Source organism: Thermobia domestica, chromosome 2, assembly GCF_964235325.1.
Source record: "Thermobia domestica chromosome 2, izTheDome1.hap1.1, whole genome shotgun sequence".
Lineage (NCBI taxonomy): Eukaryota > Metazoa > Arthropoda > Insecta > Zygentoma > Lepismatidae > Thermobia > Thermobia domestica.
The window spans coordinates 110,711,220-110,783,308 of record NC_137455.1 but is presented as its reverse complement, the minus strand read 5'-3'; the positions used below and the strand labels follow the sequence as shown (position 1 = coordinate 110,783,308).

The window sequence follows — 72,089 nt, the reverse complement described above, 5'->3', positions numbered from 1 at the left end:
TTAGGGGTGTACTCGTTCTCTTTTATGAGCATGTGTTTCAACCCCTACGAACACATAGCAGGATGTATTCGTTTTCAAGTTACGAACACATAGCAGAGTAGATAATAAACACAACAACCTCCATTTTAGGGGTGTATTCATTCCCTTTTATGAGCATATTTTCCAACCCCTATTAAAACATAGCACAGATTACATAGCAGATCTAATACAAGAGTATGGCTTATTTTCCAACCTTCATTTTACCATAACAGAGACTACGAAACATAGCGGACATAGCACAGGAGGTGTATTCATTTTCTTCACCCCTAATTGAACAAAGCAGAAATTACACTGAGACTACGAACACACAGCAGACCAGAGAATACATAACTCGTTCTCTTTTATGATTACTTTTCCAACCCCTATTTTACCATAGCAGAAATTACATAAGATTTTTTTTCAACCCCTATTTTAAGACAATGAATACCTATGTAACATAGCGATTCGATACGCTCTTTGAACCGATTTGGATGAAACTCGACATATGGGGGTTTTCGACCATGCTGAGTACGAATATCATACTTATTTTTACCTTGGTCCTATAGTTTATGTGGCATACGCCCTTTCTATGATAATTTTAACCGATTTGGATGAAACTCGGCATATGGGGGTTTTCGGACATGCTGATTACGAATAACATATTTATTTTTACCTGGGTCTTATAGTTTGTGGGATACGCCCTTTGTATGACACTTAAAACCCAATCACTCATAAACGAAGCAACATATTGAGGTGGTGTTTCCACATTTAGCAATTGGTGATTAACTACTAAAAGTTCCAAAAATAATTACCATCGAGGTCAAAGGTCAAAATACTTATAACCTAATAACTCGAAAAGGGATCCTCATATTGAGGTGCTGTTTCCAAATCTAGTAATTGGCCATCAACTATTGCAAGTTCCAAAATAATGACCATCGAGGTCAAAAGTTAACATACTTAAAACCTAATAACTCAAAACCAGAGCCACATATTGAGGTGGTGTTTCCACATTTAGTAATCGGCCACCAACTACTACAAGTTCCAAAATACTGATCATCGAGGTCAAAGGTCAACATACTTAAAACCTAATAACTCGAAAAGGGATCCTCATATTGAGGTGCTGTTTCCAAATCTAGTAATTGGCCATCAACTATTGCAAGTTCCAAAATAATGACCATCGAGGTCAAAGGTCAACATACTTAAAACCTAATTACTCGAAAATGGATCCACGTATTGAGGTGCTGTTTCCACATTTAGCAATTGGTCATCAGGTACTACAAGTTCCAAAATAATGACCATCGAGGTCAAAGGTCAAAATACTTAAAACCCAATAACTCGGAAACGGATCCACATATTGAGATGGTGTTTCCAAATCTAGTAATTGGTCATCAGGTACTACAAATTCCAAAATAATGACCATCGAGGTCAAAGGTCAACATACTTAAAACCTAATATCTCGAAAACGGAGCCACATATTGAGATGGTGTCTCCAGATTTAGTAATTGGGCATCAGGTACTACAAGTTCCAAAATAATGACCATCGAGGTCAAAGGTCAACATACTTAAAACCTAATATCTCGAAAATGGAACCACATACTCAGGTGGTGTTTCCAAGTCTAGTAACTGGTCATCATTTACTACAAGTTCCAAAATAGTGGCCATCGAGGTCAAAGGTCAACATACTTAAAACCAAATAACTCTTAAATGGATCCACATATTGAGGTGCTGTTTCCAAATTTAGTAACTGGTCATCAACTACTACAAGTTCCAAAATAATGATCATCGAGGTCAAAGGTCAACATACTTAAAACCTAATAACACGAAAACTGAGCCACATAATGAGGTGCTGTTTCCAAATCTAGTAACTGGTCATCAACTACTACAAGTTCCAAAATAATGATCATCGAGGTCAAAAGTCAACATACTTAAACCTAATAACACGAAAACTGAGCCACATATTGTGGTGCTGTTTCCACATTTAGTAATTGGTCATCAACTACTACATGTCCCAAAATTAGTGGCCATCGAGGTCAAAGGTCAACATACTTAAACCTAATAACACGAAAACTGAGCCACATATTGAGGTGCTGTTTCCACATTTAGTAATTGGTCATCAACTACTACATGTCCCAAAAGTAGTGGCCATCGAGGTCAAAGGTCAAAATACTTAAAACCTAATAGTTCGCAAACGGAGCTAAGTATTGAGGTGCTGTTTCCACATTTAGTAATCGGTCAGCAAAGACCACATGTCTCAAAAGTGTCAACCATCGAGGTCAAACTCGAAAACGGAGCCAAATATTGAGGTGGTGTTTCCACATTTAGTAATGGTTCATCAATCACTGGAAGTTCCAAAATAATGAGCATCGAGAGCTTGTAAACGGAGCAACGGATAAATTTTGTACAAAGCAGAAAAAGTGAAGGAGGAATAAATTTGAGTGGTCTATTGAATTTTGTACCAACGAGAAATGCCATTTTAACTAGCTGAGAATTATATGTCTTCTTGTACTAATTAAATAAACGAAGGAATATTGTACCAATGAGAAATGTCATTTTTCTAGACCATGTTCTAATATTTAAACAAACGAAGGGGTGAATTTGAGTGACCTATTCAATATTGCACCAACGAGAAATAATTGCGTATTTTAAATCATTTTGTTCTATTTAAAGAAACAAACAATCGGATAAATTTAACCGGCTCAGAAGTTCAATACTATTTTGTACTCTTGAGTGAGCTTTCCAATTTTGTAGCAAGAAAGACCATTTTTTTAAAAACTAACTCAGAATTTCATTTCATTTTTGTAATACTCAAATTTGGATGGAGTGTTTAGTTTTGTACGAACCAGAAAAATTTGATTGGATTATTTCCTTAGGTACCAACTGGAAAAAGTGAAGGGCCATTATTCAAATAAACGAAGGAATAGAGTATTTAGTTTTTGTACCAACTAGAAAATAAAGTATGAATAAAATTTAGGTGGACTATTTTCTTTTGTACCAACTGGAATGTTCTATTTTTGTATCAATCAGAAAAAACGAAGAAGAGCCATTTTAACAAGTTCATAATTTCTGTAACGAAAGAATAATTTCGATATTCTACTTTTTATACCAACAAGAAAAAATGAACTAGCTGAATATTTAAATATACGAAAGAATAAATTTAAGTGACCTATTCAATTTTGTACCAATGAGAAATGACTCAGCAAAAGGCGAAGAAGGACTATTTTGTATAATTTTACTACTCAAATAAACAATGGAGTATTTAGTTTTGCACCATTTTGGAGTATTCAAATAAACAAAGGAATTATAATTTGTGCTAACTCTAAAATCAATTAAACGAAGTAATGCATTTGAGTGAGCTATTTAATTTGAAAAACCGAAGTTGAGTATTTTATACCATTTGGTATTATTTCAACAAACAAAGTATCATTTTATATCATTTTAAACTAGTCTAATAAACGAAGGCATAAATATGAGTGAGCTATTTAATTTTGTAGCAACCAAAGGATTTTCACGAAAGAATAAAATTGTACTAATCAGAAAAAGCGAAGAAAACCCATTTTAACTAACTGAGAATTTCCATACCTGTTTGTACTATTTAAACAAACGATGAGATAAATTTGAGTGGCCTGTTTTTGTACTAACCAGATAAATCGAAGAAGGTCCAATTTAGCTAACTCAGAATTTATGTACCTTTGTACTAGCCCAATGAACGAAAGAGCAAATTTGAGTGTTCTACTTTTTATACCAGACAAAGAAGAACCATTTTGTACTACTCAAATAAACGAAAGAAAAAACGGAAAAGACCAATTTAACTAGCTCAGAATTTATATACGTTTTGTTTAGGTGTCCTACTTTTTGTACCAGCGTGAAATGCCATTTTAACCAGCTCAGTAGTATTCAAATAAGCAAAAAACCGAAGAAGGATCATTTTAACTAGCTCAGAATTTCTGTACTTTTGTGCCACACAAACAAATGAAAAAAACTAAATTTGGATGGAGTATTATTTTTGTGCCAAGCAGAAAAAGGAAAGAATTTGTACTGACCAGAAAAGGCGAAGAAGGATCATTTTATACCTTTATGTGCTATTTAAATAAACGAAGAAAGCGAAGGAGGTCCAATTTAGCTAAGTCATAATTTTATACCATTTTGTACTAATCAAATAAACAAAGGAATAAATTTTTGTGACCTATTCAGTTTTGAAAACAAGCAGGAAAAGAAAAGAATTAACATTTTGTATTAATCAAATAAACCAAGGAATAAATTTAGATGGCCTATTTAGTTTTGTACCAACCACGAAAAAAAGAAGCGAAGAAGTTCCATTTTAACTAACTCAAAGAAACGAAAGAATAAATTTTGAGTGGCTTAAGCAAAGAAGGGCAATTTGTACCTTTTGTGCTATTAAAACTGAGTGACCTATTCAATTTTGTTTGCAATTAAAAAACGGAGGTCTATTTTATGTACATTTTGTACTAGTCAAATTCTACTTTCTGTACCAACCAGAGAAAAACAAAGAAATACCATATTCTGCTACTCAAACAAACGACGGAATAAGCTCAGAATTTCTATACCTTTTTTGAGTTATTCAAATAAACGAAGGAATAAATTTGTGTGATCTTTTAGTTTTATACCAACCATGAAGGTCCATTATAACAAGTTCGGTATTTTTATACCATTTTGTATTACTCTATTTCATTTTTGTAACAATCAGAAGAAAACAGCTCAGAATTTTATACCTTTGTGGTGTTACATTTTGTATATTTTTGTGTCATCCAGAGAAAATTTAAATTGACTCTCCCTGACAATTCAGTTGCCAGAGTGTCCAATGTTTGTAATATTACAATACTACAAATTGATCCATTTAACAGTTCAAGTTCTTCTATTTTTACACTATCAAATGCATATGCTACAGTGGGCTCAGTGTTCATTTACAGAATTAAATAATTGTTTATCTTTCTCTAAAAACATTTCTACTATTTTGTTGATATAATAATCACACTCTGTAATGTATTCATAAACCAGATTAAATTTTTTCTCCAAAGTATAAGTGTTCTTAATATTACAACTTTTAAAATGCTTCTTTATATAAAGTTTATAGATTTTTTCTCTCATTTCATGTTTAATTAAGATCGTCCACACCTTTTGCAATAATTCGTAATCATGCTGCAGCAAACAGTTGTGATCTTTTTCATTTTCATTATGTTTAGAACATGCTTCACATAATAATACTGAATTTGGTGTATACTCATTAAATAATTGTATAACACATGTATTACTAATACTTTCACTAGTACACCCGCACTCATTAGCTTCCAGTTCAAAACAGGTAATATTTGAAACACTGTCATCATCACTTTCCGGGAGTATTTCATCATTATATCTATTATAGCGTCTAAAATAATACACTTCTTCTATTTCTTGTGTTGGATATATGATTCTCACTTTATCACGTAATTCATCTGGCAAATCGGGGTCAGACGGCTGGATTAACAGTATAGGTTTTTCGTTTTCACGCTGAATTTCTTTTTCTCTAGGTGAAACATAAGCAATTTCCATGCTAGTCATTTTTCTACTCTTCAGCAAAAACAAATCAAGTGTGATACATCTATTTATATACCTAGAATAAAAGCATTCTATGCATTCTCCGTGTTTAATAATATGTTTCAAAACAATACAACATCATGATGTATGTTCTATTATTTCCAAATATACTCCATAAACTTATATTCCATTATAATAAAACACATAAATGCAAATATATATATATTCGTGTTTTTGGACTTAGACGAGGAAAGAAAGTTCTAAAAAATAATTGAATCGTTGAGCAATAGGCAGTACCTTAGCAATACAAATGTTAGGTAACGCATTCGCAACGTTGCTTAAATATCTGCTTTTCTTACTTTGATATGATCTCTTCTTCTGCTGTGATTCAAATTGACCAAGCATGCTGTCACGATTGTCGTCTTTCATCAGTTTTCTTTAGTACGCTAATTGCTATGGAGTCTGCTCTACAGAATTAAGTTAAAATTCAATGTATAACGCAACTCTGGTTGGTTAAATCTTACTTTCAAATATGTAGTTAATGCCCAGAAAAATTGAGACTTCAGTGTAACACCACAAAGGTATAAAATTCTTAGCTGTTTTCTTCTGATTGTTACAAAAATGAAATAGAGTAATACAAAATGGTATAAAAATACCGAACTTGTTATAATGGACCTTCATGGTTGGTATAAAACTAAAAGGTCACACAAATTTATTCCTTCGTTTATTTGAATAACACAAAAAAGGTATAGAAATTCTGAGCTTATTCCGTCGTTTGTTTGAGTAGCAGAATATGGTATTTCTTTGTTTTTCTCTGGTTGGTACAGAAAGTAGAATTTGACTAGTACAAAATGTACATAAAATAGACCTTCTCCGTTTTTTTAATTGCAAACAAAATTGAATAGGTCACTCAGTTTTAATAGCACAAAAGGTACAAATTGACCTTCTTTGCTTAAGCCACTCAAAATTTATTCTTTCGTTTCTTTGAGTTAGTTAAAATGGAACTTCTTCGCTTCTTTTTTTCGTGGTTGGTACAAAACTAAATAGGCCATCTAAATTTATTCCTTGGTTTATTTGATTAATACAAAATGTTAATTCTTTTCTTTTTCTGCTTGTTTTCAAAACTGAATAGGTCACAAAAATTTATTCCTTTGTTTATTTGATTAGTACAAAATGGTATAAAATTCTGACTTAGCTAAATTGGACCTCCTTCGCTTTCTTCGTTTATTTAAATAGCACAAAAAGGTATAAGATGCTGAGTTATTTAAAATGGTATTTCTTGTTGATACCAAATTGAATAGGTCACTATAATTTATTCATTTGTTGATTTGTGTAGCACAAAAATACTCAGCTAGTTAAAATGGCCCTTCTTTGCTTTTCTTCTGATTGGTATAAAATTGAATAGATCACTCAAATTTATTCCTTCGTTTATTTAAATAGCACATAAAGGTATAAAATGATCCTTCTTCGCCTTTTCTGGTCAGTACAAATTCTTTCCTTTTTCTGCTTGGCACAAAAAATAATACTCCATCCAAATTTAGTTTTTTTCATTTGTTTGTGTGGCACAAAAGTACAGAAATTCTGAGCTAGTTAAAATGATCCTTCTTCGATTTTTTGTTTATTTGAATACTACTGAGCTGGTTAAAATGGCATTTCACGCTGGTACAAAAAGTAGGACACCTAAACGAAACGTATATAAATTCTGAGCTAGTTAAATTGGTCTTTTTTCCGTTTTTTCTTTCGTTTATTTGAGTAGTACAAAATGGTTCTTCTTTGTCTGGTATAAAAAGTAGAACACTCAAATTTGCTCTTTCGTTCATTGGGCTAGTACAAAGGTACATAAATTCTGAGTTAGCTAAATTGGACCTTCTTCGATTTATCTGGTTAGTACAAAAAACAGGCCACTCAAATTTATCTCATCGTTTGTTTAAATAGTACAAACAGGTATGGAAATTCTCAGTTAGTTAAAATGGGTTTTCTTCGCTTTTTCTGATTAGTACAATTTTATTCTTTCGTGAAAATCCTTTGGTTGCTACAAAATTAAATAGCTCACTCATATTTATGCCTTCGTTTATTAGACTAGTTTAAAATGATATAAAATGATACTTTGTTTGTTGAAATAATACCAAATGGTATAAAATACTCAACTTCGGTTTTTCAAATTAAATAGCTCACTCAAATGCATTACTTCGTTTAATTGATTTTAGAGTTAGCACAAATTATAATTCCTTTGTTTATTTGAATACTCCAAAATGGTGCAAAACTAAATACTCCATTGTTTATTTGAGTAGTAAAATTATATAAAATAGTCCTTCTTAATATTAATAATTAAATAAAATAGTTCGCCTTTTGCTGAGCCATTTCTCATTGGTACAAAATTGAATAGGTCACTTAAATTTATTCTTTCGTATATTTAAATATTCAGCTAGTTCATTTTTTCTCGTTGGTATAAAAAGTAGAACATCGAAATTATTCTTTCGTTACAGAAATTATGAACTTGTTAAAATGGCTCTTCTTCGTTTTTTCTGATTGATACAAAAATAGAACATTCCAGTTGGTACAAAAGAAAATAGTCCACCTAAATTTTATTCATACTTCTTTTTTTCTAGTTGGTACAAAAACTAAATACTCTATTCCTTCGTTTATTTGAATAATGGCCCTTCACTTTTTCCAGTTGGTACCTAAGGAAATAATCCAATCAAATTTTTCTGGTTCGTACAAAACTAAACACTCCATCCAAATTTGAGTATTACAAAAATGAAATGAAATTCTGAGTTAGTTTTTAAAAAAATGGTCTTTCTTGCTACAAAATTGGAAAGCTCACTCAAGAGTACAAAATAGTATTGAACTTCTGAGCCGGTTAAATTTATCCGATTGTTTGTTTCTTTAAATAGAACAAAATGATTTAAAATACGCAATTATTTCTCGTTGGTGCAATATTGAATAGGTCACTCAAATTCACCCCTTCGTTTGTTTAAATATTAGAACATGGTCTAGAAAAATGACATTTCTCATTGGTACAATATTCCTTCGTTTATTTAATTAGTACAAGAAGACATATAATTCTCAGCTAGTTAAAATGGCATTTCTCGTTGGTACAAAATTCAATAGACCACTCAAATTTATTCCTCCTTCACTTTTTCTGCTTTGTACAAAATTTATCCGTTGCTCCGTTTACAAGCTCTCGATGCTCATTATTTTGGAACTTGCAGTGATTGATGAACCATTACTAAATGTGGAAACACCACCTCAATATTTGGCTCCGTTTTCGAGTCTGACCTCGATGGTTGACACTTTTGAGACATGTGGTCTTTGCTGACCGATTACTAAATGTGGAAACAGCACCTCAATACTTAGCTCCGTTTGCGAACTATTAGGTTTTAAGTATTTTGACCTTTGACCTCGATGGCCACAATATGTGGCTCAGTTTTCGTGTTATTAGGTTTAAGTATGTTGACCTTTGACCTCGATTATCATTATTTTTTAACTTGTAGTACCTGATGACCAATTGCTAAATGTGGAAACAGCACCTCAATACGTGGATCCATTTTCGAGTAATTAGGTTTTAAGTATGTTGACCTTTGACCTCGATGGTCACTATTTTGGAACTTGTAGTAGTTGATGACCAGTTACTAGATTTGGAAACAGCACCTCAATACTTAGCTCCGTTTGCGAACTATTAGGTTTTAAGTATGTTGACCTTTGACCTCGATGGTCACTATTTTGGAACTTGTAGTAGTTGATGACCAATTACTAAATGTGGAAACAGCACCTCAATATGTGGCTCAGTTTTCGTGTTATTAGGTTTAAGTATGTTGACCTTTGACCTCGATGGCCATTAATTTTGGGACATGTAGTAGTTGATGACCAATTACTAAATGTGGAAACAGCAACACAATATGTGGCTCAGTTTTCGTGTTATTAGGTTTAAGTATGTTGACCTTTGACCTCGATGATCATTATTTTGGAACTTGTAGTAGTTGATGACCAGTTACTAGATTTGGAAACAGCACCTCATTATGTGGCTCAGTTTTCGTGTTATTAGGTTTTAAGTATGTTGACCTTTGACCTCGATGATCATTATTTTGGAACTTGTAGTATTTGATGACCAGTTACTAGATTTGGAAACAGCACCTCAATATGTGGATCCATTTAAGAGTTATTTGGTTTTAAGTATGTTGACCTTTGACCTCGATGATCATTATTTTGGAACTTGTAGTACCTGATGACCAATTGCTAAATGTGGAAACAGCACCTCAATACGTGGATCCATTTTCGAGTAATTAGGTTTTAAGTATGTTGACCTTTGACCTTGATGGTCACTATTTTGGAACTTGTAGTAGTTGATGACCAGTTACTAGATTTGGAAACAGCACCTCAATACTTAGCTCCGTTTGCGAACTATTAGGTTTTAAGTATTTTGACCTTTGACCTCGATGGTCACTATTTTGGAACTTGTAGTAGTTGATGACCAGTTACTAGATTTGGAAACAGCACCTCAATACTTAGCTCCGTTTGCGAACTATTAGGTTTTAAGTATGTTGACCTTTGACCTCGATGGTCACTATTTTGGGACATGTAGTAGTTGATGACCAATTACTAGATTTGGAAACAGCACCTCAATACTTAGCTCCGTTTTCGAACTATTAGGTTTTAAGTATGTTGACCTTTGACCTCGATGGTCACTATTTTGGGACATGTAGTAGTTGATGACCAGTTACTAGATTTGGAAACAGCACCTCAATATGTGGCTCAGTTTTCGTCGTATTAGGTTTTAAGTATGTTGACCTTTGACCTCGATGATCAGTATTTTGGAACTTGTAGTAGTTGGTGGCCGATTACTAAATGTGGAAACACCACCTCAATATGTGGCTCTGGTTTTGAGTTATTAGGTTTTAAGTATGTTAACTTTTGACCTCGATGGTCATTATTTTGGAACTTGCAATAGTTGATGGCCAATTACTAGATTTGGAAACAGCACCTCAATATGAGGATCCCTTTTCGAGTTATTAGGTTATAAGTATTTTGACCTTTGACCTCGATGGTAATTATTTTTGGAACTTTTAGTAGTTAATCACCAATTGCTAAATGTGGAAACACCACCTCAATATGTTGCTTCGTTTATGAGTGATTGGGTTTTAAGTGTCATACAAAGGGCGTATCCCACAAACTGTAAGACCCAGGTAAAAATAAATATGTTATTCGTAATCAGCATGTCCGAAAACCCCCATATGCCGAGTTTCATCCAAATCGGTTAAAATTATCATAGAAAGGGCGTATGCCACATAAACTATAGGACCAAGGTAAAAATAAGTATGATATTCGTACTCAGCATGGTCGAAAACCCCCATATGTCGAGTTTCATCCAAATCGGTTCAAAGAGCGTATCGAATCGCTATGTTACATAGGTATTCATTGTCTTAAAATAGGGGTTGAAAAAAATCTTATGTAATTTCTGCTATGGTAAAATAGGGGTTGGAAAAGTAATCATAAAAGAGAACGAGTTATGTATTCTCTGGTCTGCTGTGTGTTCGTAGTCTCAGTGTAATTTCTGCTTTGTTCAATTAGGGGTGAAGAAAATGAATACACCTCCTGTGCTATGTCCGCTATGTTTCGTAGTCTCTGTTATGGTAAAATGAAGATTGGAAAATAAGCCATACTCTTGTATTAGATCTGCTATGTAATCTGTGCTATGTTTTAATAGGGGTTGGAAAATATGCTCATAAAAGGGAATGAATACACCCCTAAAATGGAGGTTGTTGTGTTTATTATCTACTCTGCTATGTGTTCGTAACTTGAAAACGAATACATCCTGCTATGTGTTCGTAGGGGTTGAAACACATGCTCATAAAAGAGAACGAGTACACCCCTAAAATGTTGTGTGTTCATAGTCTCAGTGTAATTTCTGCTATGTTAAAATAAGGGTTGAAAAATATGCTCATAAAAGGGAATGAATACACCCTTGTTATGTTAGGTAGTCTTATGTTCTGCTGTGTGTTCGTAGGGGTTGGAAAATATGCTCATAAAAGGGAACGAGTACACCCTTATTATGTTACGTATTCTTATCTGTTATCTGCTCTGCTGTGTGTTCGTAGGGGGTGGAAAAGTGATCATAAAAGGGAACGAGTACACCCCCGAAAAAGTGCTCATACAAGGGAATGAGTATACCCCCTTAAAAGTGCTCATAAAAAGGGAACAAATTCAGCCCTAACATGGAGGTCGTAAAAGATCATGGGTGGACGGGGCGTAGGTCATAGCGTATCGTGAGACAGTGGAAAATTGAGTCCTTGCTCTCAGGAGACCATGGAAAAAAAGGCCATTTTTCAGCTACCGGGGGTCAGGTGCCCACCACCTACTTCGTGGAATATGCATGGTTAAAGGAGCACTCTGCTTAGCCAAATTAAAAACACATCAAAGATATATCCCTCTACAAGCGACGCTTTCTTCATCGCCTGGTTCGCGCCCATAACTTTTTTTTTAGTGTTTTTAGATTTACTTTAATGTAAACAAATTACGCATATAAACGAATTAACATATTTTGGGGAAGAAATTTTGTGGTTCATTGGCGTTTCGTCGCGTCTCTACCGCTGGTGGGCCGCTGGTGGTATAATTTTCTAAACGGAAGTGACGCTACCGCGGATCGTCGCTGCGAGGCCGCCAATTTTTGTGAGATGTCGCCAGCTGCCCATCGGTGGTCCACAGACGCTTACGGCATGGGGTTGTTTCTCGGTGCATTCAATGGCGAATTTTAATTCTAACACAATAACGAAAGATAAAACAACTTTTAGAAGACTTCTATTGTTCCATTGATGTTATGTATTTCGCATATATGAGCAATGTTGATTTTCTGACAATGCTCTATCACATCGAATCTTTACGTGTATTTATATTAAACCATGTTAAAATCAAGCATGAGTTGTATATGCGAAATGATAAATACCGACATTGGTCACATATGTAAATTTATTTATTTTTTTATATTTAAAAAATACTGTTAAAATAATGAAAATAATGACACACAATTTTCATTTATTTAGATAGAATAAGGACATACTGAATGAATGCAAATATAGTACGCGACAAAGTAGATTTAAACAAGGGAGAAAATGCATCAAATTTCGGGAGGTGAGATTATACTGTATATCAAACGAAAGATAAAAGAAATTCTATTGAACATTTATTTATCTATTTAACTACCACCAGATACAGCTCAGATGCCATTTTATACTGGGTATCTAACAACAACAATAACAATGGGAAGGATATGGGAAGGTGTCGGCCAAGGCCTGTTTAGTAGGTACCATCACGGCATTTACTTGGTAGGACTGAGGAAAACCTCAGTCAGAATGGTCGGCAGAAGGAATCGAAACCACGACCTCCCGAACGCGAAGTCAACGCTCTACAGCTTGAACTACTTCGCTCGGTTTACTCCTTTTAGAGTTGCAAGTTGTCGAAAGTGCTAAAATCAGCATCTGAAATGCTCTAATTTCAAAACTATACGCATAATCTAGCTACGCATAATCTAGTTATATACGAAAAAGTACAAATTAAATCCATACATTCTCCCTCCCCCAGCTTAAATTTTCATGTCTTATCCTTTTAAACAAGGATGTAGTTACGAGTGTGATTTCTAAATTAGTGCTATACCCATTACATGGGTTTGAAACTAATGCTGCATAGAAATCTTGTATGCTTTAAGCTCCAGGAGTAACCGTTGCTCCTGAACTTTTGGAATTGCGTAAAGAAGATATGTGCTCAGCATTTTTATTTCGGAACCGGACACGAACGTTAAAACTGGCAATCCTGAAAAGAATTTATCCATGTGTTACTCAGCTCCATCCGGCGAAGACTGCAGTGAACAACAGAATCTTGCAAGATAGGCGCGTGACTCTCGACAAATTGCACGTCTTATTTGCAGACATTTCTCGTTCTACACTTGGTAAAATTGTGTTGCAACTTCTCTTCTACAATGACATTTTCTGCACCATGGGTTCCGCGGCAATTGAGTAACACACAAAACTCAGAGAATGGGTTCAGTATTGACATTCTTGGCACGATATCATAGAGATGGAGACGACTTTCTTGATCGGATTGTGATTGGTGATGAGACCTGGGTGTCTTACATCAGCCCACAGAGCAAATACCAATCACTTGAGTGGCGTCATCACTCATCATCCAAAAAACAGAAAATTCAAACAAAATTCTCTCAACACGAAAGGTCATGACAACCGTCTTTTAGGATCGTAAGGGTGTTCTTTTGGTTGATTTCATGCCAAAAGGCACTACAATCAATGCAAATTGTTCTTGTGAGACTCTTAAGAAAAGTACGGCGAGCCAACCAAAACAGCAGGCGAGGAATGCTTTCTGGAGGAATTGTGCTTCTTCACGACAACTTCCGCCCTCACATTGTTGCTGCAACTCAAGAATTGCTGGATCAATTCTGATGGGAAATTTTTAATCATCCACCCTATAGTTCGGACTTCGCTCAGAGCGATTTCTATCTTTTACATAAGATGAATGAGTTTCTGGGTCGTAAACGTTTTGGAAGTGCTGAAGAATTCGAGGATGCAGTGACCAACACAGGTGGCTTAATGAATTGGCTGGCGGTAGAACAGCATATAACACGGGAATTCAAAAGCTCGTGAACAGATACGACAAATGTTAAAACAAAGATTATGATTATGTTAAGAATGAAGGAAGCTTCAAGTATGTAATGGAATTGTTTTTTTTTTTCTATAAATATTGTGCTTTTCATTTTGTATAAATAGTTTTTATTTTCCTAATGACCCTCGTACTAAAACATAACGGTAATGTGTGCAGATATTGTGAATGACATAAGGCAATAACAGAAGTTGTTTGTTATGTGAATATCAAAACTGTTTCAAATTATAAAAAAGAAATCGTTTCTCGTCATAATAACCCTATCACAGCCATAAGTTCACTCTCATCTTTGTTGAAGACCTTGCTCATGTAAGTTAAAGAAAAACAATCTGATATACGAGTTACAATCAACAATCAATGTGGAGCTAAGAAATTTCTTCGAAGGATTGTTTGCGAATGAGCAGAATTTGAATGTAAGTCAACAGTTACACAGAAAACAGATAAGGAGCTAAAACAGATAAAACTATTACATAGAAATACTTGTACTTATATAACAATGAGAAATAAAGTTTATTGATTAGCATTCTCTTTGAATTACACAATTGCCACAACGACCCGGAAAACAAAAGGTATGATAGATTTTGCTTCGATCAGAAGCCCTAGCGCTGCATAGAGAACAGGCAGGGGAGTCATTTCGGGAACAGCAAGAGTCAGCAGCTCGATTCTGAGTTTAAGCTATATATAAGGGTAAAAGTGCAGGTCAACGCGGGGGAATGCGGGGGAACACTGTGCCCCCAGTTCCTAAGAAATTACAATGGGCAAGGACAGGGCGACGGCGCCGCTACTACCGTCCCCCAACTTTTCAGATCAACTTTTACCCATATATATACAATATATATATATATATATATATATATATATATATATATATATATATATATATATATATATATATATATATATATATATATATATAATCAATAGCATAGTAACACAATAATGAAAAATGTAACTACTAAATATACTATATTACTAGTATATGTTTTATTCTCAAAACAAAATCTGAAATAATGTTCTGAAATCATTGAGACGTCAACTGAAGTGCAGGGTGTCAAAAACAGCATTCGAAATCTCCCTGAAAGAAATTCTATCTGGAGAGGGCCGGTGTCACAGGGATTTTTTACCCCTGGAAACTTTTACCCCTGGAAATCTTTACCCCTTGTCGGTTTCTGATAATTTCAAAGGAAAAGTCAAAAATTACATTAAAAATTCATATCATTGAAAGTGATCTGTCAGTGTATGCACTCACTTTGGGCAAGTTGGCTTTAAATCCGAAGATTTGGTAGGGGGTAAAAATTTCCTAGGAAATTATTAACCCCTGTCAGTTATTGGTTACTTCAAAGACAAACACAAATGTTACATTATAAATTGATACCACTCCGTAGAATCTCTTAACAGACACAGTCACTTTGGGCAAGATGGTTTTAAATCCGAAGATTTGGTAGGGGGTAAAAATTTCCTAGGAAATTATTACCCCCCTGTCGGTTATTGGTTACTTCAAAGACAAACACAAATGTTACATTATAAATTGACACCACTCCGTAATATCTCTTAACAGACACAGTCACTTTGGTCTAGATGACTTAATATCCGAAGATTTGATAGGAAGGTAATATTTCCCTAGGAAATTTTTACCCCCTGTCGGGTTTGGTTACATCAAGACCAATTGCAATGTTACATTAGAAATTTATATTATTTCGTGTTATGTCTTAACAGACGCACTCACTTTGGCCAAAATTGTTTTGTATCCGAAAAATTGAGAGGGGTAATATTTTCTTAGAGAATTTATGTCCACTTGGTTTTTGGTTTTTCAAAGAAAAAATCTATTGTTACTTTATAAATTGATATTATACCCTGTTGTCTCTTAAATTGATATTATACTCTGTTGGCTGTCGGTATGATGTCTTTATATCAGGAATTTTATAGGGGTGCTTTTTTCCTAGGGAATTTATACTCTTGTATTTGTTCTGTGTTACTTCAAGGATAAGGTCAAATTTTTACATTATAAATTGATGTTATACTATTGTATGTCTTAACAGACGCACTCACTCTGGGGACGATAAAGTATGGTTTTATTTTCGGAAAGTTCATAGGGAGATAATATATAAAGAAAGCTAAAACTTGTTTTGTTTTTAAATGAGATGTTAAAATACTAATTTTGATGACTGGAGTTTAATAGAGTCCGAAAATGTACTCGTTTTTATAAGATAATTTTCACCCGTATTCTTCACTTCCTCTTCGAAATTGCAAAAATCGTTTCTTTGTGGTATCTTACGTCTCAGATCTTATGTACTGACCAAGTTTTAAGTTTCCAACTTCAGCGGTTGTACATACGACTTGAGAATCTTTTTACAAACCTTGTACGTTGTTCTGGTGGCTAGCTCGCGCTAGCTACCTACGCCATTTTGAACAGTGTTGACAACTTTATCAATGTTTATTATATCTCCTTAAATCTCGACTACTAGTAGAACAAGTCAAGAGCTGCTTTCACGAACGAAAGTATGAAATATTTTTTTTTTTTTAACAGAGCAGTGTTTTGGAGGAAAGTTTCTTTCTCCTTTTATACTAGGCCGCTAAGATGAAGAAGATTTGAATTGTTCCTCTTGAAGAGCAGCTTATACAAATTTCATTTATATAATAAGAAAACAATTAATAGAAATTAACACTTGACACTGCAACCATCTTAAGACACCTGAATGGCTCGGTGGCTCAGTGGTAGAGCGTTCACCTCCGGTGCTTGGGGTCATTGGTTCGATCCCAGCTCGTTCTGTGTGCAGTTTGTGGTGGACAAACGCCGTGCTCGTAGGTGTTCTCGGGTTCTCCCGTTTCCTTCCACTTTTTTCATTCCATCATTTCATTCATTTCTCATAATCACTGTCTAATTTAGATTAACTGTCATAACCGTGGGACGTAAAACTAAAAGATATCATTTCATTTTTTCTTAAGACAACCTCGTCAGACAGCAAATCACGTGCAAAACTGGGAAAGCAATTATTTCCTAGGAAAACATTACCAATTATCAAGTTTTGGGTTATGAAGCCAAATATTCGGACATAAAAGCAATCTTGGCCAGAGTGATTGCGTCTATTAAGAGATGCTACGGAGTGGTATCAATTTATAATGTAACATTTATCTTTGAAGTAACCAGTAACCGACAGTTGATAGTAATTTCCTAGGAAATTTTTACTCCCCTGCCAAATCTTCTGATTTAAAACCATCTTGCCCAAAGTGATTGTGTCTGTTTAGAGATATTACGGAGTGGTATCAATTTATAATGTAACATTTGTGTTTGTCTTTGAAGTAACCAATAACCGACAGGAGAGTAATAATTTCCTAGGAAATTTTTACCCCCCTGCCAAATCTTCGGATTTAAAGCCATCTTGCCGAAACTGACTGTATTTGTTAAGAGATGCTACGGAGTGGTATCAATTTATAATGTAACATTTGAGTTTGTCTTTGAAGTAACGAATAACCGACAGAGGGTAATAATGTCCTAGGAAAATTTTACCCCCTACCAAATCTTCGGATTTAAAACCATCTTGCCCAAGGTGACTGTGTCTGTTGAGAGAAACTACGGAATGGTATCAATTTATAATGTAACATTTGAGTTTGTCTTTGAAGTAACCAATAACCGACAGGGGGGTAATAGTTTCCTAGGAAATTTTTACCCCCTACCAAATGTTTGGATTTAAAGGCATCTTGCCCAAAATGAGTGCATATCTGAGAGATCACATTCAATGATATGAATTTTTAATATAACTTCTGACTTTTTCTTTGAAATTACCGGAAACCGACAAGGGGGTAAAGATTTCCAGGGGGTAAAAGTTTCCAGGGGTAAAAAATCCCTGTGACAGCGGAAATATCAATCCAGCTACAGCGTGTGAAAAAAAATAGTGACCTGATTATTAATGAGCTGAGATAATCCTGCCACTGTCCTCGCCAACGAAATAGGTTGTACTACACTAGACTCCTGCCAATCCGGCCCTCAATAGTCCATTCTCTCAATAATCCGGTCCGGGGTTAAAAGTGAAGGAGAACGCTGGATGATGCCGTTACCCCGTTTCCAAAGTAATATCTATGGCTTCCCTCCACTTCCTAAAAATTACAATGGGCAAAGATAGGCACGAGGGACGGCGTGACGTCATCCGTTCCCCTACCTTTTCAGATCCACTTTTACTCCTGATCCGGTGTCAGCATCTGGCGTCTTCTGCATAACTTTGCAACAATCTATCAACGATTGTATTTGTTTATGTTTATACTGTAGTAGTAGAAAAATGCAGTACTATTATGACTTCCATTTATTGTTGCTTGTAAAGTAGTTGCGTGATAATGCATGCCGCCGTCGAATATCTTCATCCAACTGAAAATTTGGAACATGCTTCATAGTAAGTGATAATCTACGTACAATTTCAGAGCATTAAGTTCTCTATTTTTCTATTATAATGTATGTAAGCTTATATTTAATAAAGTATAGTACTCTATGTGTTAAATTCAATTCCAGATACTCTCAATAAATCCGGCACTTTCGCTAATCGAGCACCCCTCTTTGCAACAAATGGTCGGTTTAGTCTATAGTGTCTAGTGTATAAGCCTATAATTTTCTACTCACTACGGTGCTCAATATCGCAAACAAATGAATATTCAACTTATGAAATGTATACGCATGCTGAAGCTACTAAAAGTCCTATTCACAAGAATCATTGAATCAGCGACTGATTCATGGCCAGGTGTTTTCATTTAACTCGGTATTTGCATGTAATTAACTACATCATAGGTGTTTGTTCCCCCACTCGCCATAAGGTTATATTCTACCGTTCACATACGTATGAGCAAGTCTCTCTCTGTCTCTCCCCCTCTCTCTCTCTCTCTTTCTATCGCCTTTCTCTTACTCAAAAAAATGTATTTACTTTAAAAATTGTTCTTTGTTCGAAAACTTTCTATATCTTCATACATAATATACTGTAAGTCATACTACTTGTCCCTTCTGACAGCTCGCTGCGCGCACGTGGTACTCAATGCTGTGTTGCCGTTTTTTGCGTCTGGTGTTGAAACACGAAATTATTCATTGCAAGTAAATCTCAGTTTTATAAAATTAAATGACACAAAAGAGAACTAAAAAGAACTCTCTCAATAACCAGCAGGTCCTCTGCTCAAGTTGACGTTCGACTAAAACAATGTGCATTTGTTTATATCCAAATTGGCAACGTGAGGAAAGAGTGGAATGTTTACCATTATATATAGAGAGAAATGAGATACTATAATTGGCTGAATGTGCTGTTGCCATAGAAATAGTTGATTGTTGTGACCACGTGCAAGAAGAAAGAAAAAAAAAACAGAGGAAAGCAGCTGTTGTATCAAAAGGGACAAGTTGTATCAAATGGACTGTAATCGTATTTCCACGAAACTTGGAAGAATTATATCTTAAGAGGCCCATAGATGATCCACGGTTTGTGCAAGCATCATGTTTGTGCAAACATTCGGTCATACACGGTTTAGCTGTTTGCACAAACTTCAGTCCAATTTTGAGTTTGATCGCGTAAACATGTCCACTGAAGCAGCTCGTTTAGCGATAGTAATTGCTTGTGCTTTGGAAACGGAAAGATCTGCGAAACCAAAACGGAAGAAGAGGGTGTGGATGAAAGAGTGGTTCAAGAAACGGTGTAACTTTAGTCATCAAAATTTACCTAGGTAATATTCGAACTTGAGATAAGTTCGACTGTGGACTATAAAAATTATTTACGAATGGATTCAACTACATGTGGTGAAATACTGGAAAATTGATTGTATTCCTCACTGACTATCTATCCGTCTTCTAATCTATTTTCTTCATTTTAGCCACCAATTTCTCATACGCCGCATTTTTCAGATTCCTGTTTTTATAATCTTCACTCTTTACCTTCCACAGTTCAGGTAAATTTCGATAAAGTTCAATAAATTCTCTCCAGAATTGTTGATTTCTATTCATTGACGCTATAGCGCAAGAAATAAGCGTCTGTACACTAGGCCTCTTACTTGGAAATAAAGCTCGTGTTTGCACAAACATGCCCATACACGGTCCACGTGTTTGCGCAAACATCATGTTCGTGTAAACAATTTTTGAACGAATTTGATGTGGAAAAAGTTTGCACAAATGTTTGCGCAAACAGTTCATACAGCACCATACACGGTCAAATTGTTTGCACAAACAGCCTTGTTTGCACAAACCGTGGACCGTGGACCGGAGTATCTTTCGTGCAAGTACCTGAGCTTGGGGCCCCAATAGGGGTAACCAAATTAAAAACAATACTTTCTTCTTCAAACTTTATGGATCGTGACGCATACATAATGCATGATTCGAATTTCGAAAAGTCTACTTCATCCTAAAGACCACAATGTACAGTCCGCAGCAAAAAACCTGCAACATGAGCATGTAAGTTTATTGTGAAACTAGGCCTAACAGCGCAAGGAATCAACATGACGTCTAAGTGGCAGAATCACGCCAGGAAAAACCTCAGTGTCCTCCCCAGCACACTTATTTTGGAGCAAAAGACTTCGTTGTTTCACAATAAACTTACATGCCCATGTTGTAGTTTTTTGCTGCAGACTGTACAAACCACGAACCTGAGACATAATTAGAGCTGTACAAACCATGAACCTTTAGAGTCTAGCAGGAGGTTCCTAAGCAAATTTTTATATTTTTTCTTCTGGTTTTTCAAAATGACACAAAGATAGGCACTTTTCTATGTTCATATCTAATAACTGTCAATACGTAAATCTTGACAAGAATATATCCTAGTATATTCAACCATTTTTATATACATATTGTGCATGTATCAGAAACCCACCAGGTGCAAAAAGAAGAAGATTACCCGATTTTTTAAAAAAATGTCTTTAATTTTTGCATTCCTGAGGTTTGTGTGTGGCATTATTCAAAAGTGTTTTCTTCTGAAGACAATCAAGTACAAATCATGAATCTGAGGTAATTAGGTTACGAAAAGGAGCTTCCAAAACTGTACTTTTTCTTGGTTTTGATTTCTTCGCTTATTTGACACCATATACGTGAGATTCGAAAATTGTTTATTTTCATACTTACCAACCACTTTTCAGTAATTTGAGGAATCCTGAACCCAAAAGAAGTGAAAAATTATTTTCGTGAAAATTCTGGGTAATACCTGTATTTCTCCCGAAGTTTGCGTGTGTGAGAAATGCGTGTGGTGCCATTCGAAAAAATAATTTATGAAGAGAATGACGTAACAACCATAAATGTAGGATAATTAGGGTACAGTACAAGGAAGAGCTTTCTAAGTGAAACTCTACAATTTCCTTCCCCCTCTTTTTTTTTAAAAAAGTTGATTTTAGAAAGGTTAAATGCAAAACTCATGAATTTAACAGGTAAGTACATAATAAAAATTAGTCATAAGATATTTCTTTCCAAAGGCTCCATTACAAGAACAATACTAAATTTTAACATTTATAAGCGACGGCATAAAGTTTAGTCTTCGCGAACTCCAGCTCCATTACTAATTCAGTGTGAGCTCTGTAATCAAAATGTGCAGTAATACACATGTACACCTAATCAAGGACTGTGTTAACGGAACATTCCCATCACTGTTCCCGACCTCCTCTAATATTATCATACTTATCTTTTAGTTACATCTGTTATACCAAACTACTAACAGAACCAACAAAATTCGAATTGGTTGTAGCATTGTGGACAGTTGACAATCCAGAAAAGAACACAAGTTCACTTAAAAAGCCAGTTAGAATCAGCATATGCTATGTTTAAACACTGTAACAATACGAAACACATATTATTTACTTAAATTAAATACGTACACAACTTAAATCAAATACGCACAGTGGCGTACGCAAAGGGGTCCGTAGTTTTAACCCTTTCCTTTTTAGCAAGATATTAGGCAAAAATAAACTTTTACCATATTAACATATGTATACAATCTTCTTTTATATGAACTTTGGAGCTTGAACTCCCTCTCAACGAACTCCTGCATACGCCACTGATTACGCACCACAGAAAAAACAATCTACCAACGAGTCACTGAATCAGAACCAAATACAAATTTCCAGATTTTTCACATGAAACCGACACGTAAACTAATTTAATGTTCATCATAGCTAATAGAACACACTGGAGATTGTTTCATTTGCACCGTAGATAGATGATCTCTGATAACACGGCAAAACCTATTTTCACAACTGCTTCCAAAAACTACAAATGGATACAATCTTCTTAAATGAAACTTTTTTGGCTCTAAAACATGTATACATATCTGGCTATATTTTAATCCGGAATGATTGGCCTCTTTGTAGATGTGCTAATAGTGGAAATCTGCAACTGGAATCTCACTCAATATTCGTACTTCCCGTGTCATTTACTTTCAAAGATTGTGAGAAATTTATGCTTGACACACACAGAGATGTTTGGAGCTGGATTTTAAACATTGTGAAACATCAAAATAAACTTAAAGGAATTAATGGATCAAAGGTAAGGAAAGTGAAGAGACATAGACCCCTATCTGTATGAAAATAAATGTAAAACGCATACCGACCTTTGCTTTCTCTGATTAGCAGTTACTGTATATTGTCTGAAACCTGAAATGCAAAATTCCAACCTTACACTTTCGTTAAAATTGCAAGTGACGAAATTACTTGACTCATTTATCTGCAGTTGTCATGATCCAGAAATTAGATCTAAGGTAATCATTGACTTGCACGAGTTCTCAGTTCAATGCCCACTTGAAGTCTTGATATTACTATTTGTCGATCGTTGAACTGGAAACCACACGAACATTAATCGCCGGATTTCAAAAACATTTTTTTTTCTTAAGCTTATATATGAATGCTGACTTTGTTAAGGAGACATGATAATAGGAACGAACTCAGACCCTCTAGAGCCCGTGTATTTTTATGGGTAGGGCTATAGAGACGGCTTAAACATCCACTTGGACTTCTTCCATGAGAGAAGTTAATATATTGTCCGAATCGCTCAATATCAATCACATTGTTACGTAAGCCAATGTGTTCCGGAGCTCTGCTCAGAACCGGAGCTTGGATTTGAATCCTAATACCCTTACGGTATATTTAAAAAAAAAAAAAAACTAAGAAAAAGTAAGATCAAATTTAGACTTTTTATGTCCAAAGTAAAGTAATAAATAGTTAAGTAATAAATTCACAACTATATACATGGAATTAAGCATTTCAGAGTAACACAGTTGACGATTAATCAGTATTGTGCTAATTATGGAGAGTTTGGACAGTGCTTCTTTTCAACAACTCTCTGAAATTAATTGTTATATTCTATGATATGGCGGATATTTATTTTTCAGAAAGTTACGTGAAGAAATATGATGCAATATTTCGTTTCGAATGTAAGTATTATTTAGTTCGCCTACCGCCGATGTAACACAAAGTGTTTGTGTGGCGCGAGCACTCATGTCAATGTTGGACATTAGTCAATAAATATCAGTGTTGCGGCTTACATTATATATAGCATATTGACGTGGTTTATATACTGTATAATTTTCTATTATTGGGTTGGTGCGAATGAAATGTCCATATTGACGTCTGGCGGGAACCCCTCTGCAACACAACACAGTGGTGGACTAAGGTCTCTTGTCTAACATCAAAAAATTCAGTACAACACAGCAAACAGGCTGAAACCCAGACAATCAGCAGGTTCTGCATTGTTGATCAGGGTTGTATGAAACTTCACCATCAGGAACATACAAGTACAATTCTTCACAAATTGAAATTTAGACTGCAGAGATTTTTCTGCGGTAAACTGCAGAAGACATTAAGAGTGCATTTTGGCCAGAAATGACGAATTCAAGTACCATTCTCCAATTGTGAAGAACAACCAAGAAGGTTTCCTGCATTGTATTGACGCTGCTAAAAATGAATCTGCTATGACAATCGTTAGGACAATGGTTGTGTAGTATTCAACGACCAGGACGGTTTGCTAAACCACCTCTACACCCACAGAACGTTTTGTTGCTGGTGTGGTAATTATGGTGAGAGTGATCCATCTTGTCTTTCTCAGCTGAGGTAAAAACTTCCTATGCATATCGCTGCAGTACTGAACTCCATGAAATTCATTTGAAATTTATCCGCAAGTATCCAACAATGACCAACAGACGTGGTATCATGTTGAACTACAAGGCTATTGTGCACAGGACGATGCAGATTCTTAGTGAGTTGAGTACGAAACTCTTATTCAACTCCACCGTATTTCCCGGATAACTCTCACACTGACTACTTTCTCATCCGGCATCTCGGTCACTTCCTGGGAGGGAAGACATTCCCTGAGTATTGGACGCTGCAGCGTACACTTGAAAACCTCTTGCCTTCGTAGACTCCAGACATCATTCGCTACAGAATCCAATCGTAGGCTCAGCGATAGCAAGTGTTGTTGAAGACAGCGACTATTTACATTAACCAGATACTGTAGTTTATAATTTTAGGTCTCTGGAATTGACGCACCTGGAATGAATATTTCGTTCGCATCAACCCAATATTAATGCGTCCAAATATTAAACACATTTAATAAACGCATAAAATTTAGGGGAGTAAGAAATCGTTTGGGAAGCTGATGCCTGTTGCTACTCCATAAACTTCCGTTAACCTAACAACTGTAGCAGCTATAAGGCCTAAAATTATTGTGGAAACATTTTAGAAGGATTTGTTCTGTGTAAACGTGCAAAACATAGTTTCATTTTAAATTACTGTTTTCGTACAATGAAGCTTTGTCAGAAAAAAATATTTTTAAATGCTTAAATTTTATAATTATCCCGTAATACAGTGGTAATGCAATAGTCTAGGCCTGGTTTTAATTCTCTGCTAGTTAAATGATAAGGTTTTTCATTCATTTGTACCTTCTGACGACCAATTAGATTACAATCTTTAGCTCTCATGAAACAACTACGTATTTCAAGATATACATGTAAGTTATTTTCGAACTTTAAGATAGTTTGGTTATTTCTATTCTTAAACAAGAACAAAAGAGTAAATATATACCTCAAACGATATGAAGTCATATTTTAATATCGAAATCTGATTTCGCTTTATTGTGAAAAAACTTTTCTTTGAAGTTAGTATATGTTGTATGTGGTTGCATATATCTCTTGAACTTAATATTGATTGTTAGGTGAAGAAAAAAATGGTATTGATTACTAACTTAGAAATAATTTTTTACTGGCATATACATGAATATTGTGGTTTATGCTTAATTAATCCTTAAAAGTGTCTCACTGTACCCCAAATTCCTCTATAAAATTCGATTTGCTTTTACCACAGGTCTGAAAAGTTTACTGTCCGTTGTTTTCGGTAGAATATAACTTTATAAGGAGGCATTTTCCATTCTATGTTTGCTAGACATTTTTATTTTATTTTATTTTATTTTTGCTTCTATCTCGGTGATCGCCATTATTCCAGCACTCGGTACTCTGTGTATACTGAATTCAAATTTGCCAGAATTCTTCTAGTACTACTACTATATATATACAGTACGTTTCTTGCAGAGACTGTTCATAGATTATTCACAAAATTGTATTTTGATAATCTAAAAATCCAATTTCTGTAAGTGTATTTTCATAGACAATTTTTGTAATAAATGGATTTCTTTAAAGAAAACTCTCTCTCTCTCTCTCTCTCTCTATATATATATATATATATATATATATATATATATATATATATATATATATATATATATATATATATATAGCCCATATTATATACAGTTTAAGACCTCACGATTGGAGGGTGGAAACTCTCTAGGTTTGAAAATAGCGAAAATGCCACTAAAAATATTAAATAAAATTTAGATATTTGATACGACCTTTTTTATTATTATACAGTACTAAATGGAGATTCTCAATTTGCGCTCTGTTTGTATATCTATTCCCTAGGAAACAGAAACAAAGTAAGAGAGAAGTTCAAGTATTTAAATTATCAAATTCATACCTAGACTTGGGTTATTAATTAAGACTGTGGAATTTATTTTCATAGAACAGTAAATTCATTAACACAGACGCGAGCAAAAGACAATACTTTTGAATATTGTTTAAAAATTTTATTGGTGACTTAAAATAGCATACATTTACAATTTTCTTTTGAGAAGTGTACTATTCAGATCATTGTGAAACAGTCTTATAATTATGCTAATGAGCTTGAAGTTTGTTCAACCTCAGTGGTTGGTGAAGAAGTGGAGCCAGTAGTTTGTGGAGCTACGGTGGTTGTAGAAGTTTGTGGAGCCTGTGTTGTAGTTGAAACTGGTAAATCTGTGATTGGGTTATTGTTAAGAATATCCTGAAGAAGTCCATCGATAGGGTCCTCAATCAAAGCATCAATACCAATTGGCAGAATAGCACGAGCCAGCTCTTCCAACTGAAAGACAAAAGTTTATAGCTTAGCATTTTAACTATTTACAATGTAATTGCGTTAAAAAACATGAACATTTTTCATTAAATGTTTAGAAAACCTTTTAAACAAGATGTTGACCTAATGAAGTTTGTGGTTAATGACCTACTAATAATAGAATCATACCTATGATTGTGATACACGTGTATTAGAAAGAACGAAAATATTTTCAAGTACCTTTTTTGGTATTAAGACAGTACTGAATGAATATCATAATCCACTTTTATGTCTTGTACTCCGGAACAATTAAATATCATCAGTTTTTTTTAAAAAATGGATTACATTAATCATTTTCTTACTTAAGTATTCTTTCAATTATGTTTTTAATCTTACCACAGGAGTCAGAAGTTCTGTAATTTCGTCATTTTCACTGAGCTCAAGATGAATGGTTCCTATTTCCAATGTGTGGAAGGAGGCTAATTGTGTGTTTCCTTCGCCGTCTCTTCTAATCTGTAAAGAATCAAATAGAATATTTAATAAAATATTTCGTATAAATGGGTTTTGAATATTACTTCTAAAATTTTAAGAAATCTTAATTCAAATTCAAACATACGATATTGCAGAAACATGGAGTCTAAAGTCATGTAATATTACAATAATAGAGTATATGGTCTTCCAGTTCAATGACACACATTATGCAATCAATGTGTGTCTTTCAAAATAGTCTAGACAAAAGTTCTGACATAACTAAAACCTACCATAGTCGTTACCAAAGATGAAATGCTTACTCTTTTTTCGGGCACGCGCTGATCCATAAGCATGTGCCCAGCTATTATTTATCAAAATGTTATTGTTGATGTAAGGTGTGTGCACGCTACAAAAAAGAAAGTAAACCTACTTCACGTACCAACCTGGTTGTTACCTTAATATGCACAAGTAGTAAAGTTGTCTAGTATTATAACAACGTGATATGGTGTTCCATCAGGAATGATCATATAAGCACATAGTCAACTCAAACGAACTCATTGGAACATACAGTACAACTTATCATGTTCGACGAATGACTGGATGGTAGTTCCTATCATAGCATCCTGCGTTTTGCTTTTTGGTTTAAATTTAAGACCACTTTTCCCTGTACGCTGTCATATTCAGGAGTCTCCTATTGTTGTTTCCGCCAAACATGCCGCGGCAGCTTTCGCAGAATTTTCTTTTCACATAGCAATATTGATGAATGTGCACAGTTGTTAAAATGTATGTGCATTACCATTTTAATGGCTACCGTTTTTAGGCTTTCCCTCCCTATGCCTCTATTAACAAGTTGACGTTCTTAATAATATCAAATCATTCAGACATATAGTGTAGCCTGTGAAATTTCCGATCGCTATTGGTGATCAAATATTTTAGTTCGGCACGATAGAAATTTGGTCTCTACTTTGTTTACCAAATAACAAATGGCGAACAAAGTCTCTGACATAGCTACAAGATTCAGCCCTGACATTCCGTGCCCTGATGTAGGGTAAATATTCAAGGAACAATACTCAAACGAAACATTACAAAAAAGAAATAATTCCAATGAAGACCTGACATCTGCTCTTACTATTACCGTGATAAACACAACGGAGTTAAATTTTATTATTCGAATAAAATATTTGTAAATTTTGTGTTTTGGCGAAACACAGTGAAAACGATTAAGAATATTTATTAAAGATACGTACCACCAATTGAAGAATAACTCTGTCAATTACTAAAATTAAGTCGAAATTTCTTTGTAATGTGGCCAAATCAAGATGGACGTGATAGCCAGCTGTTAAGTTGTTGATGATGACATCTGAGGTCACAGTGAGTATTCCATTTTCTTCAATCTCAGTTACTTCTCCGTTTCGGTGAATGCTTTCCAAGTGATGAACAGTTCCATTACTAAGAGAAGCATGTCCAGGAATAGGACGGCTAAAATTGTGGAAGAAACAAATTAAAACTAAACTCTCATTTTAAAAAAAGTCGTGCAACAATAAAATAAATATGTCGTAAAGCATATGACAACAAATATACATTTGTGTAAATGAGTTTCCCGATTATGTACGCAGGTCCTTACTCACGGAGGTTTTAGGGGGGTCGGGCCTCCTAAATTTTTGCTGTCCCCCTAAAATTTTCACGGTAGGCTTGCCAATGAATTATAATATGATTGCATCGCGTCCTCTAACTTCTAACGTCCCCCTTACATTTTTGGGCTGGCTACCATCCTGTATGTACGTTTGATTCGAAATCTAATCTTACATCATACTGTGTAGATTTGTATCTCGTTGGATATAAAGATACTGGCAAAGTATGTTAAAATTTGAAGTGAACAAAAACTGACAATGTTCTTTCGTTATTTCAATGACCCATAAGACTAATTGAAAGTATAGTGATACATTAGAATTTCGTAAAATGATTTATTTGGCTGAATAATATAAAATGAGTGGAGATAAATGTATAACTTGACTTCTTAGCACACTGAAGGATAGAAATAATAAAGAAAATCTTTAAGAAACAGTAAGAACATTATCCTATGAGTCGCTGAATAAATAAAGAGTTATGTTGGGGGATCATTAAATGCTTTGCATTGACTATTGCACCATAAGGTGCAGAAGTGGGCATTACAAAAATACGAACAAATATCACACAAGTATTTGATATATCAATGAGGAGAATAATGGAGACAATTACCTATTTGGAACAGGTAACTACTGAGCAAACGTTTCAAGTTTGGAAGATACAAGATACAAGGAGATGGTCAAATAAACGAGAGTGTTTCTGGAATCATTTGAGAAGTTCTGTTATTAGGACATTAGTTAGAAGTTAAACGAGTAGATGGCCTATAATATTATGGGACGAAAGTAATTCTTTTACTTAAACAAAGAGCTGTAATATATGAAAGCTTATAACTTTTCAGCAAATAAATTGCCAGTCCATACGATGATAATAATACACGGATAAATTGTTTCGTTTAGAATGTATTCATTTCAAAACGCGCTAGTAGTGAAATGAGATATTCAATACTACTTGGGACTGAAAAATACATTATTTCTTTATAGAACTGTATCTAACGAAAAGTTTCTGTTAATATTATGTTGATTCTTCCGTTATTTTTTACCAGCAAATATATTCTGAGATTTGTTAAAAAGACATTGAAATATTGATTTATTTAACAGTATACGATTTTCAAGATATCCCGTTTTTATTCTTTTAAAAACTCAGTCTTCAGCTTTGGGAATTATAAATATATCTATTTTTTTAATTTATCTTTAGAAATTAGTTGCCTTAATGTATTCTTAAAACTTACAAGATAGTCTTTCATTAATCATATTTCAGTTGTGTATATTTCATTATTTTAGTTTCATCCTGTACATGCACTTTAATTTTATTTGTAGAATGTTTAAAGTAATGCAATTGACACTTACTCAATTCCAATTTGTCCACCAGGCAGTTCTAGATTATCATAGCCATGGTTTTCAATGCTTTCATCCAGTTGAGTTATAACATTGTCTATGTAAGCCTTTGGATCATCTAATAGTTTTACATGGATCTTCTTGTCTGCAAAATCAAAAGATACTAATACTACAAGAATGTTCTCCAAAACAATACTTTCCAAAACACGGGGTATATCCAGAAAGTAAGTTTCCCTATGGCGGGAATCACAAAGAAAGTATAGTGACTTGAAACATTCATTGCTACAGCTACAACACAAATGACACTACTTTTCATCATATTAATCATTAGAATTCAGATATGTGTCATATCGTGGGATCAACTTTTATATTTCAATGCCATAAGAGTCAGTCACCTGGGAGTGAAACCAGTATCAGTTGCTTCAGCACCCACCAGGCACACAATTTCTTGGACACGAGCTGTGTTGTGAAAATTTTGTGTAACAAGGATCGGGAAATCTCTGGGAACCGATTGCTGAGTTCAGTTATTATGGCGGTTTTCCAGAATGTACCACCTTCACAAGATCCTCTGTCACGAGAGATGGCAGTCCACTTCGCAACTAAGCAGCCACTTCCCACAAATTTCCTGATTCCTATTGCACGAAATTATGACAATACGCCTGGGTTTTGAGAAGTTGTATGTCAAGTGTGTGCCGAAGCAACTGATACTGGTTCCATTCCCAGACAGCTAAGTTTCGCGACATTGGAATACAAAAGATGATTCCACGGTATGACAAGCCTCTGAATTCTGGTAGTGAATATGTTAAACAGTAGTATTACCTGTGTTGTATCTATGGCAATAAATGTTTTCTTTGCGTTTCCCGCCATAGGGAGACTTACTTTCTGGATGTGTCTCGTACAATACAACTAATACTCTTTTCATTTAGTTAACTTATTGTTCAACATATCGTTCGAACCGTTTTACATTAAGATTTGTTCCTTTACAAAAACGACTCAACTTTTCGTTTTTAACAAAATTATTGCGAATACAAAGAAAAGTGTTATTGATTTATTTGATAGATGCTTACTTTTCTCTTTATTGTGTTGAAAATAATTGAGCATTCTTAGTCACTTCCAGGGTCTTCTGTTCCGATCTTATTTTTCCTCAGTGAATTATCTCTACTTTCTTGAATTCTTAATGATCTGTTAACATTATTAAAAATTTTACTCCGATAGTATTTGTCCAGCTATCACATAAATCTTTTCTACCAGTCTAGTGATTTGTAATGCTTAATATTGGGAGACTAGAGGTAAAAATTCAAACGGTTTGACTGGAAGAAAGGTCGCAAATCACAATGTGTTGATCACTTTGCCATATGGATTATTCTAGGACGCAAAATCAATTACTTTTAAAATACTATGAATTGTGTTGTTCAGCACCGTAGGTATCACTCGTATTAAATGATTGAAAACGTTTCCAGTAAATCACTAAGAGCCTACTTGTAGAATTACTCCGTTGAAAGGCGAAATCCATTAGTTACTTACGGTAAGGGCTAGCACCAATTGTAGAGATGACAAACATCACGAAAAGGAATCGAGCCAACATGATTTTGGATGTTCTGGGATCCTTGATTCAAAGAGAAAGATGCTTGATCTAAAATGATACCAGTTCAGGTAAAAAGCTTCTTTTAAATACTATTTAATTTAAAGATATGATGACCTTTGGAATGTTTTTCTATGTCATAATGGACCTTTGACTCTCTTTCAATTGAGTAAATTCGGTTATTATGATTACAATTATCTAATTCTGAGAATAATCTTAGCGTAGAAGATCCGACAACCAAAATTTGAAAAAAGATAATGTTTAGTTATTGTATCAATAATCTGTTCCTTGTTATCAAAGTATATAAGAGTCTTAAATCCATGTATTTCTTATCGGTACCTTTAGCTGATTATGAACATGTGTTACCAAGACAACGAATAGCTGTTCATTATTCTATTACTAACACCTTTTCCTGCTTCTTCCGTGTTGCATAACATATGTTCAGAACTGTCTGAAGTTAAATCTTAACTAATAAGTAAAAGTTCTCTCCCAAGAATCGGGGGTCCGGAAACTGCGCATATATTTAGATAGAGGAGGGCCACGAAGAAATACTGGTGAAATATGCCGGGCCGACAGCAAAGGATAAATCCAATACGGCCGCCCGAAGATCATGCCAATCGACTTTTGCAAGCAACCTCTCATCCACTTCCCATGGGAAGATTGACTTAATGATTTGCAGATTGATATATGTATGAACTCTATACATCTATTGGTTTGAAATTTCGCGGACGTTGACGTATTGAACCCAATATGGTCGATCAAAATGTCAATGTGTCAACGACTCGTGTCTGGAAAACGAATTCTACTATAGAAGTACAGTATCACTACACGTGTACGAAAAACATTAAAAGGTTCAAAATATCTCCATCTGAAAACCAATATGGTCGAACAAAATCCTGAACCAAACAGCTCGTACTACAAAAACGAAATTTGGTGTAAAAGTACATTACCACTAGTAGGTGAGGAAAATAATACAAATGGATTAAAATTTCTACATCGTGTATCCAATATAGCCGCGAAATAAGCATATAAAATATATACTGTAAACGGTTCAGGTGATTTCGCATGAAAATCTCCTACAATTCACTGGAACAGATTTTGCAGGTCAAATGCCAGTAAGTTAAAAATGTTCCCAGTGCCTGTGTTATCTGTTTGAAGTGTTACACGCAAACATATACTGTTCATTTGGGAAGGTCTAGAATGCACTAGCCACAAACGTCCTAGAATACGTATCTTAAAGTTTGCAAACCATATCATATATAATAAAAATCGCCCTTGACAACACTAGCACTGTGGCTACACAGGTAACATCGTGGTTTATGATCCAAGGGTCCTATGTTCGGAAAAACATTTTTTTCGTTACTTACATAATTATTAATTATTTTATACATTGTTACAGCAAACTAAATATGTATTGGTCCATTTATCATTCATGGAATGTTTCTGTTGAAAGTCATGCAATTATGCAGATGAAATTACGGCATATGTTTTGGTGAAATTGTGGCGTCAGAGTGCCATATATTTTACTAAAAGTTGAACAGAAGATCGAAATCATCTTTATATCGGGGGAACGCAGCTACCGAACAATAGCAGCTGACTACAACAGACGGCACCCAGACAGAGAACCGGTATCGCACAGCACGGTGGCTCACGTGACCACCAAATTCCGGAAAACGGGCTCTGTTCAAGATAGGGCACGTATTGGCGACCAAAGACTGCCACCAATGAGGAAACTGCAATGGCGGTTGTTGCGTCGTTTGTGAAAAGTCCTAAATGAAGTACCCGTCGTATTTCACTTTGAACGGGGAGTTTAATCGATATAATTGTCGACACTGGTGTAACAGAAATCCGAACTGGGTTGACCCGAGTCGAGAACATAGTCCAGCGGAGGTGATGGTGTGGTGTGGCATATAGGACACCCGCATCATTGGGCCATTTTTCATTTACAACACTTTAACTGCACCACAGTATCTGATGCTGCTGCAGGATCTTGTGTTTCCTGCCACACTGAACACTGACGGCATTTTCCCATTTTATTTTCAGCACGATGGAGCCCGTCCACACTATAGACTTGGTGTCCGTGAATGGTTGGAAGAACAACTGCCAGGGAAATGGATTGGTCGCCGTGGCCCCGTGGAGTGGCCGCCCAGATCCCCTGACTTAACGCCCTTGATTTTTATCTATGGGGACATCTTAAGCAGATAGTGTTTGCTGAGACAATCCGTGATTTGAGACACCTGAAGGAACGCATCCAACAAGCCTGTGACCAAATTTCAAGAGACATTCTCCTCCGTGTGCAGTCAGAGTGGTTGCGGCGACTACAGTTGAGCATTGCACGGGATGGACAATACGTAGAACATGTGTTGTAGCATTCAGTATCAAGGTAATTTCCCATCTTTGAACATTAGTAACTTCCAAACTGTATAAGACAGAAAAAAAAAAAAACAAATTGAACCACTAAATTCCTGAGCTCAAGCTAGTGTTATTTGATGTCTCATACACCCCCTTCCCATTTTAAAAAATTGACTTGAATCCAAAATGGCAGATTTTAAAATGGCGGCCATGAATGACATACACTCCAAAAGTTGCGGCCCCTCATCAAACCTCTGTTCCCATCATCACTTTTTACTTTTCCCTTCGATTTTCAAACTTTTGCAGGTGTCCAAGGACTTTTGACTCACCCTGTATATTTAAAGTATTTGGAACGAAATTCAGAACGTTAGATATAAGGTAAAGATGTCCTGTAAGTAACTGCTAGTCTACATGAAAATTATTGTTTATTAATGGCCTAAACGATCAATAACTGTTGTGAGGATCATGTTCAATAAAAGCATTCCTTATGTCTGGGTCTCTCAACCTAATGGTCAGGACCGTTAGCGGCTCGCGATGGAGTGTGGAAAAGATAAACGTAGTTAGGATATAATAGCGAAAACATTTTTCAAAGGTAATGTTGAATATGTTTCTTTTCTTTTTTAATAGACATGTGTTTACGTCCATACCTTTTGTCCAATACAACAAAGAATATTAAAATTTTAAACAAATATTGAATTGTTTGAAACACAATCGGAATACAAGAGGAATGAAACTAGTGGAAAATTATTAATGGGGGTCGCTGGCAAGAGGATGTGATAAAAAGTGGGTCGTGAGATGAAATAGGTTGATAAACCCCACTTTATATTTATAAAAGTCACGTTGATTGAAGCTATTCTTTCGTTAATTTCAGCAACAGAAATATTCTCGAGAGCGCTGTTCCAAAGCGCGTGAACACTTTTCATATCTCACCTTCCAAGTTAAGAACCTGTTACATGAAGAAATTGAGGAGAAGGCTTTATGTGATTCACCACTGGATGGAGAGAACGAGAGAGAGAGAAATAGTGTGTAAGATACCACGCAATAATATATACGGTACACGTGTTATTTTGTCACGCGGACAATTTGTACGTGGCATGTGCAAAGATCGATACATAAAGTTTTATTTTTGTAAATGACTAAGTAATTACAACGTAATCAATCAGAATAGGATTACTGGATCTCCGCGTTTGAAATAGATTATATAGGCCAATGAACCAAATGTACAGGCTTAACTATTCAATTACCTATAATTAATAATCTATGCCATTTATACCTTATAACATGCATAGTACTAAATTATTGTTAGTTATTGCCAAAAATTAAAATATACTTCATTATAACAAACACCTTCTTTTCATTGTTAGGTCTGCATTGTCGTGCATTATCAAACAGTGTTGCCACAGTCCTGGCTCTGAAGTGGGCTGAAAATAGTACCGAATTGAAACAGAAAGGGCCGAATTTTATACCAGGGTAATACATGGCTCTATAACATGAAACTGAAAGATTAATTTTCTAGAACAGCCTCTTCCAAGAGTACAAATCAACGTGTCGATATAGATCTATAAAATGCAGAAATGTTCGGGTATCTTTATATTCGTCAATATGGCGTCACTAGTAAACAACTTAGCCCGCTAAGCCAGCAATTATGTTAATGTATTTTTCGTGCTATCATCTTTTGGTATAGAATCTTTGCAATGACATAAATTATAGACTTACTTGAGTACACGCTGTTCTTCTTCAGAGTATTCAGCACTTGATTCAACTTTTTTTATTATTATTATTAAGGATTTGAAGAAAATATTTCCACCACACTGTTTCCTTCTCGTCCCCTTCATGCGCGATGCGGATGCGCCCATCTAGCGTCATTTGTATCCCAGTGTAGTTCGAATTACGAATTTCCCACACAAAGTTTCTAGTGTTAAGCGGTGCAACGCCACAGAATGCAAATTTAACAGCATTTTTTAAGAGTCCAACACAGTATAAGTAACGTGAGATGCAGGAAGAATCTTACTGACACTAGAAAATGTGACAAGTATTTGTTAAATGGTGCTGAATTGGGTAGAATTGTACCAACTTTTTCACAAAAGGGGCTGAAAATGCCAGCGTGATACCAACGGGCCGACAAATGACAAAAAGGGCTGAATTTGGTACAATTGTACCAAGCGTGGCAACACTGCTACCAAAGCAACACTATTTTCAAATTAGTGATCTGACAGAGGTGGGGATGGAAACAAAATTAAAATGATCAAGATAACTGCACAATGAGTTTTTATGTTTGAAATCTGAACATTAACGCTTGGTATAAAAGATAATAATTTTTAACTATGGAGGTTACTTTTCAAAATTTTAGATGCGTCAAACCTTTTCACATTAATGCAGTATTATACCAGTCAGTAATATACACGACAACGAATGTTTATAATTAAAGCTTAACGATAAGAAGATAAAAACAGTGTCAACATACCCTATGATGGATGAAATGAAATTACACAAAGGAGTGACGCGTCTTTCTCTCTTCTCTCTCTCTCTTTCTCTCTCTCTCTCGAGGCGAAACAATCAGTATGAATTGTTAAAATAGTTAATTCCATAAACTGCACCACAACTTCGCCCATAAGTTTCCGGAAACGTTCAAAAGACATGGTGTCCTAGTGTGTTGAACGGATGGAATGGAATCACGTTGTGTTTAGTGACGACAAGAAGTTCAATTTATAATGTCTGAATGGTTTTCAATACCAATGGCATGACCTTAGGGAAGAGGAGCAAGTGCAAATGAGAAGAAATTTTGGTGGAAGAAGTGTTATGACCCTTTGTGTTAAAGGTACATCCAACATTGCATGGCTCAACGCCAAAATGAATTCAACGATGTACATAGAGATGTTAGAAATAGAATTGCTGCGGATGTATGAGGAGTTGGATGATCAGAACCTTATTTTCCAGCACGACAACTCTGCTACCCACAGGGCAGCAGCAACCCGACTGTGGTTTCAAGATAAAGGCATCAAGGTTATGGAGTGGCCAGCGAAAAGCTTTTTACTTTAAAAAAAAAAAAATAAAATAAAATAAAATAAAATGATTAAAAAAAATAATAAATAAAAGAATTAAAATGATGCTGATGCTGATATTGTGTTGTATTTGTATGATGTTCCTTTTCCTTGAGACTAAAGGCTATGCTGAATGCATCACTGACTAGTGACACCGAACCTACTGGGCCCGTATGGGCTCGTCATCAACAGTCACTGATACACTCACCAAGCCAATCATCTACGGAAAATAGAACTCAAATCTTGCCCGAAAGTGTAAAGATTCCAAAATCTCCTCCATCTCAACTCACAGCCCGGTATCCAGGCCTGCAGTGCACTATCCACATCCCATCCGGAAATAGGTTGTGAACCACGACTACAGACACAGGACATCGACCTACGAGTGGAGCTGGCAATGAGCACAATGAAGATCTTAATGTTGTCTGTAAAAGCCCTATCTGGGAAAAAGAAAAAAAATCTTACGAATCTCGAAAACGGAATTTTGCAACTTAAAAAAATCCAAACTGAGATTTCGATTTAAAACTGATAAAATGAGAAAATTTCTACAGATTCGGTTGTTTTCAACCCCGGTCACACTAAGGAAAGTCTCTTCCTTGATTCACAGCTATTTCTTTTCCCTAGTCAACTTATTGTGTACGTACTGCTCTTTACTTTGATCATGTTTCACATTAAATATCCAAAACATAACTGTAACTCAAGATTTCTACTACTTCTTAAAACTACAAGATAATTATATTCTGTGCTTGAAAAGAAAGATGTTTTCACGGCTAGTAAATTTTATTCGACAATATTCATGAAAAGGATTGGACAAGAAATTTAAGGGAAAAAAATCTTTACACTTGACTGACATACCCATCCGAGAAAACTAACATCGATTTCTTCAACTTTCAGAGCCGAACATTATTTAATTTTCCACATATATTCCTAAAATATTCATATTCATTTAATATTCTTGACTCTCCAAAACATTCACATTAAATCGACACAAGAAGACAAATGAAAATGACACATTACAAATACACTACATTATTGGAAAAAATAAACTTCACTGCATAAAGTTGTGGTTAGCTACTTTCACTTTCTTTTGGTGCTCAATATCCGCTGTGCACTGAGATTGTGGCCGGCATAGAGGATTTACGCTCTTCGCTACCTCTCTTACAGCTCGGACCCACTGGACAATCTAGCACAGGTAGACACTCATATAATATATTGACACAACTTAAACCTAAAATCCCTATTCTAACCTAGCTACACTAACTTAACCTAAACAAGAAAGAAAAGTCACACATATATTTTATGAAGCACCATCCTCATTTACGTATTTATATTTTGTTTCGCTACCACGTCAGAATCGAAGACGCAGTGGTTACTTACTTCAGTGTCGCTCTGAAATTCTGAGTTCTTTTTTTTTTAAAAAAAAAAAAAAAGTATCTACTATTAATCATTAAAATTGAAATTTCTAAAACTTGATGGGTATCAGAATAGAATATCACGGAAGTTTAGCCTATTGACGAAAGTTTCCTGTTACCGGTACGCAAAATTCATGTACCCTTGCACTTGACTGTAGCCGTGAATCTGACACTTACTTCCAAAAATTATCATTTAGAATCATTTTTCTTAAAACCAAAGAAAACATGCCAAAATATAAAAATTTAAAATTTCGAGCAGTATTACCGAAAACGAATAATTTCAAGATTTCAGGGAATCTAAACATCTTTTCCTCACTGGGGGAAAACGTGTGTGTGGTACACACATTTTCTTGTTATTGCGACAATCGCTCTGTGCTAAGATAATCTAGCTTTCTCCCCCCCCCCCATTGAATGAAATCACGATGTCACATTGGCCAAATCTGCATGTGTGCGGCGTTGAGGGAAAACTTAATGCACTTAACACATCATGTTGTAAATTTCACACATGCACAAAAGGGAAAATCACACACACTTGTTCTGCCAAGACAAGGAATTTTGAAGTTGCCAATACCTGGATTAATTTTTACACTGGTTTCCTACTTACTTGAATCCATTCCTTCAACCGCTGAATAGCCTGATATAAAAAAAAACGTTTTGCGATAAAGTTATGCCACGAGAATCTCCTTGGAGATTCTTAACTCGTGGATTCCAAAAAAGTTTACAGATACCGATAACTGTAGTACCGTTCTAAGTGGCCATTGAGCGTCACTCAACTTCTTCTTCTCCGATGCTAACACACCAACTCAAGATTTACGTTTTGTCACCGTCTCCTTCAGCTTCTCTTACGTTCTCTCGCTGATCGAGAACATCAAACTTTCAATAAGCTCATTCCATACCAGTAAGCACATTCCATAAGAATATCACTGATACAAAACGTAAGTCACCTCACAGTTTAGAATAATACTTATTTAACAATTTCGTTCAAACACCGAACACAGCACGTCTATCTCCGTTGATAATTTCTGATACAAGACAAAACGAAGAATTAATCACAGTTTTAAAATAAGGACTAATTTTTCCTCAATTTCTACAGACGACGACCACTGTACGCCTGTCTCCTGTAATGGCTGAAGATGTAAGACAATGAATAAATCACTGTTTTAAATTATCTCAACAAATTAATACAGACGTCAAACACTGCACGTCCATATCCTATAGCTGTAGTTGATGCAAGACCAAAACTAAGAATAAACCACAGTTTTAAAATAAAAACTAATTATTTCACAATTTCTACAGACGACGAACACTGCACGTCCTTGTCCTATAATGGCTGAAGATGCAAGACCAAAACTAAGAATAAACCACAGTTTTAAAATAAAGACTAATTATTTCACAATTTCTACAGACGACGAACACTGTACGTCCTTATCCTATAATGGCTGAAGATGTAAGACAATGAATAACAGGAAGATGATCCCTAATTGGAAGATAATCGTGACGTAACTATCGGATGATAGGCTTCTGTGCGAAGATCAAAGAAAGCCGAAATCTCAGCCGCAGCTGTGATTGCGGATTATCCAATCAAATAATTTACTTCGAAAACAAAGAGATGCACCAAGAAGAAATTATGGCTGACTTTCTTAATTTGGAATTTTGAAGAAGATTTACGAAATTAAAATTTTAGCTTTCTTGTGAAGATTCCCTATGCCGAAATATCTATAAAAATAAACTGAAAATCATTGAAAAAGCTAGAATATACACTTATTTTCTAAAATAATGTTATATTTTTGGATAAATACGTAAAATATACAAAATATAATTACTAATCATATATTCTTCATGTAATATTCGTTGAAACGATTTACTTAACTGAAATTACGCAAAATTTGCGACCTACAGTTTCCTACTACAAAATAAAACATGTTTTTCTGACATTCTAAATAAAATTAAAATTTCCCTTCCAATATACAAGGTGCTCAAAAGCACCGGGCCATGTTACGTTATGCCGAGCATAAGCCGATAAAAAAAAACCTATGGGGCATCCTTGCACTAAATATTTATCGCAATGGATAGCAATTTGGGATGATTGCTGAGTTGAAAAACGCGATACAAGAAGAGTGGTCAGCGATTCCACTGCAACAACTAACAGATCTCATAAACACAATGCCGAAGGATATACTCCAAGTCATTCAGAAGAAAGGAGGGTCAATCAAGTACTGAAAGTCTATTTTCCATTCTGTACCGTGCATTGTATTTTTATTTTTTGTCAAAAACAATAGGTGCCTTTATATTAATTTCCACCCGAAAATGGTCTAATTTATATTTTTGTGTAAACATTGCTTCCCAGTGACGTATGAGCAAACAATATGCCTTTGATTTTAACCAGGCTACAATGCTACTTTGTAAATATATTATCTTTATCCATGTTCGACATTCTTGCCTTCCTTCTTTTATTTTCACGTCCGTATACCAACTTCCAGCACTGTAGGTCCCAAGGAAAATCTTGAATTTTCTTCTGGACGACAGCAGCAGTATGAGGACGAGCGTTGTCGTGAATGAGGATGACTCTGGACGAGTTTCCCGGATTTTGAATCGCACGTCGCAGTTTGGTGGGCCTGTCTCAGTACACGTCAACTGTAACTGTTGTCTCACGTTCCAAGAAATCAACCAACAGGACGCTCATGTCGTCTTAAAAGATTGTAGCCATCAGTTTTTGATTCGAGTGTGGCGATTGCTTAAATTTTTTTGGTTTGGGGGAACCTGAGTGGCATCACTGCATGGACTGTTTGGATTCGGCGTTGGTGTACGAGATCCATATCTCGTCACCCGTCACAATGTAGGAAAACAAATCATCTCCCTGTTGTCAATAGCGATGCAAAAACTGTCAGGCACCACATTCATTGCTCTTTCTGCTGCTCCGTTAGCATTTTTGGCACCCACCTTGCACTTAATTTGTGTTATCCAAGCGTTTCTGTCGTCAATCGGTGATCATTTCGTAGTTTTTGATTCACTTGCTCCACGAGGTCATCGGTCTGAGCACTAGGTCTGCCACTCCAGTATTCATCGTGCACGTTGGGACGTTCATGTAGAAAGTCGCGACAAAATTCGTGAACCTTTCCTGCACTCATTACTGTAGGTCCATACACTAGGCACAACTCTAGATGGACATCAGCAGCAAAAGTTCCTTTTGCAAGCAAATATCGTATCACACCGCGCACTTCACAACTAGCGGGAGAAACAAATCTCATGGCCATTGCGACCTGCCTTCCACGACTGCCAAACTCCTACTGAATCAAGACAACCACTGGAGTGGCTTCGTCGTTGGCGCTGCACGCATGAAATTGTATTCCGGCCTACCTCCATTTCACTATATGTCGACTGACCTTACTTTTGGAATACTTCTCGTACCTTCTTGAAGCACGGAAAGAAAGGGTCATCTTACTTCTGATCTACTATCTTAGTGAAATTTGCAATCCTCCTGCAGAATAATTAGAAAAGAGTATAATAGTAAATTCAACCCCACCATGTAGATACATCAGATGTCTCAGATGAAACGTTCCGTGATATTAAATCAGTGACGACTGGAGTTGAAAGAATTAAACAAATAGTGAGGTATCACTAGATGCATCAAATGAGGCACTCCACTTGCCCCACAGAACCCCTTATCATGGGGCCCTGGGCGATCATCTGAAAATTTTAAATAGCAAAGTATGTTATTATTTACATCAGTGATACCCGAATTGCCCGCGCGACACGTAACAGGAAAAATGTAGTTGACTTTTATTTATTGAAATACTATCTTTTACATGTTGGTTACAACACCCATTCTGCAAAGTAAGGTCCTCGGTACCTTGCCAATTTTTAGAAAAATGCAAGTTTCATATCGTTACTTTTAAAGTTCGTAGCTCAGCTTCTAATTGGCCTAGACTAGGGTGACCAACCGTTCCGTAAAAACGGGATTGTCCAGTTTTTTCACTATCATTCCCGGTGTCCCGAAAAATTTTTCCGGGACGCCAAAATGTCCATTATTTACGTACATTGGGTACAAAAAAAACTTTCCAATCTAAAGTTTCCTAATTTATATTATTTTCCAAACTATGTGATTATATTGGAATATGTCTAATTACTGAGCAACGTCATTACGACGTTTGCGATATTGGATGTGGTGGCTGCACTATTTTCCCTCCTAGGCCTCCCCCTCCAAGACTCCCACTCCGCAGACAACAGTGCAAGGGGCTGAAAGTCTTATGAAAAACAAATTGTTTTTACTCTCTGTTTCGGGCGGTGGAAGACTGAGGGGCTGTCATCAGTACAGTACAGTGTTTCCGTGATTTAACTTGATAGTGAAAGGGAGAACAAAAGTATAACTAACTAACTAACTCTATGGCCTATGGAACCCGGAGGTTCAATGCCGCGTTCACAAAAGCTCTCCACTGACTTCTATCCTTAGCTAACTGCATCCAGTTTCTACTTTGTATTCCAATTTCTGCGAGATCCATCTTAATATTGTCCTCCCATCTGCGCTTAGGTCTTCCTAATGGTCGTTTTCTGATTGGTCTTCCAGTCAAGACTTTGAAAGCATTTCTACTTTCTTCCATTCTAGCTACATGACCCGCCCACCTAAGCCTCCTAGACTTGACGACCCTAACAATGTTGGGTAAACCATATAAATTATGTAGTTCCTCGTTATGAAGTTTCCGCCATTCCCCATTCCCGTTCCTCTTGGGTCCGAATATTCGTCTCAGGATCTTGTTCTCAAATACTTTCAGTCTATGTTCTTCCCTCAGAGTAAGTGACCATGTTTCGCAGCCATACAAAACAACAGGCATGATTATCGTTTTGTATATTTTAAGCTTCAAATTCCTCGACAGAATTCGCGACGACAAGAGATTTTGAACCGAATAGTAACACGAATTCCCTGCTTTTAGTCGACATTTAATTTCTCCGTGAATATGATTTTCCTCGGTTAATATTGAACCTAGGTATTTGAAACTATCCACTTTATCAAAAGTATTATTTAATATTTTAATGCATTCATAATTTGCTGTATTCCGGTCCCGACACACTTCCATGCATTTAGTTTTCTCTGCATTTACTTCTAAACCCATGTCCCTGCAAGCGTTTAATAAGATCTCTGCATTTCTTTCTATTGTTCTCCTATCAAAGAACAAAAGTATAGAACTACAAAAGTGAAAGTAAAAAGAAAACTAGTTGTAAGTGAAATAATGTTTAAAAGTAAGAAAAACCAAATAAAGGGAGTTGGAATTTGATACTGAGACTAGTTCGTTATAAATTCTGTCGGTGACAGATTTTGTTGATTGACAGATATTGATAAATGTTTCATATGTAATGTTTTCAAAATTTTGTAATGTTTTCAAAATTTCATTTTTTGTTAGTTGCTGAGAGTTACTTGTTTTTTTAAAATTAATTCCACAACCTTTTCAATAGGTTTTAAAACGAGAAAGTGTAAATTTGCCCTTTTATGTGAGAGATACAGACAGAGAGAGAGAGAACGGAGAAGCAAAAATGTATATTTAGGGGACAACCTCTCCAAAAGTAAAAAGTTGTCCCGTTTTTTCTAGTTGGCGATTAGGTCAAGCTAGCCTAGACACATTAAACAAGAAATAGAATATTCAAGGTATTATATATATTTTTTTAAATATGTCTAGGCCAATTAGAAGCAGAGCTACGAACTTTGAAAGTAACGATATGAAACTTGAATTTATTCGGTAAAGGCACAGAAAATATTTGAGGTTCAAATTCAGTGAACCATCGCCTAGATGGGGTGTGAGGAATGGTCTCCAAGTATAATTCTTATTTTGTGCTGGCCGCAGTGCGTTATAATTTGGCCATCACTGATTTGCGCTATCAGAAAGATCATGGAAAAACACCATTTTGGGAGGAAAAGGTTTTCATGAAATAAAACATTTAAGTTTTACGTCCCACGATTATGTCGTCTAGGCTAAAGAAGACGGTGATGATGTGAAATGAGTGAAATGGTGGAATGAAGAAAGTGGAAGGAAACAGGAGAACCTCGAGAAAACCATGCACAAGGTGTTTGTCCACCACAACGCCCACATGGCGCGAGCTGGGATCGAACCAGGGATCCCAAATACCAAACACCAGGCGCTCTACCACTGAGCCACCGCGGCCGTCGAAAAAGCTTTCATGTGGGGGATACTTTGCTACTAAAAATATTCGGGTGACCCCTGGGGCACAATGGTAGCGGTTCCTGTGGAGTAGTAAAGACCTTCCATGTCATGCGCCATTAGACATTTTCGCATCTCTCATTTTGTTTCATTCTTTTATCTTCAACCGTTTGCGATTTATAAGCAGTGGGTGTTCCGTCTGAAACACCCGGTATACTATATACAGGGTGTTTCAAAACAACACCGACAACGTTTGGGAGGTGATTCCTCACACCAAGACAAGACAAAAAGTATAGACCAACCTGGGTGCACAAAATATACCTTTCGGAGTTATAGCCTGCCAAAAACATGAAAAAATTACCTTTAAAGTCCATAGCTCAAAAACTATAGGACCTACCGTGGTCGGGTCAAGACTTCATTTAGGAGCTAACGTGCCCTATTCAAAAATCCATGTTTCAGAATCCTAAAGTACTCACGCAACATTTTTAATAGAGGCAGATTGTCTGCAGGCATATAATTTGAAGTAACGTCATTTGGGGTGGTTTTAGCATCTGGGGTGACATTAGCACCTTTATCCCCTCCCCCCAAAAAAAGGTATTCAATTACTTTTACTCCCAAACACAGCATAATTTTTGCACTTGCTGAGTCTAAGTGCTAAAACTATGTCGTGTTTGGGAGTAAAAATAACTGAATACCTTTTTGGTAAATCTGCCAAAATCACCCCAGGTTAGTGTTGTAAAAAAACGGTTTTTTTCTGTGAAGTTTTTTTTTCAATAAAAAACATCGTTCTTTTTCATGTTTTTTTTCAAATGTCTGTTTTTTTTCTGGCAACTATTATTTATTGATTTATGTTGCAGATTATCGAAATAATCAACAGAACTTGAGTCGAAGCCCTCGAACCTTACAAATAGTTTGTTTCTTTGTACCTATACGAGCAAAATTGTGTGATTTTTCCTTTCGGCCCCAGGTCATTTTTGGCGTTTTCCTACATTTCCAGCTAGTGACTTATTGCTCAAAAACTATTCATTCGATTGATATGGTTAAGGCCTTGTTTTTTAGAAAATGGGTGTGGCTATTTTGTGGTGTAAGTTGCATTGCAGTGTTGCCAACGGGTAGGAAATTATTGAGGGAAATGTAGGGGTGAAAATTTACGAAAATTCCCTGACCGAATTTCAAAATTTTTTGTATCTAGCACCATTCCTGCTATATGGCTTCAAGTCACCTAAACAAATCTTTGGTGTGTTGACAAGGTACAGTGAAATCCTGAAGTCGCTGGCTTTCATTCAAAGAGGGAAAGAAAAAATTCTGTCGTACACATGAAATTTTGACACTTTTTACGCCTCAGAAGATAAAATCAAATATGCCGGGCTACAGCTTCTCTAATTATCCTATTGAAACTTTTTATGGTGCGTTCTGTAGGGCAAAGAGGAAGCTTTCAGGTAGTGGTACGTTAGTTTCAATGTAGCCAGTAATAGCGTAATAATAGAGGGAAAGGGGAAATTTTCCGAATTTTTCCCCTAATAGCGGAAATTAATTGTTTAGGGTGGAAACGCTGCCATCAGAAAGACGAAAACTATCTGAAAATAAACCGTAGTACTCCAAAAATATATCCTACAAGTATCATGGCGATATATAACAAAGTAAGCATGAAATTTAAAAAAAAAAATCTCATTCTACCTCAGAAATTCACAGTTTTCTTATCATTTCTAGAACATAGTTTATTATAAACCTCAACTGTACTTCCCCTGATTATTCTAGTGAAACTTTTTATGGTGCGCTGTGTAGGCTAAGGATGAGGCTCTTAGATACTGGTACGTTTGTTCGAATGTAGCCAACAAGAAGGAAATAATAGAAATAAAAAAGGGAATTTTTTTCAAAATTTGCCCCTAAAATCTGGAATTAAAATTTTCTGTAGCTGGCAACACTACTATCAGACACACACAAACTATCTTAAAATAAGCTTTGGTATCTCTCTAATATACCCTACAAGTATTGTGACGATATCTAATAAAGTAAGCATGTCAATAAAAATATATCATTCTACCTTTAAAAAAATCACAGTTATCTTTCCAATTAGAGAACAAAGTCTACTGTAAATCTCAACTGTACTTCCCCTAATTATCCTATTGAAACTTTCTATAGTGCGTTGTGTAGAGCAAAGACGAGACTTCCAGATACTGGTACGTTTGTTCCGATATAGCCTACAAGAGGGAAATAATAGAGATAAAACATATTTTTTCCAAAATTTCCCCCTAAAATCTGGAATTAAAATTTTCTGTAGCTGGCAACACTCCTACCAGACAGACGCAAACTATCTTAAATTAAACATTGGTACACCACTAATATATCCTACAAGTATTATGGCGATATTTAAGGAATAAAGTTTCTACTTACCAAAAATATATTACGGTAAACAGAAAAGTAGGAAAAAACTAGAAAAATCAAGGGTTAGAACCTAAATACGAATTTTACGTGCGCCCCCTAATTACCCCATTGTAACCATCTGTACTTGCGTTTGTTAAGTAAGGACAAATGTTCGATTGGCGTAAGTTGACTTGCACTCGGACTTATAGGTACGGATTTGTAAACAAAAATTTCTGATTTTTTGCCCAAATATAGGAGAATTTTAATTTCCCTAATTGGCAACACTGCGCGCAGGCACGCCCAATTGATGTCAACAATTAGGTATCCATCCTAGGCATCTACCTGGCAAGTCTTAAGAATGTCTTTCTACAACGAAGGAAGCTATAGGGAAAAAAGTAGTAAAGGAAATTCGAAATTAGAAAATTCTCGAATTTTTGATTGGGGTGAAATTTGAGAAGGAAATTCGACACCAGAAGAAAAAGAAATTAATATGATAAACTATGGTCCAACCATATTTGGCAAGAATAATATCCCGATATCCTAATTAGTGTCCACACAGGAGCGGATTAAAAAAGTGACACACCCGTATGTGCCACTTTGGCCTCCTGGGCCACCGAGTGTACATTTGATTACATTTTTTTGACTACTAACTCGTGTTGTTGTTGTACTTATAGTCTCGACTAATAATAATATCGTTGTAATAACTTTATAAGGAAAATTTTCTCTCCTTTTTACATCTTAGTTCCAACACTGTTGGTGAGAAATGCAGAGTGTTTCAAAATGAATATCGGGATTTAAGTCTTCGTAGTACTTATTACATTTTACGTACAATTATAAGCAATGCATTAAGTAAAAGAGCACCTCAATCAGTCTTTGCTACAAGTGTTCAATGTGAGATTCATTCGTCACACGGCACACATCTAGTCGATAGGGGAGAAAGGCCCATAAACTTCCCGCCATATGGCACAAAACACATTCAATTTAGGGGAGTCTCATTCCAACTGTACCATCTCCTGAGGATTTGCTGACGGCCAGATGCAAACATTATGAGTGTTCACATTAACTCTTAGGTGAAAGGTCAATTTATCACTGAAGACGACACGATCCAGAAAATCTTCATTGTTATGCAGGAATATTTCACTTGCGAAATGGGCGCGTAAACCGTAGTCTGTAGGCTTTAGACCTGTAGCAACTGCAAACGATAAAGACTTAGTTGCAAGCGTCTCCTTAATATTCTTCACACAGACGGTTGCACTGTACAGATTCAGTCTTTATTAAAACACAAAAAGCTTTCTGCTCTATAGTCTCCATCTTTGCTACTTGCTCTTTCTAACGGCAGACAGAAGAAACAATGCATGTACATGCGTGCGTACAAAACAGAGTTGCTCTTTCATTTGATATAATATTTATAATTGTAAGTTAATTGTCATAGATACTACAAAGTTTCAAACCCCTAATATTAATTTTGAAACACCCTACATTACTTCAAATTGAGTCATCCTATATTCATGTCTTTTATATACATATCATCAGGGCCGGTCCTAGTCAATTTGTCGCCTCGAGCAATGGCATAATTTGCCGCCTCCCCCTTTCTCCAGAAAGAACAAATCTTAAAAGTCATGATTTTAAGTATGCTACTCCAGCATGAACAACGAAGGAGAGGGTAAGTGCAGTTGCACTCAGAAAGGCTTAAATACTTACTAAAAATGCAATCACGTTGTGTCTTTTTTTCTTTAAATATTAATCTATTATGTTAGTGAAAGATAAAGCAAACACACCTGCAGAGGAAAGTTGGTAATCCTTTTTATAGAATTCACTATCGAGCATCAATCTCAATGTATCAGTTTGCAATTCCAGTGCAACTAGCTCTTTTACCTTTATTTCTTGATTTTTCTTCTACATCTAACTTTAAAAAAAAAAAAAAAACTTGTTTCTATCTTCAATGATAAGGAACTTGTTTCTGACAAAAACAAGACTAGTTTCATATCAAAACTGTGATAACTTACTAAATGGAACAGATATTCACTACTATTCGAGAATTGAATTCTTGCATTTGACAACAATCAAGCAATTTGTGCTCGGATTTATTCGACCATTTGCTTTAGCATTGTCCATGTGGCTTAAACTAATGCAACCTAAACATAATTTATGAATGTAGTTAATTTATGAATGTAGAAACATAATCTATTATGTTAGTGAAAGATAAAGCAAACACACCTGCAGAGGAAAGTTGGTAATCCTTTTTATAGAATTCACTATCGAGCATCAATCTCGATGTATCAGTTTGCAATTCCAGTGCAACTAGCTCTTTTACCTTTATTTCTTGATTTTTCTTCTACATCTAACTTTAAAAAAAAAAAAAAAAAAAAACTTGTTTCTATCTTCAATGATAAGGAACTTGTTTCTGACAAAAACAAAACTAGTTTCATATCAAAACTGTGATAACTTACTAAATGGAACAGATATTCACTACTATTCGAGAATTGAATTCTTGCATTTGACAACAATCAAGCAATTTGTGCTCGGATTTATTCGACCATTTGCTTTAGCATTGTCCATGTGGCTTAAACTAATGCAACCTAAACATAATTTATGAATGTAGTATTCAAATAGAAGGCCAGCTTAGTAAATGTAACTACCATCATCATGAAGTCCGTTTCCAACAAGAAATATTTAATTTAAATAATATACTTATGACAGATTTTGCCAGACCATCCAAGCTTGCGACTCTACGCAAATGCACATGTTGCATATATGGTAGAGCCGGCTCTGCATATCATATATATTTAGTCGACAAATTATTTATATATGACATTTAGAAAAATACTATTAGGCAAATTAGTGTTAGTTTTTACCTTTAGACAAGTTATTGGAATTTTATACTGTTCGTGACATTATTTTCGTACTTATTAAAGGCCTGCTCTCACGAAAGAACAAAATTTCATTTCTACTTTTATATCTTAGTTGATATTGATGAAAACTGCTGAAACCCGAATTGTTAATAGGTATGGTATTCATGTAAATTGTAAAACATTTGTAGCGTATCAGTATCTAGCATTTAATTTATGTTGCATTTTACGATGATTACACCTACATAAAAATATTTCATACTTAAATAGACGTAAGATGCATTACAAATGACTATTTAAAAAAAAAACGAAATTTAGAAAAAAAACGAGAGGCAATGTTTTTTTTTCCTAAAAAAAACGTACATTTCTGAAAAAATACGAACCGTTTTTTTTTTCTATTTACAACACTACCCCAGGTGTCAAAGCCACCCCAACTGACGGTACTCACAAACTACATCTATAAATATTGTTGCGAAAGTACTGCAGGATTCTGAAACATGGATATTTGGATAGGGGACATAAAGTTCCTAAATAAAGTCTTGCTCCGACTACAGTAGGTCCCATTGTTTTGGAGCTATGGACCTTTAAAGTTCATTTTTTTCGTGTTTTCGGCAGGCTATAACTCCGAAAGAAGCATTTGCGCACCTGAGTTGGTCTATACTTTTTGTCTTTTCTTGGTGTCAGGAATCACCTCCCAAACGTTGTCGGTGTTGTTTTGAAACACCCTGTATAATTGTTTTAATATTATATCACCGGTGTAGAATCTCTAGTGGAAATGGTAATTCACTATCGCTGTCAAGACAACTTTCTTAGTCATTAAAATCGATCTATATAAACTATATATATATCCAGGCTGCTTCGCCCTTTTCCTTTTTTTTTTTTTTTTTTTTTTTTTTTTTTAACTAAGGGAGGCTCCAAAAGCAGCTCTCAGTTGAGGGGTTTACAAACTTTCTATTCTAGAGCTACCTTGATGTTTAGGGATGTCAGACAAGACTTCTTTTTAAAAATAAATCTGAAAAGAATGAATATAAATGTTGTCTGTACAATATTGTATAAAATCCTTCCTGCTGGTCTAGTATTTAACGTGCGGTTTTATGTACGTGGTTCCGGATTGGACTTCCGATGGAAGAGCATTGAAATTCGAATGGATTATGGTAGTTCAGATTCCACTGTAAGCCATAGTTCCAAGTCTCGTATAGCCTCGGTGTTGAAAAGGGATGATAAACTTCAACAAACAAATACAGGGTGTCCAATATACAATGCAACCCGGACTTTCGGATATTAGAACTTTTGAACCTGAAGCGATACACAAATAACGTTATACCAAAATGAAGCTTTGTTCATGCATATATTTTAAAACTAGGAAGCAATGATTGAAGTACACTAGGTACCGCACAGTATTGCCCGATGTAACCGAAGGTGTAAATTTTTTTTTTTTTTTTTAATAAACATGTAAATTGACTCATAACTCATAGGTATGGATGTTCTGTCGTTAATTTTCAGTTTGTTTAGTTGGAGTAGATTGTAAACTATGGAGCAGAAAAGAAAGTTCATTTCAACCGATAACTAATCGGATGAGGCCTCTGTAGGGGGAACTAGGGAAGTCGTAGTTTTCATAAATTGACACTTTGAACTGGCAACATTGCTGATGTTTCAGTGCATCAAAAGGTGTGTTAAGGGCCTGTGTACATTATGCAATTCCTGAAAACAACGAAAAGGAAACGTTGAAATTATCATGATAAAACTTTTACTTACATGCACCCGATAACATTGCTATTCATTTCTATGGGGCTAGTTAAAGCAAGAGGTATACAAGAACAATTCTCGAACTATACAAGACCTAGAAACGAACACTCGCAGTGGCATTGAGAACATTAACACTTCTACTCTTCGTAAAGTTGCTGCCACCATGGTGAAACGTGTGAACCAGTGTTCGAATCAAAACAGGGGCATTTTCAGCATCGCTGTAGAGCTGGTAACTCGTTTCATGATAGTAGCAGTGTTGCCGGGTGCATGTAAGTAAAAGTTTTGTCATGATAATTTCAAAGTTTCTTTTTCATTGTTTTCAGGAATTGCATAATGTAGACAGGTCCTTAACACACTTTTTGATGCACTGAAACATCAGCAATTTTGTCAATTCAGAGTGGTGATTTATGAAAATTACGATTTCCCTAATTCCCCCCTTACAGAGGCCTTATCCGATTAGTTATCGGTTGAAATGAAAAATTATTTTTTCTGCTCTATACTTTGCAAGCTACTCCAACTAAACACACTGAAAATTAACGACAGAACATCTATACGTATGAGTTATGAGTCAATTAGGTGTTTTGTAAAATAATAATAATAATAATAATAATAATAATAATAATAATAATAATAATAATAATAATAATAATAATAATAATAATAATAATAATAATAATAATAATAATAAAGAAAGTGATTTAGACCTTCGGTTACATCTGGCAACACTGTGTGGTTCCTAGTGTACTTCAATCGTTGCTTCCTAGTTAAAAAAATATATGCATGAACAAAGCTTCATTTTGGAGTAACCATTATTTATGTATCGCTTTAGGTTCAAAAGTTCTACTGTCCCAAACTGGCGGTTGCATTGTATATTGGACACTGTAATATTGTCTAAAAGAGTAAAAGACACTCATCAATGCCCAGGCCACAATAAAATAGCTAAAAAGATGAAATTTGGACTTCTTTTCTCACGAAAGCAAGACTTTATTATTATTATTATTATTATTATTATTATTATTATTATTATTATTATTATTATTATTATTATTATTATTATTATTATTATTATTATTATTATTATTAAATAGTGTTGTAAGAGAAGAGTTAAAGTTTTTTTTTTTTTTTTAATAGAGTATCTTACCAATCTCTGTAAGTAAGGGACATGCAATTTGGCATTTAAAGTTCTAATTAAAAGTAAGTGAATATTTAAATTCTATAATATTTAATTTCCCGTTTTATATTCATTAAATCTTATTCTTCCCACGCGAAGATTTGTTTTTCAATTTGACGTCTCTTTCAGCAGCGGAGCTATATGAGACGTGGACTTACAACTTAACGTGGGATCCGAACCACATGAGCTCCCGCCAGGAATCGAACCTGGCTCACTCACGTTAAAGACATGTATGCGAACCGTTTAGCCAAGAAAGCTCTTCCCGTGCGAAGAACGGACACTTCTATTTGTTGTTGCTTGTATGTTATACATTTGCAATCACACGAATTTTTCATTATAAATTGTGTAGAATTAAACCTTGCAATCGTAGAGCATTTCCACAACCATGAAAAATTGTTTGCCGAAAACGTCATTTATGCAGAATTTGTATCCAAGGCTACAATATTATAGTGACAACCTTCAAAATGTTTTTCATTCAAAACTTTCTCACTTGGAGATAGATTTAATAATGTTGCTAATTGCACCAAAGGTTCTTTGAGTAATAGTAAACAGCCTATTTCATAGGTTTGATACTTGATGATAACAATTCCATGAAATAAAAGTTGACATGTTTCGATTAAGGATGTCAAAATATAGGCTATAGTAAGATAAACTCTTAGGCTCAAGAGTAAGTTATCTATTCCGATAAGTAACGATAACATTATTCTTGTACAATTTCCTTAATCGATGGTGTTATGAATTGTTTTCAATCTTTTTGGGTCATTTAGAAACAGACCATCAATAAGATTAATTACAAATTGATTCATTATTTTGACTTTTGATATAAGTGATAAGGGATCAAAGATCCGTTTTGATATTGCTATTTTTATTGGATTGAAGTATTTTGTGAGAACTCCCAGTTTTGACAACAATTTAATTTAGTATATAAAGGCAATCCTTTTGTTACTACAGCATCACATCATCTCTCTATAGACACGAAGAATCGTCTTTACGCATTCAGCATCATGTCTCGAACTATCCTTTTCCTGGCTTTAGCTGCCTTCTCAACAGTTGCAGCAACTCCATATTGTAAGTAAGAAACTTACTGTAAAATTATTATTGTTGTGCTGAAATTAGACAAAGTTATAAGGTCACTTTGCCTTTTTTTCAAGTCTACTATGTGCGTAAATGTCTGAAATGATCGACACAAATTTTGCACAGTGATAGTTCATACAGAAACCTAGATAGGTCCTGAGTTTTGGTAAATTGAAGGCCTAACCATTTTCATGAATAGATCAAATCTACCGTCTCAAAATGCGTATCCTCTATCTAACTAACTGGCTCTGATTGTAGGCAAATTTATTTAGAAACATTTAACAACATAAGGGTGAGACGGAAATTCAAACACTGAACTAAATTTTTGTCTTGGATATTGGCCTAACGAGTTTTCTACTGTTTTCGGATACTATAAGTTAATAGTCGTCAGTCCACAAATTTGACCTTTATTAAAAATTTCATATCTTCACATACTAATTTCGAAACATTGTCTTTCGAGATCCTTGTAAATCAATATAACTTCAACAAATCCTAGTGAGAGTTTTCTTAATTTTTTCATAAAAGTCAAATTGTTATTAGTGCCAAACTAGAGAGATAACATGACAAAATTTTCACTTGACAGTGTCTGTTTGGATGTACATTGTCGCTAAGTAACAACTTTCATGTGTTGCACTTTGTATTCTGTATATAGGAAATAATTAGCTTAGATGCTTTATAGCATCTTCTATTCCTATGATTAATCAATTAAGGAAGTATTTGTTTCGCGAAGAGTTCTATTCCTTTTCAACAATGATGGTATATGAGACGTAAACCTTCAGTTTAATGTTAGATTCGAACCACAGATATTCGGAAATAGTTAAAGAACCGGTGATTTGAATCAGAATTCCTTGATTTGTCATATTCAAGTTTAAACAGTTTACTAAGTACTTTTTTTTCGTAGTTTATTACTTGAAGTTGTTTTAAAACCATCTAAAGAGTTTGTAAGATTAAGATTTTTTTCTAAGATTTAAGTAAGAGTTTAACATTATTAGGGTCATTAAGTCTAGACTCAGGAGTCTCAGATGGGCAGTCCATATATCTAGAATAGAAGAAAGTGAGAAAAACTTTCAAAATTTTAACTGGAAACTCATCGTAAAAAGACCAATATAAAGATAGATCTTCCAGAAATAGGTACAAAGTGGAAACTTGATCCACTTTGCTAAGAATAGAAGTTAATGGAGAACTTTTATAATTCCAGCATTGAACCTCAGGATTCCATATGCCATAGAGTTAGTAATAATAGTAGTTTTAATAATTCTATGGTTATTGTTATTAATATTAATTAACTCTATGGCCTATAAAACCCGGAGGTACAGTGACGCATTCACTAAAGTTTTCCATTTACTTCTGTTCTTAGCAAACTGGATCAAGTTTCTAATTTGCATTTTTATCCATCTTAATATTGCTCTAGTAATAGAATACTTCTACAATGATAAAGGGTACCATAAACAAGGCTAAACTTAATCATTCTAATATTGACTACTATATTAGCTTGTTGTTTAAATTCTTACAAAATACTAAGATTTAATAGTTCTACTTATATAATAGTTCTGCTTTAATAGATCTTAATAGTCAATAGTAAATTATTAAGATTTAATAGAGATATCCATATTCTCTTAAAAAAATATATGGTAACTTGGTGTTTCAGATCGCAAGGGAATCCATATAAGGATACTGGACGATCCAAGTGCTTACATAGACAACATTCTAACCCAATTGGATGAAAGCATTGAAAGTCATGGCTATGATAATCTAGAGCTGCCCGCTGGATCAATTGGAGTTGAGTAAGTATAAATTAGCTTATAATAATTGATTTCTATCACGTTATTTCAACTCATATTCAAATTCAACAATATTATTAGCGATAATCGAAAAATGAGACACAGTAATCGATAGATTTAATTAAGATGAACCAAATGATATGGATGAGTACAAAGCCTCATGCGTAGTTTTTGAAAAAATGAAGGAAAGTGATTTTGCTCAATCCTAAATACTATATGACAACTACGCCATCTATTGAGCTGAAACTGATACTGAAGTAAACCTTCCCCATAATATGTTCCGAAGATGATACATATATCAATCGATACATCATATCGAGCTGAACAGAATGATATGCTATGCTTTTGGTTATAGTGTGATGTTTAGTTTTCGAAAAATTGAGAAAAAACGAATTTCTATTATGTTAAAAAGTTTGTCACTCATAAGTGACAGTTTCTTATTCTGCTGAAGCAGATTGATTATATTGTTGTCTGTATTCCCCTTAGGGTGACACAAACATATCACTTGTAATTGTTCATTTGATAAATTACAAGCATATTGTTGTATTTTGATATAATTTCGTTCTATAAAAGAAATCCTCATATAGCCTCGCTGCTGAAAGGGACGTTAAACTCTACTCTCTCTATAAAAGAAATCATAACATCATCAGAATAATTTGCTTCTTCAGAGAACTTTCAAAGAAAATTATAGAACCATGTTGATATTGCATATACTATGATTAAACACCAACGTAGAATCATGTTTTGCTTTGATGATGATGATGATTATTACCATATTAGATGTAAGAACTTCATGTTTCAGCTTTCTCTCGAGAACATGTTTTTAAAAGTGATATAGCAAGAATAATAGAATATTTTGCATGATTTAATTTGATATAGAAAACGTGTTTTTAACTCATGATATGAAAAATAACTGCTACTAAAAATACTACAGAGTAAATGAACCAGTTTAGGCTTGTGGTATAGCACTACCAAATACATTAGGCTATAAAGTTTAAGTAATCATGGTGCATTACGCACACTAATGATTTATTATTCATTAATCACTTATCGAAATAAGATCATATTTCATATTCGAAAAAGCATACAGTGGAAAGGATTCATTAAAAAGTTGAAAAGTAACTTTATATAAAATAAGTAAATGTACTTTTCTTTACGATTTCTTAAAATTACTTTATACATTTTCGAAATTTTATATCACAAGTCTTACAATATTGACCAGAGGACATAATTTAAGAAACAAATCCCTGGCAAAAGCCAAATAAGATCTCTGTATTAAGATACTATCTTGGGTTCTTTGATGTATTAATAAAAGATGAAAAAGCTACGTGAAAAATATGATCTCTAAACAAGGTCATATCTTCTTTTACTAGAGTTTGAAGTTAAATTAAATATTCTGTATTATCTTGACGTCTGTCTAACTGAACACCCTAAAGTTGGTAGAAATTACTCCAGTTTTAAACTTTATTGACACACACACACACACACACACACATACACACAAAATAATTTGCTTTTCAAACTACTGTATCCTTCCTCCTTGCTTAGTACGATAACTACGTCCGAGTGGGTTAAATGAGAGGATTGTAAAGTCAAAATAAATGAATGAATGTAAGAAAAAACTAAAGCACTTTCATCCACGTGAAAACGAAGCCCGAGACTGAGATCAAACATCCCAGATGTAAAGAAAAGACAATTTAACCATAATGAATGTACGACTAACAATAATTAAAAACACACACATTTATATACAAATCTAATCGTTTCAGCCGTCCCATTCCTGGACACGCTTCCCTGAGTAATGGCACAGTTCACCACTTGGAAAGTATCCACCGAAACGGTGAGGTAACGCAGATTGATCAAAATGGAGTACTCACTGTAACCTCTGATGTCATCATCAATAACTTGACAGCTAATTATCACGTCCATCTTGACTTCGCCACTCTACAAAGAAATTTCGATTTGATCTTAATAGTTGACAGAGTTATCCTTCAATTGGTGGTAAGTGTGATGTGATTCCTTTATATCTACCTATCTAAATATGGGTCGTTTAAAGTGACATTACATATCAAATCTAAACATGGAATTTTTAAAATTTTCAACTGGGGTTTGAATTCTATTGAAACTGGAAGTTGAATTTATTCATTAATTAAAAGTGGTACTATTTAATCCAGAGTTGGAACATAAATGATTAAAGATTGATTAGGTGTGTTATAAATTCAGTATGTACTGATAATAAGCATTTGTTAAATCAATGTAGGGCGACTTTTCCCCCAATAAGGAAATCGACTAATTTTCACAACTGGTAATAGTTTCTGATATAAAATTGTATTATGTAGTAAAAGTAGTAATTGAACTCACTTTATATCGAATATCGCCCTGCCATTTTTCGATTCTTTGCAGATTACAAGAGACAGTCAAGGAAACACTCAATTGGTCTCCTTCCATACGCTGGAATTAGGAACCATTCATCTTGAACTCAGTGAAAATGATGAAATTACAGAACTTCTGACTCCTGTGGTAAGATTCAAATTTACTAAAATAATATGGTATCAAGTGGTGGTCTTGCCTTGACGTGATTGACTCGGCGAGTCACTACAAATTTTGAGAAAATTATTTTCTTCTGTTTAGCTATTCTTTTCTCATCGAATATTCATTATATAAAATCAACCTTTCCCATGTTAAAATCTTAACCACTGGCACCACTGATTTAACCACTTGTAGAAAGTGTTTGTTTTCATTCATACAAGATTCGTTTTTCTTTGCATATATGAGTGTGGTCTTGAAATGGGTTCTTTTTTGTAGCGTAAGAGCAGCAAACCATATGGCAATTCTTGTGGCATCAATTTATTCATCTTTCTCCACTTATCCATAGTTTCTCTAAATGCACTGCTGCTACCTCTGCAAACCTCGCATGCTTCGTGGATTTGCTTCGGGGATCACCTACATTCAATTCGTCATCACTAACAACAGAATATCGTCCATCACTTTCTTATTCTTCAAACATATGTCACAATAGAATTTTAAGAGCTAACTTTGCATTGTATATTCGCTCACACTGTTCACAATTCATTAATGTTTTCTAGCTGTTTATGCGCTTATTTCGCCAAAATTGTATTTTCGCGTCCTATTTTTGCAATTGAAAATAGATGAAAGAACATATATTTTCCATGGCCTATATTTAGGAAATGCTGAACATAAGTTTTCGAATGAATGTAACACAGTAGTATACATATGGCCACAAGTATGTGTCTAAGTGGAAGTACCCGAGATCTTACATCAATTTATTCAAGAGCCCAATACCCTATCAGTTAACAAATTATCATAAAATATCAATTGGAAGCCTCCAAGAAAACGGTCACTTTATTTTGAGTTGCGTGTTCGTGCTGTATTTATGATCTGCCACTGATGGTGTCCATTTGCAATGTATTACTTCATATTGAAGAAACAATGGTATACATTATTGTGTTCTCAGTAATTCGTGATCAAGTGCCTAACCCACGTGTTTTCTCAACTTGTGGACGCAAGTTCGGTCTCTAGTTGAGATATTTGATACGAATAAAAAACCCGAAATTTGATACAAATAAAAGGAAAAGTTATATCATTTCACACAAATTTAGTGCTGAAAAGGAACTAAAACTCTAACTAATTAATAAGTAATGTAACCAACACATAATTTATTTATGTATTGTTATTTATGATGTTGAAGTGTTATTATTGATTTTGGTAGTTAAATATTCATATTATTTACACTTCATAAAGTACAGTAGATGAATAGTTAAAGTAATTTTAATTGGAATCATATTTGTTCACTTAGTAAACATTTTAAAAACAACCTTCAAGGCTAATTTATGCTGTGATAAGGGAGGGAGAAAAATGTAAGGAACCTGTCTAGCTGCTATATCTGAAGATAACACTTCAGTATTTTGTCTTCAGTCAGGCATGGATGACAACCTGATTCGAACATGGGACCATCGGATTGTCAAACAAGAACGCTAACCACTTGGTTTATCGTAATGTTCCTTTGTTAAAAATAGCATATTGTTCGAAAAAGGATGTAAACCTTTAATGAAAATGTTCAAATTGTTTAATGCAATGAAATTGTAAATGGTCACAGTACTAAGCTTAGCTTTTCTTTTCAGCTGGAAGACTTGGTCCGTCTTCTTTTGCCTGATGGTATTGATGCTATTATTGAGGATCCTATTGACGGACTTCTTGACGAGATTCTCAACAACAATCCAATTACAGACTTACCGACTCCAAGCACAACACAGACACCACCACCTTCTACAACTACTGTGGCTCCAGAAACTACCACAACTGCTCCTGCTTCAACAACTGTAGCTAAATGAACGACCATTCCTACGGCCTATAAAACTGCAAAAAACTTAATAAATTATTTGCTACAACATTCGTCGGCAGATGTTGTCTCATAATGATCTGACTCCCTCATCCCCCAAAATATTGATTTGTCCTATCTTGAAGTATAAATAAAATATTTTTAAGATTAAATACAGTATTTTCTTATCATTTATGGTTTTTACTAAGTTGATATTTTAAATGCTTTCAAAATTAATCTTTGAATAAAGACCTGAGAAAAAGACTCATAAAATGCTTCGCGTGGAGTATTGTACTGTATGAGGCAGAAACATGCACATTACTCAAAAATCATGAAAACGTATGGAAACTTTCGAAATGTTGGGTTGAGAAGAATGGAAAGAAATACCTGAGTCGAGCGGAAATTGAATGAGATGTTAGAAATGGTGAGGAGAAAAAAGAATAATTTTAGATATTATTAAAAAGAGGAAGAGCAACTGGTTGGAACATTGGCTAAGAAGGAACTGTGTCATGAGGGATGTACTAGACGGTATGATAGTAGGAAGGAAGGAAGAGTGAAGGAGACTACTCAATGGGCGATATCAAAACAGAAAAATTGTATGTGAAGACGAAGAGGTTATCAGAAAACCGTGGAGTATGGAAGCTTCTCAGTTGCGGCAAATGACCTGCCAATAATGGTAGAATATTTATGATGATGATCATTTATGTTAACTTCCTTGAAGAACCAAAGAAAGTCATTCTTCACTTTGGGAAATAATAATAATAATAATAAAATTACGTTTGTAGTACACATCTCTGTACAGTATGTACTTTTGACTTCCGAGTATGTCACTGAAAGTAAACTTCGCCATATACGTATTTACTTCCTTCGAAAATAAATGAAAAACAAAATGTGAGATATTCCCTGAAAATATGGTATATCTGAGGGTAGTATTTTGGCATTGTTGCTCAAATAGTTTCCTAAGATAAGCCAGGCACGTGCCAGCATCGTTTACTTCATAATTCTGCGTTCTTTCTTCCTAACTGGGAAAACATTTGTGTTGAGTTGGACATTACACCGACAAATCTTTCTCATTATTTAAATAGTTTCAGAATCTAGGAAATGTTTTAGTTGTTTGCTTTCGTGAATCTTTTCTTCATGCAGAAATAGAATCTCTTGAGCCAAGACGGTATTCTATCTCTCTCAAAAAGTAAGATCAAAGGATACAGGAATCATACGGTATACTGATAATAGTTTTGTTATACACTTAGTACAGTCACAGAGTACTGACACTCGTGCAGCTAATCATTTTCTACTAAGGTCTATATTATTGTAGTGATCTTTTCCTAAGTTTCTAAACTACCACTCGCTTACGTCACAATTATCTTACAACTTGATAATACATGATGAAATATTTTATGATGAATTTCGTAAACTTGACTTAATTATTTTAATCAATCATCTTCAAGGGCTTATAAGCTCTATCAAATCTCCACTGCTATTAACCCTGCAATTATACACTGGGGTCTGTAGGACTTCTACCACATTTTAAATTAATTTAATACTTTGAATTAATTTTATCCTACTGATGTAAATTCGATTTTTGCTCTCAGCTTCCGGAAATATTATACACACTTTCTGTATCTGCTATATTTTTCTTTAAATATATACTGTAATGTTGTGAACCAAGTAATTGCTTAGAGATGTCTTCTGCAGTACAGTTGAGTTTATTTGAAATCAAACCCAATGATAGGTGTACTTCGCAATCCTCTACGCTAGAAATTCGTTTAACTGCTCTGAAAAAACTGCTTACTTATAATCCTCATATATTAGGACACTCCAGTCACACGATTTCATCAATTATTTCAAAACCTTCCGTAAAATCATCAAAGTTCTCCACGGTCCGCCAGATCCCAGTGTACTTTGTGTACCAAAAAATAAGTATGTACCTATTAGCAGGGTTAAATAATAATGAAACTATTCTTTTACTTAAAATAAAAAAGAAATGAACTTTTAGCATAGTTACTCTATTAAACGTTGGAGAATATAGCGCTCTAAAACATATGAACCCATGATGATTTCAGAAAATTTCTGCAGATTTCCAATGTACTATATGTTTGGTGAAAAACATTACTGAGAGAACATTGGTAACCTAAGGACGGAAATCATAAACTTGTGTTTTGAATGGGAATTTAAACACGTGAATGAATGTACCAGGGCTATATGACGGAACATATTGCTTAATTTTGTTTTGTACCTTCAAATAGTTTGATTCTAGCTCAAAGGAAGGCGCTACCGTCACTATTGTTATTATATGGAAAGATATACGTAAATAAACCATAAAGGTATCGAACAATTAATGAATTCAACCGAAATCAACCAAAAATAAACACATCAATATCCAGACAATGGCATATGTAAAATTTTCCATATTGTTGATCATCTCATTGTTGGAGGCAACAATTGTTTATGAAACAATCAAAAATAATTCGATTAATTTTGATCAGAAAAATTCGATTAACTTTGTTTTACCACTCATTATGAAGATACCTGGGGAACTGTATTTGTGGAACTTCTATATTTTCCTTGTAACCATTGTTGGAAGCAGATGCATTGTTGAAAAACGTGATCTAACTACCTCAAAGTCAGACTTAGTTTATAAAATAAGAAAAAGGTTACATTTTCAGAAAAAACAAATACACGAACTTTCAAAGCTTTCCTTTCAACTAAACATTATTCATTTGAATGAATACACATATTTTTATCTAAGACAAGTAGAGCCACAGGGGATCGAGCATTGAACCACCCAAACAAAGTACACGGCCACGAAGAGGCACTAATTTTATATGGAATGACTCTTAATGTAAGTTGGGAATGTTCCTTAGATATGGTGCTTTTATGTGGTTGATTGGTTGGTTAATTCGTACCTAACTCCCTTTCAGCCTAGCTGGGCTACACGAGACAGCGACTTCCAGCGAGCTCTTACCGTTAACCAAGCTCTAACAGGCACGAGGAAACTCCAATGCTTTTATATGTGATGGACATATCACAATACAACAAACAGTAAATTAAAGGTAGTTTTATTTGAAGATATTAAGCTTAACCTTTTATGTAATTTAATTCATTATTAATATCAAAAATTGTATCAAAAACTATCCGTTATAGTAGAGAAAGTTAATGCTATGATGCAATCCGCTGGCCTTGAAACTATAACGCGTAACAAAATTAGGATAAATGAATGATAGAATGTGGAAGTATAAGATCATTCCCATCTTTAGTAAAACCAAGAGATTTTTTAATATTCAAGTTTATTTTACGAAGGTTCAATCATACTTTAACAGGACAAGAGCTCAATTATAGTGTATGGTAAGTACGATTAATTTTTGCTTCATCTACTATCAAGTTATGGAAAAAAATCATTTGCTTGTGATATTACATTCTTCTGGGGTGGGCCACACTCTGTAAACCTTTGCGTTTTAGTTTCCGATACTTGGCGTTTGAGCAAATGCAAGACCAAGACCAAGACCGGGGTGGTCTTGGTCTTGGTCTTGGTCTTGCACATCGAGTCTTGGTCTTGGTCTTGCACTGGAACCTTTGGTCTTGGTCTTGGTCTTGGTCTTGCACACCCAGTCTTGGTCTTGGTCTTGGTCTTGCATGCAAGAGTCTTGCAAGTCTTGCATTTAAGAAATCTCAAGCTTTTCATAGGTAAATTTTACTATGAATATAAGGGATAATAAACTCTACAATGCACCAGTAGTAACGGAAATACATTATATGTTTCTGTCGTGTGAGTATGATGATAGTGTACAACATAGCTGATGACCTTTATTTTTTTAATGGGTGCCCACGCTTCACTACTTATAAGATATGCCTAAATCACAACTTTTCGTAATCTGTTTATATTTTTTGAGATCCAACACTCCACTGGTTCCCAAACTGGGGAGGGTACCCCTGAGACGCATGAAAGAAAATCAGACGGCACAGATTATTGAAATACCATGAATTGCAAAATTATTTTTATACTCTAAAGGCATCAGATTTTTCTTTTCAACCACTATTAGCTAATCCTTGTATTAAACAAACTTCCAATTAAATATTGAAACTTTGTTTTACTTATTCCAATATGCACTCTATGGGGAAGAAACATTCATATTACGCAAACGCAATGAAAAAATTGCAAACTTTTGAAACATGGGCATGGAGAAAAAAGGAGAGAAATAGCTGTGTTGAACGAAAACGAATGAGATGTTAGAAATATTAGCAGTAGGAGCAAAAAAGAATTTTATATATTGTTAAGAGGAGGAAGAGGAACTGGTTAGGGTATTGACTGAAGAGGAACTGTATTATGAGGGACATGCTAGAGAATATTGTGGAAGGAAAGAGAGGGAGAGAGCGAAGCAGACTAGTTGAAGAAAGGTATTTTTAAAAAAAGAAAATTGCTACGTCAAGACGAAGAGACTAGCTGAGGACCACCGAACGTCGAACTTTGTCTGTGAAAGCAAATAACCTGCCAATAATGGCAAAATAACTATAATGATGATGATGATATGTTTAGCAATATTGACCATAAAAGAGGGAGAGAAAATTAAAATAATAATTATTATAATCAAACCTCTTAATATTTTAGAATAATTTGAGTGAAAACTGAAAACGACTCAATTGTCTATGTATAAACTCAATTTATATAAATACTGTTGACCTGTATTAGATATACAAAATAACGGCATTAAACTCCAAGTTATTTGAAGTCTCACTTGTGAATGTGGATTACTAGCATCAAGTATCCACTTCGTTGGGTTAAACTATAATAATAATAATAATAATAATAATAATAATAATAATAATAATAATAATAATAATAATAATAATAATAATAATAATAATAATTCTCTCTCTTCCTCCTTCCCAAGTTGCAGGGCTGAATTTGGATTTAAACGGCATCACAAGTGTCACTGTTCGTGTCAGAGACCCCGAAAACTTTGGATTCGGCACTAATATTTGGTCATTTTTGATCATTTTATTCCACATCGAGATGTATGTATCTCCCTTTCCCCCAAGTTACGAGGCGAATTTGGTCGTAAACGTTATAGGAAGTCTCAGTATTCAACTCAGCGACCTCGAAAACTATGGATTCGACACTAATATTCGTCATTTTCGATCGTTTTTATATATCTCCCCTCCCCTCCGCCAAGCTACGGGGCTGAATTTTGATTTAAACAGCACAGGAAGTATCATTGTTTATCTCAGTGATTTCCAAAACTATAGATTCCATTTTAGTATCGGCAATTTTCAATCATTTTTAAATATATTTCCTCTCCCTCTCCCCTAAACTGCACCGTCAAAGTGATATGACAGAAACCATCTCAGGTCCGATCCTCATCTATGTTGAAAATAAGATCGAGTTCGGTCGGGTGGTTCATGAGTTATTAAGTTATATTATATATATATATATATATATATATATATATATATATATATATATATATATATATATATATATATATATATATATATATATATATATATATATATATATATATATATATATCCCCTTCCCCTCCTCCATCCTTAGGTTCTCCACCAAAGTGAAACAAACTCTAAAAAAACGTTCCAGGAAAGAACCTCATACATGTTAAAAATTTGATTGAGATCGGTTCAAGGGTTATTGAGTCACAAACTTAGTCACTTTTATTTTTATTCATATTGATTTTTGTACATCTTCCCCTACCCAACGTTGCTCCGTCAAAGTGAACTGACATATAACATTCCAGCCTTGAACCTCATCTATGTTAAAACTTTGATCGAGATTGCTCATTTGGTTCGAGTTATTAAGTTTTATTTATTATTTTATAACTCCCCCTACTCCACTCCCTTAAGTTTTACCGTCAAAATGAAATGATGAAAACACTCCCAGGCCCAAACTCCATCTATGTTGAAAATTTCATGGAGATCGATCGGCTGGTTCAAGAGATTAGGAGTCACAAACATAGTCACTTTCAATTTTATAATATGGATTTATTGTTGTAGTATGTTATATCGCTCAATCCTCGATGTGCCGTATACCTAAGGAGGCTAAAAGTTATATTGATAAACAATTATTCAACGTATAAGCATCCGCCCATGAAATCAAACTTGCAGTCACATATACTAAGTTTTTGTCAATGTCATGAAAATATTATTTTGATAATTTTATGAGCAGACGTTAGAAATTTCCAGCGGATGCTTGAGTTTCGGAGCCAAGGTCATACCCATGTAGTCGACACCTATGGTGTACGGAATTACCAATGTTCAATACTACATTTCTCTTTAGTTTTGGAAGAAAAACACCAGTAATATGTTTTGAAACGAAACGAAATATCTAGTTTAACGTCTCACGATTATGTATCGAGGCTAAGGGAGACGGTAATGATGAGAAATGAATGAAATAGTGGAATGAAGAAAGTAGGAGGAAACATCAAAATCTCGAGAAAACCCACGCACACGGTGTTTGCCCACCAAAAAGTTCCCATGGCGCAAGCTAGAATCCAACCAGGGACGCATATAACCACACGTGACTGCTCTACCTCTGAGCCGGTACTTGTGCAAGACTCTTGCGCAAGAGTCTTGGTCTTGGTCTTGGTCTTGCACCCTTGATCTTGGTCTTGGTCTTGCATCGGGATTCCTGGTCTTGGTCTTGGTCTTGGTCTTGGTCTTGCATGTAAGACTCTTGCAAAAACTGCAAGACCAAGACTCTTGCGCTCATCACTACGTAGCATTTTCAATTACTTGTTGCATCTCTTGTGTTGCGTTGCGATTAGCAAATTTTGCGACAGCTCTTACGGATTGAGACCCATAAATTCATGTTTTGTAATGATAAAATCATCAGTATTGATGATTATTATATATACTTGGTATTCGGTATGACTTTGACACACACACACACACACACACACACACATATATATATATATATATATATATATATATATATATATATATATATATATATATATATATATATATATATATCGGGTGTTGCAAAATAAGTGTTACAACTCTTGGGAGGTGAATCCTCCCACTGAGACAAGAAAAAAAGTTCTCTTGAACTTTCGGCTATCGGACATAGTTTCAGATCTACAAGGTGCCGAAAGCGTGGGAAAATGACTTTCGGACGCTAATAGTTCGGAAACTATCCAACGTAAAGAGGGCGGGTAAAAAATTCACTGAAGAAGTCATACCTGCTCTATTGAATTTTGCATGTTTCACAATCCTACCATGCACGCGCAAGGGATTCCCCAAAGGAACGTAGGGAGTCCCGGATAATCTGCTAATTGAAAGTTGGTCTAAATGGATATGAATTGATGGGGTTTCTACCAGGTAATAATAATTCGTTTGTATTAAGTCGATATCTGGAACAAATACAAAATGGCGGACACTTTCATGCCCGTTGTGTGTGGTTGCATAATCGCCAGGTACGGATGCTGGCCAACAGTGAAGTTCTGAGTATTAAGTCTAGCGAATTTGTACTCAAATGCTCTAGAAAGACATCTGGAGTGTCGGTAGACCACAACAGATGGAGCAGGGTGATTCACATGTGTGGAAACACGTAACGAAAAATGGCCAGAAATGCACTCATACTCAGTAAACGTGAGTTCAAAGCGTCAGAAATGTAAGGATTAGCGTCAAGAACATGAAAGTCAATTCACCAATAATATTCCCTCAAACCGACGCAATATGCTGTGCACGGTTGCATACCAATAAGGATGCAACAACTGAGGACAAGTTGAAATTGTGCAAGGGGACTCACTAAGAAATTGGGTAAATTAAATGAATGTCTCTAGTGGGATCACATGATCGATATTGAAATGCGGACAATTTGTGTGTTGATATCGATATGTAGCTAGTGGAGAAATGTCAACATGTGCCACTACTGCTGGGACACCGTCCCACGTGCGAAAAATAGGAAAATAACTACTCGGGTCTTGAATCTGAGGTCGTGGGATCCCGGTAGGATTGGAAACTGCGACCACGCGAGCGAAAGCGAGCGCTCTAGCCCCGAGGCTCGAGGGAGCCTGACTTTCTCTGTATACATTTCTTTGAGGGGTACCCACTTTGTTTGGTAAGCGCTCTTGTACAGCCTCCCGACATGCTTGTGTGTTACATTTTGTTACTCCTACTGCACGGTTGTAAACAATCAGAGCTTTAAGACTTTTCTTCCTATTTCTCATGTCGTTTTATTTTTACATATGTATGGTGTTCCAGCTGTAGTGTTGCATGTGCCAAATTGGTTCGTTTTTGTCTTTGTCTTGGCATGTGTACTGTGTGTAAGATACATATTTCTGGAGATATTTTGATATCGAGTACGCCATATGTCCCAGAAGACGTGAGACATGATACAAGTTTGTTATTTTCACGCTCTATCACAATTTGAACCATGGATTAAGAGATTTGTTTTTTATATTTGTCGACTGTGGGACAATATCCCAAACAAAGTGGGACATTGATACAATTTTGTTCAAGTTACGTTTTACCAAAAAATGCACCAGATGTAATAGCAGAATGTACAACGTTATTTTCCTAGTTTTCGCATGTAAGACGGTGTCCCAGCAGTAGCAGCAGTAGTGGGACATGTTGACATTTGTCCATTAGCTACATATCGATATCAACACACAAATTGTCCGCATTTCAATATCGATCATGTGATCCCACTAGAGACATTCATTTAATTTACCCAATTTCTTAGTGAGTCCCCTTGCACAATTTCAACTTGTCCTCAGCTGTTGCATCCTTATTGGTATGCAACCGTGCACAGCATATTGCGTCGGTTTGAGGGAATATTATTGGTGAATTGACTTTCATGTTCTTGACGCTAATCCTTACATTTCTGACGCTTTGAACTCACGTTTACTGAGTATGAGTGCATTTCTGGCCATTTTTCGTTACGTGTTTCCACACATGTGAATCACCCTGCTCCATCTGTTGTGGTCTACCGACACTCCAGATGTCTTTCTAGAGCATTTGAGTACAAATTCGCTAGACTTAATACTCAGAACTTCACTGTTGGCCAGCATCCGTACCTGGCGATTATGCAACCACACACAACGGGCATGAAAGTGTCCGCCATTTTGTATTTGTTCCAGATATCGACTTAATACAAACGAATTATTATTACCTGGTAGAAACCCCATCAATTCATATCCATTTAGACCAACTTTCAATTAGCAGATTATCCGGGACTCCCTACGTTCCTTTGGGGAATCCCTTGCGCGTGCATGGTAGGATTGTGAAACATGCAAAATTCAATAGAGCAGGTATGACTTCTTCAGTGAATTTTTTACCCGCCCTCTTTACGTTGGATAGTTTCCGAACTATTAGCGTCCGAAAGTCATTTTCCCACGCTTTCGGCACCTTGTAGATCTGAAACTATGTCCGATAGCCGAAAGTTCAAGAGAACTTTTTTTCTTGTCTCAGTGGGAGGATTCACCTCCCAAGAGTTGTAACACTTATTTTGCAACACCCGATATATATATATATATATATATATATATATATATATATATATATATATATATATATATATATATATATATATATATATATATATATAGAGAGAGAGAGAGAGAGAGAGAGAGAGAGAGAGAGAGAGAGTGGTCATTAATTTCATAAATACACAAAAAAAATATAAATATGATAATTTTAACCCAGTGCCATACTTACAGCAAATTTTGTTGGCAATTCTGTTGTAACCTCATAGTGGCAGTCGTCAATTTGGTAACAGTTTTTTGCTTTCGCTGCTATGGAATACTAGGTGCTTGATAATAGACTTTAAAAATCTGAGTTGAATTTTTAAGCAATGGCGTGGATAAATGCAATTGCAAGTGGTTACTTTATTTCTGGAACAGTTCTTAGACATATAATAACAGGAGAATGATATTCTCTGAATTCCGATCACCTGGAGAATATTTTACTTGGACTGTCATCCTCCCTACAATATTAAATCCCTGGTTTTGTTTGCATAAACTATTATTAAAGAGATCCATTCTCACACAAAAGTATGATTTGCTGTATTAAAAAAGGTGTTCTGTTACTCATTGTTTATGTACAGTACATTATACATCGTTGAGATTCACGTAATAAGTGACATTATTTACGTATAACTGATAAGGAGAGTATAAAATGATAAGTAATAATGATTATGTGAAACAAGTTTCTATGTAACACACGTGACTATTAATTATTAATGTCTTTCAAAAACAGTTGTTCACATTTAGACAAACGTGCCTCACGGGATAAAGGATTGTCGGTAACTTACAATTCTCAACTATTATTAGCTTATTGTCAATCTGCTAGTACCTAAGGATAATTCAATATTAAAATAATGAAGAATATAGAATAAAAATAAACTCCAAAGGTCAAGGCACTTGTAACATTATACTTGTATGAGTAGGAGGAAAGAAAGTAAAAGCATCTTGTTTCCCTTAGATCGAGTTTTCTTATTTTCTACGGAATAAGCACATCATACTAAGATTGGGTTTAGCTACACTGTATTAGTTCTCCAGATATAAGGCGTACAAGAAAATTTTTGATTGAAATATATTGGATCTTGGATCAGGAGCCACAAAATTTTTGAAAGGCCCTAAATCGAGTTTTCATATTTTCTACGAAATAAGCACATCATACTAAATTAAGTGATAGTTTGGGTTTAGCTACACTACATGTAGTTCTCCAGATATAAGGCGTAGGCTACAAGAAAATTTTAAATTTAAATATATTTGATCTTTTGATCCAAAAGAAAAACGTAAAAGCGTATTTTGTGGTTCTGAGCACATAGTAGAGAAAGAACTTATATGTTCCATGTGGAGTATTGTAATCTACTGTATGGAGCAGAAGGGACCCTGTGGCTTAGTGTTAGAAGGCTCAACTCTGGTGCGTGGGATTCCTGGTTGGATTCTCCCTTTTCTTTCACTGTCGTTATTGCATTAGTATCATCCACTACACCATCACCGTCTCACTTAGCCGAGGTGTATAGCCTAATCGTGTGACCATAAACTCAATACCCTACGAGGCAGAAGTAGGAACAGTAGTAAAATTGATAGAAAATAACTAGTTTCTAAGTGTGTGTGTGTGTGGAGAAAAATTGACAAAATTAGGAGGATCGAACTGAAAAAAGCAATGAGAATGTATGAGAAAAGAACATAACAATATTGAAGATAATTGAAAAGAGAACAGAAAACTGTTAGAAGTTGTTGAGGAAAAATTGTAGTCTGTAAGTGATGTGGAAGAAGGTATCACGAAGTTAAATGAGGTTGAGGGGGAAATAACTCAATAAATGGACGGTATGCAAAAGCATATAATTCATTCGTCAGAGGAAGACGTTTGCTGAGGACTACAGTGCATGAAAATCTCCCAATTTATTGCAATTAACCAGTAATCATGGCATCATTTATGATGATGGAAAGGAGAACTACAGAGACAGCACAGACTAACGCTCTTCTTAATTGATGTAACTTTCTTGAAGTAATTAATTGTAATTCCACTTCATGGTATAATACTAGTAGGTCCCATATATACATGATGTTTCAAAACAACACCGACAACGTTTGGGAGGTGATTCCTGACACCAAGATAAGACACAAAGTATGACCAAACCTGGTGTACAAACATAAACGGCGCCACAGTGGGTGGAGCTGTTGCAGCTATACCCACATTAACTTTGATTTTTAGATTTCCTACACTAATCCTTTCTATTTTGTATATTTATTGTTTCCAATGTTTGAATATATTAGAGTGACTTCTTAAGTCTCTCATAAGTTACTTGCTATCATATAATGTTTTTCAGTTGTTGTTTTTTTTTCTATTTTAAAGTAAAACTTAGGGATTGTGTTTGAGATCTTAAAAGGCTCAATATTGCAGAGCGTTCTGCCAACAATGTTAAGATGGGTTGTCTCTTCCCAGCCTGCACACATTACCAAAATCCTGGCTCCGCCTATGTGCACAAATGCTTCCTTTCGGAGTTATAGGTGCCGAAAATATGAAAAAAATAACTTTAAAGATCCTAGTTCCGTAACTATGGGACCTACTGTAGTCGGGTCAAGACTTCACTTAGCAGTTAATATGTGCCCTATCCAAAAATCCATTTTTCAGAATCCTAAGGCACTCACTCAACAATTTTTATAGAGAGGGTTTGGCTACCAGCATACATATAATTTGAAGTATTCACACACTCCTTCTATAAAACTTGTTGCGTGAGTACCTTAGAATTCTGAAACATGGATATT

At 35.1% G+C, this 72,089-nt stretch overlaps 2 protein-coding genes across 3 annotated transcripts; one reads left to right on the top strand and one right to left on the bottom strand.

Moving 5' to 3' along the window:
• Window positions 1-26,259: 26,259 nt before the first annotated feature.
• LOC145679711 (uncharacterized) lies at window positions 26,260-39,146 on the bottom strand. 2 transcript variants are annotated; one of them, XM_081750278.1, is made up of 5 exons: window positions 38,985-39,146; window positions 30,009-30,141; window positions 28,284-28,515; window positions 26,962-27,078; window positions 26,260-26,595 (listed from the first exon to the last, which is right to left on the bottom strand). In XM_081750278.1, the coding sequence occupies exons 1-5, from the start codon at window positions 38,992-38,994 to the stop codon at window positions 26,365-26,367; spliced, it is 723 nt and encodes a 240-aa protein (XP_081606404.1). In that variant the 5' UTR covers window positions 38,995-39,146; the 3' UTR covers window positions 26,260-26,364. The 2 variants fall into 2 exon arrangements, with proteins under 2 accessions (XP_081606404.1, XP_081606403.1); XM_081750277.1 differs by lacking the exon at window positions 38,985-39,146 and adding an exon at window positions 31,521-31,636.
• A 14,429-nt stretch (window positions 39,147-53,575) lies between these two features.
• LOC145674719 (uncharacterized) lies at window positions 53,576-60,026 on the top strand. Its single transcript, XM_081744947.1, has 5 exons — window positions 53,576-53,727; window positions 55,382-55,517; window positions 57,284-57,515; window positions 57,918-58,034; window positions 59,657-60,026. The coding sequence occupies exons 1-5, from the start codon at window positions 53,664-53,666 to the stop codon at window positions 59,864-59,866; spliced, it is 759 nt and encodes a 252-aa protein (XP_081601073.1). The 5' UTR covers window positions 53,576-53,663; the 3' UTR covers window positions 59,867-60,026.
• The last annotated feature ends 12,063 nt before the right edge of the window (window positions 60,027-72,089 follow it).

Coding starts and splice junctions, on each gene's coding strand:
- LOC145674719 (XM_081744947.1), top strand. CDS start 53,664: ATGTCTCGAACTATCCTTTTCCTGGCTTTAGCTGCCTTCTCAACAGTT. Junction 53,728..55,381: donor AGTTGCAGCAACTCCATATT/GTAAGTAAGAAA, acceptor TTGGTGTTTCAG/ATCGCAAGGGAATCCATATA. Junction 55,518..57,283: donor GCTGGATCAATTGGAGTTGA/GTAAGTATAAAT, acceptor TAATCGTTTCAG/CCGTCCCATTCCTGGACACG.
- LOC145679711 (XM_081750277.1), bottom strand. CDS start 31,581: ATGTTGGCTCGATTCCTTTTCGTGATGTTTGTCATCTCTACAATTGGT. Junction 28,516..30,008: donor GGTGGACAAATTGGAATTGA/GTAAGTGTCAAT, acceptor CCACAATTTTAG/CCGTCCTATTCCTGGACATG. Junction 26,596..26,961: donor CAGAACTTCTGACTCCTGTG/GTAAGATTAAAA, acceptor TTTGTCTTTCAG/TTGGAAGAGCTGGCTCGTGC.